Here is a 72,089-nt window from a genome sequence, read left to right as displayed (position 1 = left end):
CCAACTTTACCAGCAAAATGAAGAGTGACTGCAAGATGCATTTTACGAGGGAAAACAAAGTCTCTTTTGGAACAGTTCACTGTCAGCCGTGGAACCAACTCAGCTGTAGTTCAGATGGGAATCCTTATTATAAAATAAAACAGTGTTCTACCGCCCAAACACAGCTGAAAGGAACTGTTATATAGCACATTGCATCATTACCAGACAGCCTGTGTAACCCTGTCTATAGCAACAGCCCTGAATATTGTGGTACAAATTCTCTCATTTGTTACTTGCGTGCAATGATTTTTAAGGCTTTAAGTTGGGGACCTTCGGCCCAAAATTAGATAAAAGTGATGACATGATCATTTTGCCTACTTCTGCACAAAACAAATTTGCTCACTGCAAAGCAGCAGCCTTTCAAATGCCTACACAGCTTAGGAGACCGTACAGTAGTCTAATTCCTCGCCAGTGAAGTCAGGCTGTAACCATGGCAGCTGTGGGTGCAAATCTCTGCTGTATGAAAAGGTCCAGGCTGATAAAGCAGATTGTTGTACAAGTACACATGTGCCTGTGTCTGTGTATACACAAAGTAAGAAAGCCTATGGCTTAGGGTGGGAGCGAGGGAGAGGAGAATAGCCCACCAAAATCTTTACCAGAGCAGCTCTGGGTGAGCTGCCAGCTGGATCCCAGCACTGCAGGCTCCCTGAAGGACACTGCTTGAGGAAAGGCTGGGGCGGGTCACAGGACGAGGAGGCAGACAGGATGGGAAGGGATAATCCGGTAAAGAAACTTCACCCACTGCAGACTGGCTCTGGCATAATACAATGATGTTGTCCCTCAGGGGGAAACCCACTAATTCCAGCCTGACCTCCCTCTGACCATTACATTTGTTGCACAGAGAAGAGCGCAGCAGTTGGCTCATTTGCTCCAGTGGCTGGAGCGACTGGGGCCCAGGAGCTGGCAGTACACACATCTATAGAGATGAGGAAAGGGACAGTCTCTCCTTAATCATTCTAAGTCTGGCATTAGGTCAATATTTTCTTCATCTTTTTCCAGGGAAACTGGAGCTTTCGTTCCTTCCTTTCATGAAAATAAATGAATGTATGATTGATGATCCTGGAGCCTGATATATCCCATGTATTCAAAGATTAGCTATAGCAGTGTTTACTGCCAATACAGCATACGCTGGTGTCTCCGCAACCCTAATCTCTAGGCTCCTTTTTAAAAGGGTGAGAAGCCCATTTCCAAGGCCTAGTCAGACACTGGCCTCTTTACTGCTGCAAAGGCACAAGCACAGTGGTGGTTTTATAAAGAGGGGTCTTTACCTTGGAACTAGATGATCTTTAAGGTCCCTTCCAACCCAAACCATTCTATGATTCTATGATTCTATGATACCTGCTAAGAAGCAAGCTGGGGCCTGCCAGCTCATCCCAGTGCAGTTGCTTGAGTGACTAAGGAGCAGCAACACAGTGATTTACACACTGGCAGGTGCAAACACACCCAGGCAAAATTGAGGTCAAAATCAATGGAGTAATTAAAACCCTTTCTCTTGCCATCCAAGCACACTGGTACGCTTTGAGAACAGGCAGTTACTCCAGAGATTAAGTCCATTTTGGAGAGCGTGCTTTGCTGCATCTGAACAGAAAACCATTTTGAGCTGATATTTTTTCATCTCAGACCACACAGGAACCTTTATTATGATGATTTTACTCAAGCTGAGCCAGGATGATCTAACATCAATTTTTCTGCTTCAGAATAGCAGATCAGGATCTGACATCTTCACCAGGGACCTTCCTGCCATGGGAACAATTTGTTTCTAGCAGTGTCTGAACTTCACAACTTCAGCCATTCATCAGCTTTCCCATCTGTCCCAGGACATACGGTGTGCCCAAATGATGCAGCAGTGATGCTGCTCTGCTCTGCAGACCTTTGCAGTAGGCTGTGCACCACAGCAACTTTTTCACCTGCTTAAATTGATGCTCCTCTCCGAGAAACTTGCTGATTTTTTTATTCCTCTGTGTGAAATGTCCCGTAAGACTGCTGAGACCCCTCTGTGCCTGCTCCTTCCAACCCAAGCGCCTGGATACACCCTGGAGTGCAGCTTAGATCCCGGATGCACATGTGTACGTCATGTACTGTAGAGGCACAGGTTAATCAGGGAAGACAAAGAAGTCTCTTGTCCTTCACCACTGGTGAGCCTGATTTTCCCTTCCCTGCCAAAATACTGTAACTCTCTATCTGCTGTTGTGCTGCAGCTCCACTCCAATTCTTCTGCTCAAGGCAGATTTAGGGAGGTAGAGAGAAACAGTCATTCAGTAGTGCCAGAAATGTAAATAGTACTGCAGCCCTAGCAGACAGGCAGATCAAGAAATTCTTCCCTGTCTTAAGACTCAGCATGTAAAGCCATCCTCAAACTGCCCACTGAAAGCTCCTGATAACATGAGTGCTGGATGACATCTCTGAACATACTGTTTTGCCACAGGTGGCGTCATTCTCATCCTAAGGCTCAGAGCTGCCCCAGGGTGGCCACATACCTTCCTGGGTTTGTGTTTGTTCACCCATATAGACTTCACTTCCAAGAATGAAGAGGAAAGTCTGAAACTTAGAGACCAAAGTAAATGACAGGATCAAATCCATCCAGCTGCCTCAAACTGGAATTACACTCCTTATGAGCTGAGACCTGTGCCTTCTGTTCCACAGAATCCTAGAACAGTTAAGAGTTGGAAGGGACCTCAAAGATCATCTAGTTCCAACCCTGCTGCCATGGGCAGGGACACCTTCCACTAGACCAGGTTGCTCAAAGCCCCATCCAGCCTCGTCTTGAACACTTCAAGGGATGTACGGCACAAGATGCTGCAGCAACCAGTGGGCCACCACTATGAGGTCATCAGAAACCATAGAGTTTTATATTGACATGAACAATAGCTCATAGGAGTTGTAAGAGCTGAAAGTTCTGGAAATGAAGCAACATATTAAACTTGAATAGCTCAGTCCCAGATGTATCTCCCAGTTAACTTCTTCTGAGATATTTCCTTCCAGTTTCCCTACACATACAGGTTTTCTTGTAAGAAAACCCCTCCTCTTTGAGTCAACTTTATTTTACAACGGGATTGAAACAGGAGCATAAAGCTGGAGACTGTGTGTAACTGGAAAGATCAAACTATGAGATTTGTTTTAAAAGTTATTTGATATATAATGAATTGCAAATTCAGTAGTGTACCAGCTGGAAACAGCTAAGCCCTTTACCAGCAAGAGATGGGAAAGAACAATGACGAAATGAGTCAACAACGCAGATCTCCTGGAGAGAAGGCTTCTGGCACAGCAGGGCAACATAAGCAAGCATGCTATATATAGAACTGGTCCTTGGGTGAATACACAGATCTTAAAGATGACCCCAAACAGAACCCCAGTTCAAATAAACAGAGAAATACATAGGGTGGTTGTCTGGTTTGAAGCCTGGGCTGGGAGCCAGGAGTTTCCAGTTTCCCTTTTTCCCAGTTCAGTTTGTCTACTTATACCGACGGCCCCCAGCCTTTGTTGACACACAGGCAATGATACTGAGGAAGTTATGATCCGCAGGCAAATTGTGCACAGTTCTTTTTGTCAGCCAGCCATGCCAGAGGCCCTGGGGATCCTTGTCTCAGACTGCATGCTCTTCACAGCAGGGGCCATGTCCTGCTTTGGGCACATGTGCCCCAGTGCAATTGGCCTTCCAAAGCATGCAGCCATTAAACATTATTACGCTCCCCTGTAGTGTGCTCTTCTGTCCTGTACTAAACAGTAATATACTCCCCAATAAGGATGACTGTCAGAATTCAAAGTAGTAACCATTTAGACTGACAAGCAGAGAAGGGTTTTTTAATACTTCAGCTATAGGCCTTTAGTTACGGAACCTTTTTCTATGTTTATGGCCTAAAATCTCCCACTATATTTTGATATAACATTTTGCTGTAAACATATTGGATGCTTATATCTACACTAGATCATGGAGTATCGAGAGAGAATATGTAGGAGTGATTTAATTATGCAACGTGTGTTCTAACACTGATCCAAAATGCTTGTTTACTTTGTTGGTGGGGAAAAAAGGACTAAGTTCTGTGTTTTAGAAGCAATGAGGTTGCTAACGGAGAGGGATTTAAAATATGCCCCTTGGCAATATCGCTGTTCCATAGAATAGACATGCTTTTGGATTCAGTTCTGCACTTCACAAATTTATGATTCATTCTGGACAACAATCCTTAAAAATTATGATATGGTGAAAAATTATGAGTAGTGGGCCAAATGCTTCATTTCTTAAGCAATTTTTTCCCACAGTCTTCCTCTAGGCCTCATTAAGAAAAAGTTATGATGGCTCTCAGAATCTGTTGTTTTTCAATAAACAATACACAGGAGTAGAAGACTTCAAAAAGACAGAGTTGCTATCATATAATATCCTGCAGCTTTAGGAATAATTGCATTTGAGAGAAGACATGATTGAACTGATTTACATATTTTGTTCTCCAAATCCTGGATGTCAAATTATTTACTATGTGTCCTTGAGAGCTGAAAGAAGTGGGGTCCAATTTACACCTTTAAAGACCCCTTCAGGTGTTTTTCACCTGATTTATTCCTTGTTCTTTCCATAAATCTAGAAAAAAGCTGAGTTTGAACAGAATTTATCCAGTCAGTTCTGAGACAGAAGCCCGTAAGTCTCAAGACAATGACTAAGTAAATGCTATACTCTACCTTTTCCTAGGGGCAGAGGAAGGTGTTAGTATTTTTACAAAATGGTTTGATTCAATTTGCCCAAAACTTGTAATAAAAAAAATTACTTTGTATAATGACATTGTAAGACTCTTTCCCCTGCTTCCCCCCCGCTTCAGTAAAGCTCATTTCCACTCTATGAAAGGTCTTCTGTGCACACCCCTGCATAAGAGATAGAATTGATGATGAAACAAATAGAGACTTGCTTTCTGTCTCTCCTTCAAAAGGCATTGCTTTGGACCTTTTTTCTCTTCTCAGTTGCAAAAAAACCTTAAGGAAAATAATTACCTTTGAGATTTCCATCAGGTTCAAAAGTTTACTTGGTGAAACTGAAAAACAGGGTTAGGAAAGATAGCCTACTAACTCAGCTAAAAAAAACCCAAATAACAAACCCAACCTCCTTTTACCTCATATTATGAAAACAGTGTACCTGAGAGAATTTTTCTGAGGAAATTGAATGACTGAGGGTAAGATAGAAGATTAACCACAGCACACAAGTAACTTAGACATTTTTTAAGCACAGGGAACAAGATGATGAGGGTCTCAAAGTCTACACTCCCTACTGTATTTCTATAATGTCTGACATGGTCAGATGTACTACTGATATTAAACCCAAAATCAGCATTCTCCTTCAAAGATTTGTCTTTGGAGATGTCTTCTTGCATGACTCAAAACTAGCTTCACTTTTTTATTCCAATTGAAATACTTCAAGCCACTGGAATGTATTGTAGTCTGGTTCTTTTGTGCATTTGGGATTAAAAATAGCCAAGATACTTCATTTTTGAAATAGTTCTCTGTATTGTACAGCTAATTTTTTCCTCCTAATAAAAAGTTAATTAAGGTCTGCTGGATACATTTGGATTCATTTCATAATGCAGAACAGCACGTGAAGCACAGCTCTACCACAAAATCTCAGTTCTCTCTGTTCCTTTTTTTGTTTGTTTGTTTTTATTGGGTTTTTTTTTCTTTCTTTCTTTTGGCTTGGTTTGCTTTAGCCAGGGAAATTTCATCATGTGAAATGTGCAATAGGATAAATTCTGCACTCAGTCCTCCCTACTCTTCCCCATCCAACCTTATTCATTTCAGAGAAGTGTCCCCACTCCATAAGGGTGTTCCTTCCAAGCAAGCCAAACCTTCTGCTTTGGCACAATCACACTAGAAAACTGGGTGATGAAGCCTAGAGCTGCACTCCAATGTCATACAATTTGTTGCTTTGAGATATTCAAGACAGCTGTCCTATGCTCCCAAAAAACTGACTTGGCAGAGAAGAAGGAGACATTTCGTACTTCTGCCATCTCCCAGGCTGATTCTGTCCTCTGACCTGACTCACAGAAAGACTCTCCATGTAGGGAGGCGCAGCCCAAAGTCCATACAATCCATGGCTGCTGTCAAAAGATGTCATTAAATATGCTTGGCACCATTTGTGACCTGCATGCTCTACCTAAGTGTAGACAGCAACATAGCAACAAGTTTCACTGAGTGCACCAACCAAACTCTCCAGCAGCACGAGCAAAAGAGCTTTTTTCACTGTCAAATTAACGACCTAACAGAGCAAAAATTGAGGGGCCCCAGTGTCAAACGCAGAGAAATGTGTATGCAAGAGAAAGAAAATATATGCCTTATCTGACACCTACCAGCATTAGTGTTATAACAGCAGCATCACCACAGCCCAGTGACCAGTCTGTTGAGTACTTAGAGTGTGACCTTCATTTTTTCACACTCAGATCTCAAAGCAACTTACAAAAAGAAAGGAAAGTCTTTGTAAGAGACCGATTTATTTTACAAAGGAGGAAACTGATGCATGTTGAGGTAGGGCAAACAAGGTGAAGCAATTTAGGCAGCAATATAGTGGCACAGTTCTGAGCAGCTGGTGAATCTCTGGAAGAGCAGTACTATGTTCTAATCGTTTTGAAACTAGAAGAAGGAAAACAGAAGAAAGTTCCTTTTTTTTCTTTTTCTCAGTAAACCCACAATAGGTCAATCTGTGATGTCAGTAACAAAAAAGAAAAAGAGAAAGATCTTCTGGTTCATCATCAGCTGTGAATACATACTCTACCAGTTACTATCATTTCCTAACTCTTCAAAGGATTTAGTACTCTCCTACTCACCCCATCCAAAACAGAACAATAAGGCCTATAGAGACCAAAATTATTCAACTACATAGTACAGTTTCCTCAATAAAAAACAGCTGGAACTGCACAAAACAACATCATAGCCATGAGCTAGCGTGTTATTTGCAGTCCTGTGCTCTCAGTAGTAAGAATCATATTGCTTTGTTTAAGCAGAATGCAAACCAGCATGAACCATGAGACGAGAAAAATAGATAATTAAGACACAGCCCCCTGCGACCTTCTACATCTCTTGTTGAGTTTTAATTCCAGTGTGAAGAGTTGCACAGATTTAATTAGAAAATGACAGAGCATTACTGTTAGAGAGAGGCAGCTGACATAAAGCATTTCAAGGAGCCTTGGACAAAGGACAGTCAAAAACTCTATCTTGCATAAACACCATAAATGCAAGTTTCATCATTTTTACATATCCTGTGATATAGATACCACGTTGTTTGTCCCAGCCTTAAAAATAACCTACTAACAAGATCTGTTCAGAGTCCATTAATCTTACGAATGTGTACTGTGAAGCTATCTGACCAAATATGAAACTAAGGGTTGTCCTTTCTCACCACTTTTCTCTAAGAATATCTCATGACAGTTTCATTTCTGCAAGAACACATATACTTTTAGTCATCTATTTGTTCTCATCATCCAGTATGATACATCAATGTGGCTAGAAGACCCTAAACTAAATGACGGGTTGAGTGACCCAAGAAACCTTGTTTTTTTTATATAGCTTCTTCACAGAGACATTTTTACATTTCAGCTTTAAAATAACTGTATATTTACTGTGTGGGGGAAAAAAAAATAATTAAAAAAAATGTTCCAGATAGCTGAAGAATTAGCAGAGTGAGTTGAAGCATGGTGGGCTGGGAAAGGTTACCTAAACCCTGAAAAGAAACATAATATTTAATGGAAGATTAATGGAGGACAAGCAAACTCATCTGGAACATGGAGATGAGAAACTTAGGACAACTTGAGTAAACAGTGGTGTCATCAAGTGGCCAGGTGAGATATACCAAACATCATTCTGAGTCCACAGATGGTCATGAGATTAATAAATCCAAATAAAACCTGAAGGTCACTTATCCTTGTGTCTGCAGCAAGAGAATTAATGCAAGGAGAGACTATTACAAGAGCATTTTGTATGTGTAGTCACTCAGCCACTAATTATGGATGAGGCTATTGCTTCCAAAAGCAGCTAGCTACAGTGCCCTGCTGTGACTGGGAAAAGGAGAGAGCTTGTTCTGCAGATGTAATGGTTGCCGCTTGGTATCATGATGTCAACACTTAAGGTTCCTCTGAACAGAAAGCCAGCCTTCTGGTTTTGAGAGATCCTCTAGTTCTCTTTTCAGATATTACAAGAAATTGCCTCTACTGTCAGGACTAGGCTCTGACCTGGATGGCTGCATTCCATCTTCTGTGGGTAGCCTGGCCTCTGGTTCATGGAATCACGGAATTGTTGGAATTAGAAGGGACTTCTAGAGATCATCTAGTCCAACTCCCCTGCTAAAGCAGGATTATCTAGAGCACATTACTCAGGACTGCATCCAGGCAGGTCTTGAAAATCTCCAGAGAAGGGGACTCCACAGCCTCCCTGGGCAGCCTGTTCCAGTGCTCCGTAACCCTCACCGTAAAGAAGTTCTTCCTCATATTTGACCGGAAATTCCTATGTTCCACCTTGTGCCCATTGCCCCTCGTCCTGTCACTGGGAACCACCAAAAAGTGTCTGGCTGCATCCTCCTTCAACCCACCTGTCCTGGGTTGAGAGACACAGGACTAACTTTTCTTCTAATACTTCAGAAAATTGCACTTCTAGAAGTGTCTGAATTTGTGAAAATACTTACTTTATAGCCAGCCAGGCTCTGTGGGATTCAAGTTTTAGCATTTTCGAGCCTTGCCAGGTGCAGGGACAAGGAGGAGCAAGGCCTGGGCATTTGACCCAGGCTGGCCAACAGGATTATTTCATACCATGAACGTCACAGTCTATATAAATTAGGAAAGTTTGCTGCGTAGCTCTCTCTCCCTTGATGGCAGCGGGTCCAGACACTCCTTGCCCCGGTGCCGGACCCCTGAGGCCTTCCCTTCCTCCTGAAGCCATTGCGCTGGCAGTGTCTGACATTTGCTGTCCCTGCTGGGAGTGCACAGCTTCCTGCTGATAGAATGGGCTGAGTAAAATTCTTGTGTATCTTATATCAGTATCGGGATTAGTACTGGTTCTTTAGAATTATTGTTAATTATTCACTCTTAGTCTATTAAATCTATTTATATTTCAACCCTTGTGTTTCTTTGTGTTCCCCAATTCCCCTTTCTGGATGGGGAGGGGTCATTGGGTGATAGAATAACTGTCTAAATGGCAACAGATTGTTATGGGTTTTCTCAAACCGTAACACCAACCTTTAGATACTGATAAGCATTAATAAGGTCACCCCTCAGCCTTCTCTTCCCCAGGCTAAAGAGTCCCAGCTCTCTCAGCCTTTCCTTATGAGGGAGATGCTCCAATCCCTCAGTCATCTTAGTTGCCCTACGCTGGACTCTCTCCAGTAGTTCCCTGTCCCTCTTGAACTGGGGAGCCCAGAACTGGATGCAATATTCCAGTTGTGGCCTCACCAGTGCAGAGTAGAGGGGGAGAATGACCTCCCTTGACCTACTGGCCACACTCTTCCCTATGCAGCCCAGGATTCCATTGGCCCTCTTGGCAAAAAGGGCACATTGCTGGCTCATGGATAATTTACTATCTAGCAGGACTCCCAGATCCTTCTTCTCAGAAGTACTTTCCAGCGGGTCCACCCATAACCTATATTGGTGTCTGGCATTCTTCCTCCCCAGGTGCATGACCCTACACTTGCCCTCACTGAAGCTCATTAGGTTCTTCTCTGCCCAGCTTTCCAGCCTGTCCAGGTCATGCTGGATGGTGGCACAGTCCTCTGGAGTGTCAGCCAGCCCTCCCAGTTTGGTATCATCAGCCAAATTGCTAAGGATACGCTCTGTCCCCTTGTCCAGGTCATTGATGAATATGTTGAACGAGACTGGACCAAGTATGACCCCTGGGGAACACCACCGGTTACAGGCCTCCAACTTGACCCTGCTCCATTAATCACAACCCTCTGAGTTCTGTCACACACCCAGCTCTCAGTATCACTGTCCCTTCATCTGGCCCACACTTCCTTAATTTCCTAATGAGGATGTTATGGGAGACAGTGTCAAAAGCCTTGCTGAAGTCAAGGTAGATGATATCTGCTGCTCTCCCTTCAGCCAGCCAACCAGTTATAACACCACTGAAGGCTATCAGATTGGTCAAGCATGATTTACCCTTGGTAAATCCATGTTGACCACTTCCAATAACTTCCTGTTCTTCAACATGTTTGGAGATGACATCCAGAACAATTCGCTCCATTGCCTTCCCAGGGATGGAGGTGAGGCTGACTGCCTGTAGTTCCCCGGGTCCTCCTTCTTGCCCTTTCTGAAGACTGGAGTGATATTTGTTTTCCTCCAGTCCCCAGGTACCTCTCCTGTTCTCCATGATCTTTTAAAGATGATGGAGAGTGGCCCAGCAATAACATCTGCCAGCTCTCTCAGCACTTGCGGGTGCATCCCATCAGGGCCCATGGACTTATGGATGTCAAATTTGGCCAAGTGGGCTCTAACCCGGTCCTCCTCTACTGAGGGAAAGTCTTCCTTTCTCCAGACCTTCCCCCTTGCCTCCAGGATCTGGGATTCATGAGGGACAGCTTTAGCAGTGAAGACTGAAGCAAAGAAGGCATTCAGTTACTCCACCTTCTCTGTGTCTTCCACCACTAGAGTGCCCACCTCATTCATCAGTGGGCCTCCATTTTCCCTAGTTTTCCTTTTTCTGTTGATATACTGAAAGAACCTCTTCTTGTTATCATTAACAGTAGTGGCCAAGTTGAGTTCTGCAACTCTGCAAGTTCCTATTCATTCAAACCACCACACAGTTTGGGGCTCAGATAAAATGTTTCAGTTTAATCTTATCTCTGCTATGAGAGGTAGGTTTAGTTTGGTGTCACAAAACCTAACCAGTTTTGGGTTTGTTCTGTTAGTTCAGACATGGGATGGCTCATACCAGTGTTCCTTTATAACTAAACTGCAGCGGTTGGATAGGTAAGATGGTAAAATTCCAGTTTTAGATAATTTCCATTTACAAAACACATATGAAACTGGCAATGGTCTTTTACCTTAAATGATGCTAATTTTGGCTACTGAAGTAGTAGAACTTGTCAAAAAGAGATCATATTTCTTATGATCTGAAATGGGAGCTATAGTATCTACTTTTTACATTAACCTTAATAGACTTTTCAAACAGAAGAGAGTACATATCATGATTGGTTTCTCTTCTTTGCTTGTATCAAAAATACGTTTGTGATGTATTCTTTGCAATTTGCTGCCATGTAGAAAATCCTGGTGCAGTCTTATCTCTCAGTAAGATGACTCAGAAGAAACTCATCAAGATTCAATTATCCATTAAAAAGCAAAAGATTTTATAATAGCAAAGGGAAGAGGCAAGGGTCAGAATCCTTCTGAGGCAGAAATTCAGTGTAGTCAGCAGAATTATGCCACAAAGCTGTCCCCACTTTAGAAAAGTTGCTTTATTCCGTAAGATGCCTCACAGCACATCCAGTGGAAAAGTTGTTTTTGATGGCTTTTAACCAGTGAAGAAGGCATCTTTCTTGTGGCAGGCCCTCAAGACTTTGGTCAGCCACAGTTTTGCAACCAAAGCTATCCTATGGTTATATGTATACCAAGTATAAATACCAAGCCTTAAAAAAAGAAAAGCAGAAAAGAGCTCTAGGAGCAGGGCTTGGCTTTTCTATAAATATTCATCTAAGTACAGTGCAGCTATTTCGAAGACACACAAAAGAGATTTCAACAAATGTGTCTAAAAACTAGCAAATCATCAGACCAAATGTCTTTAAAAATTGTTCCCTGGCAAAAATTTGTTTTTGTTGTTCTGTCTGGCTATTAAAAAACATCCCCAGCTTCAGAGAGATAATTTCTCTACCTCCTGACAGGTTCTTTCACAACACTATTGACTCAGGGTACCACAGAAATGCCTATAAATACTCAGATGTGTTTACCATGTATAGACAGGTTTTCATCTGTAGAATCATAGAACCATCTAGGTTGGAAGAGACCTTTAAGATCATTGAGTTCAACCAGCAACCTAACACTGCCAAGTCCACCACTAAACCATGTCTCTCAGCACCACATCTACACGTCTTTTAAATACCTCCAGGGACGGCAACTCAACTACTTCCCTGGGCAGTCTGTTCCAATGTTTGAGAAGCCTTTCAGTGAAGAAATTTTTCCTAATATCCAACCTAAACCTCCCCTGATGCAACTCGAGTCCATTTCCTCTTGTCCTATCACTTGTTACTTGGGAGAAGAGACCTACACCCACCCTGCTATAACCTCCTTTCAGGTAGTTGTAGAGAGTGATAAGGTCTCCTCTTGGCCTCCTTTTCTCCAGGCTAAACAACCCCAGTTCCCTCAGCCAGTCCTCATAAGACTTGTTCTCCACATCCCTTACCAGCCTCATTGCCCTTCTCTGGACACGCTCCAGCACCTCAATGTCCTTCTTGTAGTGAGGGGCCCAAAACTGAAAACAGTATTTGAGGTGGCACTCATCAGTGCCGAGTACAGGGGCACAATCACTTCCCTGGTCCTGCTGGCCACAGTATTCCTGATATCAGTAGGGCTCAACTTGCACAGCAAAGGAAGGAAGGAACAGATTTTCATCACCCAGATGGGAAAGATTCTTACCACACAAAAGATTTTTATATCAAGTCAAGAGCTTTCACTGCAGGCAGCTTGTACCTCCTCCGCTGAGCCGTACCACCTGCAACAGCAGCCCTGTTTGTGTCCCAAGGCACTGGTCACCCCAGGCAAGGGCACAGCACTCAAGCCAAGTGCAACTTCTCCAAACAGACACAAGTCTGTATCAAAGCCATGTGGATGGATTCTTGACACTGGCAGCAAAAACGCCCAGAGTCTAAGAGAGATTTTAAAATGAGAATTTGGTGAATATGCAATTGGCTGTTGAATTCGGAAAGCGGTTAAATAAAAAGAACTGATTAGACTGTGATGTTCAGGGCGGGGAAATGAGATCTCCCTTTCCCACTGTAAAAGAGAAATTGAGTAGACTACAGCGAATATGAAAGGCAACAGCTTATAAGCTACTGAAATGAAATTATTTCCTCCCATCTTTACTCCTTTTGTCTCTATGCAGAGCCAGGTTTGGTGAATCTTTAAGACATACTTAGATTCCTGTTGAAGGAATTAAGAACATAGATAAAGGCATTTTTTAGTACAACTTCTTTATTTACAAAGGCCCTATTTAACTGCAAGAGGAGTAGTGAAAACTACCATTATGTTTCTTCTGATAGAAATATCCTCTTACAGCCTGACTTTTTCAGCACAAGTACATATCTGTCTTTTGGTTTTCATCTCTGTTTAACATATCTGTTTATTATACTGTTTCCTCAGCTGCAGCAGCACCAGGTTTTTCCCAGCACTGGGAAACCGAATAGGATAAATTCCTGTACTGGGTTTGTGTGACAAGGTTTTGGTAACAGTGAGGGCTACACGGGTGGTTTCTGTGAGAAGCTGCTAGAAGCTTACTGTGTCTGATAGAGCCAATGCCAGCTGGCTCCAAGACGGACCCACCGCTGGCCAAGGCCAAGCCCATCAGCAATGGTGGTAGTGCCCCTGGGATAACTTATTTAAGAAAGGGGGAAAAAGTGACTGCATAACAGCAATGGCAGCCAGAGAGAGCAGTGAGAATGTATGAGAGAAACAACTCTGCAGACACCAAGGTCAATGAAGAAGGAGGGGAGGGAGGTGCTCCAGGCGCCGGAGTAGAGATTCCCCTGCATCCCATGGGGAAGACCATGGTGGAGTGGAGCAGGCTGTAACCTCACAGTCTATGGAGGCTAACAATGGAGCAGATATCCACCCGCAGCACATGGAGGATCCCAGGCTGGAGCAGGTGGATGCCTGTGACCATGTGGGAAGGCTGCACTGGAGCAGGGTCCTGGCAGGGCCTGTGGCCTCTTGAGAGAGGAGCCCATGCTGAAGCAGGTTTGCAGGCAGGACTTGTGACCCCACAGGGGACCCATGCTGGAACAGTCTGTTCCTGAAGGATTGCACCCCTTGGAAAAGACCCACGCTGGAGCATTTAATGAAGAACTGCACACTGCAGGAAGGACTCACTCTAGAGAAGTTTGCGGAGGACTGTCTTCTGTGGAAGGGACCCCACGCTGGAGCAGGGAAAGGGTGCAAGAAGTTCTCCCCCTGAGGAGGAAGGAATGGGAGAAAAAATGTGTGATGAAGTGACCACATCCCCCATTCCTTGTCCCCCTGCACCACTGGTGGGGAGGAGGTAGAGAAATCAGGAGTGAAGCTGAGCCCAGGAAGAAGGGAGGGGTGGGAGGAAAGTGTTTTAAGGTTTGTTTTTATTTCTCATTACCCTACTCTGATTTGATTGGTAATAAATTAAACTAATTTTCCTAAGTTGGGTCTATTTTGTTTGTGACATTCATCATTGATGAATGATCTCACCCTGTCCTTATCTTGACCCACAAACCTTTTGTTCTCTCCTCTGTCCAGGTGAAGAAGGGAGTGATAGAAACCTCCCCTGATGCAACTCGAGTCCATTTCCTCTTGTCCTATCACTTGTTACTTGGGAGAAGAGACCTACACCCACCCTGCTATAACCTCCTTTCAGGTAGTTGTAGAGAGTGATAAGGTCTCCTCTTGGCCTCCTTTTCTCCAGGCTAAACAACCCCAGTTCCCTCAGCCAGTCCTCATAAGACTTGTTCTCCACATCCCTTACCAGCCTCATTGCCCTTCTCTGGACACGCTCCAGCACCTCAATGTCCTTCTTGTAGTGAGGGGCCCAAAACTGAAAACAGTATTTGAGGTGGCACTCATCAGTGCCGAGTACAGGGGCACAATCACTTCCCTGGTCCTGCTGGCCACAGTATTCCTGATATCAGTAGGGCTCAACTTGCACAGCAAAGGAAGGAAGGAACAGATTTTCATCACCCAGATGGGAAAGATTCTTACCACACAAAAGATTTTTATATCAAGTCAAGAGCTTTCACTGCAGGCAGCTTGTACCTCCTCCGCTGAGCCGTACCACCTGCAACAGCAGCCCTGTTTGTGTCCCAAGGCACTGGTCACCCCAGGCAAGGGCACAGCACTCAAGCCAAGTGCAACTTCTCCAAACAGACACAAGTCTGTATCAAAGCCATGTGGATGGATTCTTGACACTGGCAGCAAAAACGCCCAGAGTCTAAGAGAGATTTTTAAATGAGAATTTGGTGAATATGCAATTGGCTGTTGAATTCGGAAAGCGGTTAAATAAAAAGAACTGATTAGACTGTGATGTTCAGGGCGGGGAAATGAGATCTCCCTTTCCCACTGTAAAAGAGAAATTGAGTAGACTACAGCGAATATGAAAGGCAACAGCTTATAAGCTACTGAAATGAAATTATTTCCTCCCATCTTTACTCCTTTTGTCTCTATGCAGAGCCAGGTTTGGTGAATCTTTAAGACATACTTAGATTCCTGTTGAAGGAATTAAGAACATAGATAAAGGCATTTTTTAGTACAACTTCTTTATTTACAAAGGCCCTATTTAACTGCAAGAGGAGTAGTGAAAACTACCATTATGTTTCTTCTGATAGAAATATCCTCTTACAGCCTGACTTTTTCAGCACAAGTACATATCTGTCTTTTGGTTTTCATCTCTGTTTAACATATCTGTTTATTATACTGTTTCCTCAGCTGCAGCAGCACCAGGTTTTTCCCAGCACTGGGAAACCGAATAGGATAAATTCCTGTACTGGGTTTGTGTGACAAGGTTTTGGTAACAGTGAGGGCTACACGGGTGGTTTCTGTGAGAAGCTGCTAGAAGCTTACTGTGTCTGATAGAGCCAATGCCAGCTGGCTCCAAGACGGACCCACCGCTGGCCAAGGCCAAGCCCATCAGCAATGGTGGTAGTGCCCCTGGGATAACTTATTTAAGAAAGGGGGAAAAAGTGACTGCATAACAGCAATGGCAGCCAGAGAGAGCAGTGAGAATGTATGAGAGAAACAACTCTGCAGACACCAAGGTCAATGAAGAAGGAGGGGAGGGAGGTGCTCCAGGCGCCGGAGTAGAGATTCCCCTGCATCCCATGGGGAAGACCATGGTGGAGTGGAGCAGGCTGTAACCTCACAGTCTATGGAGGCTAACAATGGAGCAGATATCCACCCGCAGCACATGGAGGATCCCAGGCTGGAGCAGGTGGATGCCTGTGACCATGTGGGAAGGCTGCACTGGAGCAGGGTCCTGGCAGGGCCTGTGGCCTCTTGAGAGAGGAGCCCATGCTGAAGCAGGTTTGCAGGCAGGACTTGTGACCCCACAGGGGACCCATGCTGGAACAGTCTGTTCCTGAAGGATTGCACCCCTTGGAAAAGACCCACACTGGAGCATTTAATGAAGAACTGCACACTGCAGGAAGGACTCACTCTAGAGAAGTTTGCGGAGGACTGTCTTCTGTGGAAGGGACCCCACGCTGGAGCAGGGAAAGGGTGCAAGAAGTTCTCCCCCTGAGGAGGAAGGAATGGGAGAAAAAATGTGTGATGAAGTGACCACATCCCCCATTCCTTGTCCCCCTGCACCACTGGTGGGGAGGAGGTAGAGAAATCAGGAGTGAAGCTGAGCCCAGGAAGAAGGGAGGGGTGGGAGGAAAGTGTTTTAAGGTTTGTTTTTATTTCTCATTACCCTACTCTGATTTGATTGGTAATAAATTAAACTAATTTTCCTAAGTTGGGTCTATTTTGTTTGTGACATTCATCATTGATGAATGATCTCACCCTGTCCTTATCTTGACCCACAAACCTTTTGTTCTCTCCTCTGTCCAGGTGAAGAAGGGAGTGATAGATGGCTTTGGTGGGCACCTGGTGTCCAGCCAGGGTCAACCCACCATAAATCCTTAGCTTTAAGTCCGCCTTGCTTCAGTGACTGACCTGGCTGAATTACAGCTAAACTGGTACCAGGAGCAGGCTGTAACCTCACAGTCTATGGAGGCTAACAATGGAGCAGATATCCACCTGCAGCACATGGAGGATCCCAGGCTGGAGCAGGTGGATGCCTGTGACCATGTGGGAAGGCTGCACTGGAGCAGGGTCCTGGCAGGGCCTGTGGCCTCTTGAGAGAGGAGCCCATGCTGAAGCAGGTTTGCAGGCAGGACTTGTGACCCCACAGGGGACCCATGCTGGAACAGTCTGTTCCTGAAGGATTGCACCCCTTGGAAAAGACCCACGCTGGAGCATTTAATGAAGAACTGCACACTGCAGGAAGGACTCACTCTAGAGAAGTTTGCGGAGGACTGTCTTCTGTGGAAGGGACCCCACGCTGGAGCAGGGAAAGGGTGCAAGAAGTTCTCCCCCTGAGGAGGAAGGAATGGGAGAAAAAATGTGTGATGAAGTGACCACATCCCCCATTCCTTGTCCCCCTGCACCACTGGTGGGGAGGAGGTAGAGAAATCAGGAGTGAAGCTGAGCCCAGGAAGAAGGGAGGGGTGGGAGGAAAGTGTTTTAAGGTTTGTTTTTATTTCTCATTACCCTACTCTGATTTGATTGGTAATAAATTAAACTAATTTTCCTAAGTTGGGTCTATTTTGTTTGTGACATTCATCATTGATGAATGATCTCACCCTGTCCTTATCTTGACCCACAAACCTTTTGTTCTCTCCTCTGTCCAGGTGAAGAAGGGAGTGATAGATGGCTTTGGTGGGCACCTGGTGTCCAGCCAGGGTCAACCCACCATAAATCCTTAGCTTTAAGTCCGCCTTGCTTCAGTGACTGACCTGGCTGAATTACAGCTAAACTGGTACCAGACAAAAACTTGGGTCATGATGCAGAATTGTTCAGCTTGCATACTTTGACAAGAAGTGCACAATTCTATATATCCCATTGATTTTAGTTCACAATCTTTTTCACTCACTTTCTCTCCAACAAGTGACAGCAAGAATTACCACTTTTATCTTCCCAGACTTGATATTCTTATCCACCCTCCAGGAAGATGCTGTCATCCAAAGTCATCCAAAGACTAAAAAGAGAACTGCAAGAAATATTTATTAACTTCTATAGAATTCAAAGCATTTGACTGCCTGACATTTCTTTAGCTTGCTGATGTTATTTATCACCAACTGGGGCCAATATTTTTCTGTGGAGTATTTGTAAAGGAGCTGTCATTCATAATATTAGTCATCATAAGCTACAGAGGCACTCCAGACGATAAGATGTGGTGATGGAATGATACTGGTTTATCCTGTTTTATCCCAACAGGCTGATGAAACAAAGTTCATTGGATAATCTAGTTCTCAGACAATCTGGCGCTTGCTTCCTAGTCAGCAGTTTTCATTTTCAGATTTTCAAAAAAAGAGCCTTCTTCAGAGGAAGTGCAGTGTCCCTAATGTTTGAGAGCCACTGGCTTGCTATTGTTGGAAGTTAGAATAGAGGGTGACCACACTGTGAGCTGCACAGCGTCCTGTTTTAGCAACACCAAATGGAGGTGTTAGATCAGCTCAGGCTACAGAGCAGGCATGTGGCAGATAAGCCTGCTAGAATCAAAATATGTCAGTCTACTGTACAGACATGGTGAGGACTCAAGGCAGACCAAATTAATGCTGAAGTGAAGGTGCCACACTAGCAATTGCCCCTTTTCTTCATCTGTAAAATTTATAGGACTAACACATCAGTGCTTTAACAGTGTTGTTACCAGAATTAATGCATTAATGTTCATAAGTACTCAGCTTCTGCAGAAATTTTGTCTTTTCTGTAGCTAAATAATTGCACACAGTTAAATGCCCTGCAAACTGACTAGCTAGCCAGTGTCAGCTGCTGGAGGGGACAAGAGGTTGGTACTAAACAAGGAGGGTACTTTTTCCTGCATAGTAATTTATTTTGATCAATCATTACCTTAGTCATGTCAGGAGAATTTATCCCAGTGATATATTTGGAGTTAAAAGGCTGTGAATTTGTCTCCATTGTCTCAGTTCTGGCACATAGGGATAATGAATTTCACTAATCGACAGTACAAGTGTTCATTGGCATTGTCTGCTGTTGACAATGGGAGTCAACCTGATTTCTTTATCCTCCTTTTCTGGAAACTTTCAAACAGGGATGAGGAAAGGAAGTTGACTCTCAGCAAGCATTTTAAAAATTATTCCCTCCCCCCCACCCCAAATAAACAGCAGAAAACTTATACTTTGCCTAAGTCCTCAAACAGCTTTCATTTTGCACAGATGTTATGAAGGAACTTCATCATAACAGAAGCAGAATTAGTTTACATTCTTTCCTTCTTTCTAAGGCATTGAAAATATTAACACTGGCTCTGCCTGAGTAGCATTTATGTCAGTATCTCATCATTTCAGCCAAGTGCAACGCTGACTTTAAAAGCAGGCTACAGTCTAAAAAGTGGCTCTATGAAAGTGATATTGGGGTACTTTATGTTCACTCTTGTTTATCCCTCACAGAAAAGATCAGGATAGAGGTAGCTTATTCTTAATTTTTTAGTTCTGGTATTAAAAATATTGGAAATTCTACCAGAAATAAACTAGGAGAGATCAGTTGACAATGTGAGGAAGAAGGCAAACAAGTGCTAACTAATCTTCCTGTAGCAGGAGTGGGTGGATGTCAGTAAAAGAAAAACTTTTCAGTAACTCAGTTTTCTCCTCATCATACCAAAATCTGCCAACACACAGAACAAAACCTCAAAATTCTGTCAGTGACACCTTCCCCAGGTAACTGGTGTTCAGAAAGATACCTTTTAATCAGCTTTAGAAGCGGTGCCTTTCACTTTTACTCTACATCCTTTTCTTTTTGACAGATGAAGTCAGGACAAGCAGCCTTCATTCTGTGTGCTGTTTGTTACTGTATGTAAAGTATCTTCATACCCATGTTAGGCTTTTATTTGACTCCACAGTTTTGGGGAGAAAAAGAGGACACACAAGGCTTCAGATTAAAGGATTGCCTACTCACCACTAAACAAACTAAGAAGCAATGAAAAGATACAAGACTTTTTTCTCTTTACCAACTCCATGCACACCTCTACCCAGCAAAAGGCATACCGGGCACTAAGAGTCTCAGTGTAAGAGGGTTCAGGTAGAGGTTTTTATGTCATCAGTTGTGGAGAGGAGGGCTACTTGCAAGTATTTGAAGGTGGGCTGATCACCCTCAAAGATCATGGCCATTGCATCCTTCTGCTGTGTAAAATAGCAAAAAAAAAGGAAGGTAATCTGGAGTTAAAATATTTGGTGGGGATGCTTCCTGAAATAACCTATTTACCTAAGGGACCACTGTTAAATATTTTTAAGCTAGCACCAGCTAATTAAACAATTAAAGGTTGCAGAACTTGCCCTGAATATAGGGGTCAGGTGCTGAAAGACTCTTTTGTAAATGAGGTAAACTGCTGTGGCTAGACAGAAAGCAAACTACACGCATGATCACAAGCCCTCAAAAACCAGTCCCACGTAAAAGACTTTTAGAAAATCAAAAAAACACCAAACAGAGAGTCATTCAGTTTTCAAATCAGTTGGGAACAAATTCTCTATCCTTTGAACATTTTTTTTCCTGCCAATAGCAACAAGATGAAAACGAAAGGGCTCTTTAAAAGTGTTATTTCAGATTTGCATAGTACAGACAGACCTACCATCCTAGGTGAGATCAAAAGCACAACTCTACATGAGACTTCCTCCTCAAGGTGGCTGGAGAACAGAATTAGAAAACCCAAGACCGAGTTACACAACTTGACAAAAGACAACTGCAAACTTTAAAAATGACAGTCAGAAAGAGCCCATTTTATCACTCGGTTTAGATGCAAGAGAGAAGAGAAAGAGAAGTCAACATCAACAACCTGAACTCCTAAATGAGTGAATCCAATCATCCGTGCCTTAGTGTTCTGCTTGAACTGAGGACCTTGGAGGCAGCTGACAGGAAATGTTCAACAAATACAAGTGCTGCATTAGCCACTCTGCTGGAAAGAATGGAAAGGCAAAACAAAGCATCTGTATTGAAAGGACTCACCTATACATGTGGGTGACAAGTACAGATGCCTTAGCACCCCATGGCAGTAGGAATGAAGACTGTATAAGAAGTGGATTTCTTGTCCCATGAACAACTTCAAAGTATTTCCAATATGAACAGTCAAAGGACCAAACGCTATTCATGTACCATAATTGTTATTAAAACATTTTCTATCTGAATCACCAAAACATTTCAATTTGATACCTTTTAAATACTTTAATGAGATCTTGAGAGCGCGGTTTTAAAAAAATGGTATCTTGTTTACCTTTTCAAAGACAACTCATTTTGCATTTGAAACTCATATATTTTTTTTAGCTTCGAAAATTGCATTTTGATGAATTTTTTCCTGTAATCTGAGTCAAGAACACTTGAAAGTGACTCTTTCCAAGTTCTTATAAGAATTTAGGTGTTTTTCAGCAAACCAAAACATTTAAATCCAACCTGCTCTGGAGAGGATGCAGTTCCCTCCTATCAACATCATCCATACCACCCCTTTTAACAAGACCACCCTCAGAGAACAGGATATTCTCCTTTCTATTTATGCAGGGAAATAAAGGGTTCTAGTACCAGCTGTTTCTAAAGCAGTATAGCCCTACCTACCTCTGATTTGGTTATCTAAGCATGTCCTATGCTTTCTAGGACCATAACTAAGGTCCAGTAGGGTAGGCACAGGCCTTCCTTCTGTGCAGCTCGCTGAACAGAGTTCTTTCTGCAGGGTCTTTTGTGCTGGACCCTGAAATCCTGTCCACTCTGCTCAAATGCTAATAATTCTATGGTGTTTTTCAGAGTTATCGGGGTTGTCCTTAAACAAAATCTCACTTCATTTTCCCTTTTTAGGCAGAAAGCCCAGAACTAATTGGATGCATTCTCTCTCTTCTTCAGTGACTAAATGTAATGCTGATGTGTGCATATAATGTGGGAATCACGTTAATCATAGGCACACAGATTTCAAAGCCAATAGTGCTGCTTGTGATGACCTAGTCTGATCCGCGGTGTAACACAAGGCATAGAATTTCTGCCAGTGATTCCTGCCTCAAGCCTGTGATTTTGCACCTCAGTACCCATCTGTATAAACCAAGCTGCAGCTTCCAGACACAGGGTTTGTTATGCCTCTCTCTGCTGCATAAAAGATTTCTTTGTGCCCAGAAACCTTCTACCACACTGAAGTCTTGTGGGCTCTGACCAAGCCACCTCTGCACCTTCTCTTTGCTGAAATGAATAGATCAAGCCTCTCATATCTCTGCCCCCAAGGTAAGGTTTCCAGGCTTTGAATTATTCTATAAAAAGACCACATAGACCTACACACTTGGTATCTTACAAAAATCTTGAAGATATGAGGCTCCTGCAGTACGGGCTCTTCAAAGGCCACACAGTTAATCATTCAGAAGTTAGTCATTTCAGCCCTCCACTTGGACCCACAGCCTTTGCTTTGTCCCTGACCATGTGTGTTATGTTTTTAGTTTTGTCATCACCTGATATTTCTCAGTTTATTCAGTAGAATATCTCTGTGCACAAAGTTTTAAATGCATCTTAGCAGCTGCAATAAAGTGGGGCTGTGGGTCCATAGAGCAAGGGCTCAGAAACTTCATACACGCTCATAACAAACACAGGGCTTAAACCAAAAGCAGTAATCAGTAAGAAAGATTTTAGCAATTAGATAGAGTATCTCATGTAGTTTTGGCTGTTCTGGTTTAGACTTAGACTTTGGTCTGTTATTGCTGACTTGGTCCTTTTATAAAAGCAAACTTCACTGAAAGAGCCGCTCCCAGTACTTCCCGTTACCCTGCTTGACCTGCCATACTTGTATGCATGTCAAATGCCAGCTCACCAAATGTGCTGTAATTACTAGCAAAAACACATGTAATCCATGTCAAACTAACCCTAATTTTCATGGCAAGATTCCCAGGTTTTGCAACAATCTGATGCGACAGAGAGATCTCAAGTAGTTCACAAAAATCAAAAAGTACTAATGTTGTCGATGGATTAATCAAGAAATTAATAAATAATGCAGAATCTCCTTTGCTCTAGAATCTTAGTATCATCTTGGATAGATATATATACAAATATATGCACACACAATTGCATTTTCCAAAATCCTTCCACATAATTGCATTGTGAAAGTTCCTGAGAGAGAGGAAGTAAGATTTGGAGAGTTGAACAGAGATGCTTAAGTGCCATGTAAGTCCTTTAATATGAACTAACTTATGGATAAAGCAATCCATAAGAGGTGCATGATATCCCAGGGAAACTGTCAACAAAACTGTTATCTAAATTGCTCCAATCAAGCTAATGAGAATTGAAAGCTCACTTTAGAGAATAAATTTCAAGTGTTTGCTTTACAATGTTTTTTCAGTTTTTTTTTCATTTGCCAATTTCAATCATGGTTTCCATATTTTTTTTAATAAATGAAAAGGTTATTAATCAAAAAACCCTTTGCAAAATAAAGCTGTTTTTACCTCTTTATATTTACCACTTTTGTATTTTTCAAAACTGGGAGCAGGAGAAGGAGGGAGGATCTTGGCAAATAGAGACAAGCAAAACTGTATCAAAATGTCACTACAATTTTTTCAACAAAATGTTTTTGTAAAAATACTGCTCCTTTTTCATTTTACCATTGAAAATTCATCAAGTATAAACATAGCAAGTCATACATTTTTAAGCTGTTATTTTGGGCTACCTGTAGACTCTGAAAATGCTTTAGGGTTATTTTCACAGACAGTAAGACTAGACACTTCTCTTTTTCTTTTCTGTAAATGCTGAGTCTCAAGCCCCATTCAGCTGTAATAGATGGTCTAAATTTTTGACATACATTTGGCACTATTAATATTTACTCTAAGTGTAACATTACTTTTGTCTTGCAAAAGTCCGAGACACACAATCCATCGCCCAACTCCATACTGAGTGTGAGGTAATGCCTCTGTCCACTGGTCAAGAAGAAACCTAAGAACCAGAGAGCTGCTTTTTCAGCAGAGTTGAGTCGATGTTTTCATTTTCAACATGCTTTGTATTAAACATCACTAAAGCCCTTTCACTAGTTCTGATCTTGTGATTTCTGCCATTGACAAGCAGAAGCAGAACCCAGCAGAGCAAAGTGATGTAGTATTAGGGTATTGTTTTAAAAGCAACATCTAAATGTGACGGCTGCTCCATTGTCTGGCTCTATAAACCCAGCCTAGTATTTTTCCTTATGGGACAGTGCTCCAGTAAAATAAATAAAAGGGCTGTAGTCTAAACTCCAAAGGCTTCTATAAGATGTTATTGTGTTCCAGGCTCAGCAATAATAGGAGAGACACCACATTACGGCAGACATAGACTTCTGCACTTTTGGAAAGATCAAAGCCTGCCTTGTCTGCAATAACTTTGGATAGATGCAAGATGGCTTGAGCCAGCATGGTCCAAAACACAGTAGGGGAAAATGTCATCAACATCCTACGGGCTAATTTAAATCCCAGTTTCTTCTCACTGCTGAGTGAAAAGTCTGAAAAAACACGTACTTGCATGGCAGCTGGTAAGTGCCTCCCTGGCGGGGGGAAACTGCAGGTGGAGGACGAAGAACCATAGAAGGGCTTATACCTCTAGGAGACTCTGGAAAACAGAGAGAATAAAGAGGCCAGACATTCTGGTTTGAATGCTTTAAAAAGGGCTTAATTACCAGAAGGCACATTCCCCACATTTTCTATACATCAACCTCAAAACCAAACACTCCACCAAATATTGACCATTATTCTTACGAAATGGCACAACTCGGGCAGAGGCAGTTGAAACCAAGTGGAGCAGCCATCACCAGGTGCCAGATACTCCCCCATGGAAACCTCTGTGTAGGTGTCCTGGGTTGAGAGACACAGGACTAACTTTTCTTCTAACGCTGGGGAAAATTGCACTTTTAGAAGACTCTAGTGTCTGAATTTGTGAAAATATTTACTTTATAGCCAGCAGGTTCTGTGGGATTCAAGGTTTTAGCATTTTCGAGCCTTGCTAGGCGCAGGGACAAGGAGGAGCGAGGCCTGGGCATTTGACCCAGGCTGGCCAACAGGATTATTTCATACCATGAACGTCACAGTCTACATAAATTAGAAAAGTTTGCTGCGTAGCTCTCTCTCCCTTGATGGTGGCAGGTCCAGACACTCCTTGCCCCGGTGCCGGACCCCTGAGGCCTTCCCTTCCTCCTGAAGCCATTGCGCTGGCAGTGTCCGCCATTTGCTGTCCCTGCTGGGAGTGCACAGCTTCCTGCTGATAGAATGGGCTGAGTATAATTCTTGTGTATCTTATATCAGTATCGGGATTAGTACTGGTTCTTTAGTATTATTGTTAATTATTTACTCTTAGTCTATTAAATCTATTTATATTTCAGCCCTTGCGTTTTTTTGTCTTCCCCAATTCCCTTTCCGGGTGGGGAGGGGTCATCGGGTGATAGAATAGTTGTCTAAATGACAATAGATTGTTATGGGTTTTCTCAAACCATAAAAGTAGGTCACTCCATTACCTCCAAACAATGTCTAAGTACATTGAGATCGGGGGCCTGACGTTTCCCTCATCTTCTTTGCATCTTCTGCCACTAGCTCTGACAGAGGTTAAGTGAGATGAAGGCTTATACTTACTTTATCCTATCCTGGGGATGAAGTCCAGGTTGTGCCTGGAGGTCCTTTCCCCCTGCCCCTTACAGCAGGGAGGGCTGTGTGGTGGCTGACAGAGCCAGGAGCAGAGCTGAGCTGCTGGGCTTGCCCACAGCCTCCCAGCGATGGCACAACATGGTTGTAACAGGCTGGACACACCACCGGAGCATGCACTGGCTGAGTCTCGGTGCCCTTTAAACTGTCATAATTCAACCTTCAGAAACAACCTTTAACGTCTGAATTGCCTCAGCCTGAGGACACTGGCTTCTAGACATGGAGGTGTTTCAAGGGCTCAGTACACACACCGTCCAGCTGGATGTCGCTCCCCTGGAGGGAAAGTCGCAGTGCCCGACAGGCTACAGCGCTCCCACAAGAGCTGCAGCCCCAGGACAGTCAGTGTTTGGGACACTGGGAGGGTCACAGCCCCAGCTAGGGGGTAGGGGGGCTGCCAGGGAGGCTGTGGGCTGGCTGCCTGGCTGCCGGCAGGGAGCGAGGGGGTGCTGGAAGGGGTTCCCGAGTGCTGTCAGCTTCCCCACAGGAAACCTTGGCTGCATTTTCTGCTGTGCTACATAATGATGTGTGGGCTGTAAATCTGGATGTTGATGCAGGAGCAGCGTGTGCTCCTATACAGACAAAGGAGGGACTCCACCTTTTCTTCCTCATTAGGGACAGTAATGCCTCTGGAAATTCATGCACAGAATGATTGTGGCTTGCTCAAAGACACTGCATAGTTAAGCAGGACACACAATATAACCCTCACTTCTGCTCCTTTTGCCTCCAATCTGTTTCATTCAGGGTCAGGCACTGATCTCACACAGTCTCACAGTGTGCTGATCCTGCCTCACTGGGCAGCTAACGTAGGTTAGCTGACACAAGGTCTGGTTGCCTCACATGTCTTCAGCAGATTCTGTTCAAAACAGACTAGTTACAGCAGTTCAAAGATGCAAAAATTAGTATAGAGCACAGTGTATTCTTCCAAAATGTTAGATCCTGCTGCTCTCTGGTGAATAATTACACAACATCAAATGTGTTCCTTGTGCAGCATTGGATAATCAGCTATGGCCCCTTCAACTGAAACACAGTGTACCTTCCATATTGCAGTCATCCTATTGTAGATTATATATAGGTAGTAATTCATCCAGCTCAACACACCAAACATTCCAGTCTTGCTTTAATGCTTCATTGCAGCCACAGGTAGAACCGAGTTATTAATGGAAAAGTAACTATTACTACTATTATTGTATGCACTATTTCTCCTGTAGCATCCTTTGGGGTTCCAGTGACAGAAAAGAACCTTACTATGCTAGATGACATACAAAACCAGAGCTAAATGCTGAGTTTTGCTCCTCTACAAAAAAAAAGATATGTTCAAATTTGATGTAGTACAGTTATAGAAACAGAAACATTTGGGTCTATAACCACCTAGTGTTTTGGTCTGACAATATGAAATCCCTCAAGAGGATGACACAGGAAAACATCTAAATGCAGTGAGGGGCAGGGGGGAAACAGGAGAAGACGAAAAGCCAGCTGATTGCAAGCAGCTGAAACTAGTCAAGACTAAACACAGAGTTTCTATTGGTGGTGATACATATAAGTGACTGCAGAAATGCAGTGAAATTTTGGGATCCCGTTTCTTCAGTTCTCACTTACACAGCCTTCTCCTGAACCTCCTAAGAGCGATAATTCTATAAGTCCCTAGACAGCCATTGCTCAACTACCCTTGCTGCTAGAAAGAGTTTTTGGGTTCTTTTTCTTCCTTTATTAAAGATCAAACACAAATCTTCTTTGCTGAACTTAGGCGAATTTCTTCTTGCCTTACCCTGTCTTGACCTGTAGAATTAGTCATTGGTCTATCCATAACACCCTTAGAAATGTCTGACAAATATAGTATTTCCCACCTCTGCTCTTGCCATGTTCTCTTTTCTAGACTAAACAAAACTGATTCTCGCAGCCTTTACTCACAGTTCATGTTTTCTAACCCTCTTATCACTCTTCTTGCTCCAATAGTGACTCTTTCATGTTCATCCACATCTTACTGGCAGTACAGTTCATCCAATAGAGAGGTCTGTTAGAGTGTGGAATAGGCTTACAAAGAAGGGAGAATACTTGAACTGTAAGAAATACAAATTAAGTATCAGCAGCAGAGAGTAGGAGTTATTCCATACTGCCAGAGATTGATTAGGTGAGACCAAATATATTGTTTCTACCTTTGGTTTCTTCTGGAGTGGAAGTAGATGGAAGAGGCTGCAGCATTGACTGTTCCATTGACTCATGCTTTCACAAAGAAGTCAGTAAAAAGACAGCTCTTCCCCTGTCTCTGCAAAGCAATCAGTGCCCTGTCAGTGGCAAAGCTGGAGTGAAGGAGCCTGTAGCTCATAAGCTTTAGTGGCACTAAAATGCTTTTGTCTGATGCTGACGAAGCAGCAGCATGATGATGTCAGATGACAGTCACACCCACACACCCTGTGAAGCAAGGCTATAGCAAAAAAGCATGCCCTGTGTGCAAAGGAGCATCTTCGTTGAAAAGCCCTTCAAACTGGTTTCTGCCATACTGGCTCTGGTACAGGAGGCTGTATTGTTCTATCACACAACTTTGTATCAAAAACAAACAAAAACCAAAAAACTTTCCCTCTGTCACATCGTCTTTTGGTTCCACGGAGGCAGCTCCTTGTGCAGCTTTTCAGTCTCATGTAGTGTAAGACTGGTTTGGTTTATGTTTATTTGCAGGTGATGGGTTTGGAGGGTAGCATGAATCAGAAAGGCTTCCTGCAGAATGGAGCCCTTTTGGCATGTTGTTCAGCCAGCCCAAAGCCATCAAAATCCCTTATATTTTTTCTAAGCTGATTCTTTTGTTTGGCATTGTCTCCCACAGCGGTGGACCCCAGGTGCAGAAGTAGCTACTCCCCTCCCTCATTTTCCCCTTCCAGAAAACAAAACAGAAGGATGTGCCCAGCTCTGCCCCATTCTGCTGTGTGCGCTCACTGAGTCCCTTGATGGGGCCAACTATTAGCATCAGCTTTCAGGAGCAAAGCTTGAGAATATTTCACAGAACAAGCTGGAAAAGTAGGAGTGGGGGGCAGGACAGGGGGGAAGGAGAGAATGTTTTTCCTCTAAGTCCTAAAGGAAAGTTTGAGCCCACAGTTTGTTTATCATTTGATTTTATTCAACCTTTGCTATGGGAAATTAGGAAGGGGAATGCTAGAAGTGTCTGGAATAGGCTTAGATCCAAGCTATGCTGCTGCAAAAAGGAAAAATAGCCAGAATAGCCACATGCACAAACAGGCAGCTAATTCCGCCATTCTTTACTTGACCACATCACTCCCCACCCTGTACACCTCAATTACTGACTCACCCATTTCAAACTAGGGATTACACTGTGCTGCTTCTCCAATACTCCATGGGCTCACAGCCTGATTCTCTGCTCCCCTGTTCCTTTAATCATTTGCACAAATGCCGAGAGGGAGTAGAAAACTATCAGGCCAAGAGCCAGAGCTTCAGCTAATGGAAATCAGATAACAGCCATCCATACTAGCAAGGGGCTCTCCCCTACTGCACACCACTTCATGAGATGGATGCAGTGAAGAGATACAAGTGGGCATCTCAAAACCCACCTCAGTTTGTGTAGACATGCACCAGTACTCCTAAATGTCCCTTCACCTTAGCTCTGTAGCTTCTGCCATCTCCAGCAGCCATTTGGAAGTGGCCTTCTGCCTCCTCAGATTTTCACCCCACAGAAGTCTCATTCTTAATGTTTCCTCTTCTGTGCGTGTGGCAAGGGGAAGAGGTTGTTCTTCAGGTTCTATACCTGTTTTAATATCACTCTGTGGGAAACTTTCAGACCTATCATTTGCAGGGGGAAAAAATAAAAATCTGTGCAGCAGAAAACTGAATTGTAAACATCCTGTTGTGGCCCGGCCTCCATTGCTAACCTAGATCCCTTGTAAGATATTTAAAAAAAAAATACAGGGGAGGAGGGTAGGGGGAATTTAAATTAGAACTTAACCAATAATACTATCACAAAACAGATAAGTCTATTCTTCTGGAATCTTTTGTCTTAAGCATTTACAGATGGAAAATATGGTCATCCTTCTGCATATTATTTTTCCCAGTGCATTTTACTTGGTAGCTCAAAACCTTCCCTAGCAGGAAGATGGTTGCAGAATTTCAGGGATCAGTTCAAAGCCTTGTGCTGTAGCACAAATCTGGTGTTTGACATACACACAAACTAAAAGCCTTGGGAATAACACCACCCTGGGATTTTAAGACCCTTTAAAATCACAGTCTGTGTGAGCACTGTGCACATACACCTTACATCTAAAGTGCACACAGGGGCTCATGTCCTCACAGGAATTAGGATCCCAGTTGATACAATCCACATTGAACAGCAGCAACAAGCTGAAGTGCCTGTGTGCACCCTGCTCACTGACCACATACAAGTCTAAGTTACAGCTTGGATTAATGACTTAACATATGTCAGGCCTTTCGCTGAGGCTGGAGCTACAATACAGTAACGAACAGGTTAGGCAGTCTGAAGCATACACAGTTCTGGCAGCTCAGATGGCCTGAGATAATGAGGTAAATGGTGATATCCTCACCACCTGTCTGAGCCAGAAGGTGCCTCAGTCTCACTCCATAGGCATGGACTGTAAGACTATGAATTGAATTTGGTGTCCCTATTCCACCTAGTCCCCACACTCGTTGCTTAGCTGGCGAACAAGCCTTTCCAAGGGCTTTGTTTATGATGTGCATGTCAAAAGCATCCACATCTGTGCTCGTAACCTCCGAGTTGGCTTTGGGCACACACAGCCATGCACACACAACCCGCCCCGCTCTCCAGGGGCCGGGGATCACACATGCGATTCAGTCAGCCAAAACACGTTGTGTTTATCTGCCTACATGAGCCAGTGCTCTGCTCCTGCCAACATCCATTCTTGTTTATTCTATATCTGTCTGCCTTTCCTGGCACCCCGTGTTGTAGCGTCTAGGAGCCAGCAAGGCGCAAGCAGTTGGATGGATCAACTCATTTCGTTCAGGTGCCCAAATAGCCAGTGGGTGGCTAATGGCTTTTGGTCAAAAGCCATTCTAAGGCAGTGTTGAAAAGGAGGGTTTGATGACAAATTACAGAACTTAAAGTACCCAATCTCTAATTACTGTGAATTTAGAAAACCTAAAAATCTTAAAAAGTAATTTCCTTGGGCACTGGAGAAGTTCAGATCACACTGGGAGTTCAGGATTCACATTGTGACTCACCCTAGGTGACATGCTATGCTTTTATTCACTGACTTTCCTCAGAAACAATCACTTGATGTTTTAGGATAAACATCTGTCAGGAAACAGATCATATCCTATAGGAACAGAAGGAGGAAACTAAGCTTTGTTTGTGAAATGCTAAGAATGTATTTTTAATGACAGAGGCCTGGGGCAGTTTCCCATAATTAGTTTACAGGAGTCTGTCAGAAAGGCACACTGGCAGGCTGCACAGTGCTCATAAATCTGCATGATTGTAAAGTGTTCCTGAGTGCCTTCAAAGGGACTGGACCAGAGGCAAAAATAGCAGGATGCCCTTCATGTTGTAATCCCAGCCTCTGCATACCGGGAGGTATCAGGAATCTTAATGAGGAATCCACTCTCTGGAGACTTTTACCTCTAATCTACACCAAAGACAAGGGAGGAGAGAATAAATAAATAGAAGAAGTGCTCACATTCTTTGACAGATCCAAAACGGGCTTCCAGAGTCTTTAATATTCCCTCATTGCTGACCAGCCATGACCCTGCAGAGAAAAATCAATATATTCTTCATTAGAAATAAGGCCAAGTTCCCAGGCAAATTTAAATGCATCGCCTCTGGTGTCACCTGCACTTACTCCAAGTGAATCCTTCCAGGTAACATGGAAGGCAACATATATTTTCTGCCAGGGTATAGGAGACAATCAGAGCTGGTATTTTCAAGACTTAGACAGAGAGACCTGCTTCAGTGAGGTAGAGTCACCCTCAATCAGGCTGACAGCACTGGGAAGCTGTTTGAGTAGGCGAGCAGCTGCCTGTACGCCCAGGAGGGAGAGGTGGGATTCACCTCCAGTGAGATACCTCTAGGAAGGACTACAGTTGTCCACTGGTTTTGGTTTGTGGAAATGGTCTCTTCCCCTGAAAATGCAAACACCCACATAGCAAATTCAAAACAAGTTTCCATTAATTTCTCTTAATTTTTTTATTTTCAAATCCTGGATGTGCCCTACAGATGTGCCCCGATGAATATCACTGCTCCACTGGTAGGTACCACAGCAGTAATGGAGAAAATGTTTTTTGTTTGTTTTTCTTTTTTTTTGCCCCTAGGGAAGAAGGCAGTGCCAGCCATTGTCATTGCTGACAATCCTTACAGCCTCCCAGCACACCTCTTTTGCTTGCCTCCCACAAAGCCATGAAAACATTTCCTTATTCTCTTCTTGTGCATTCCACAGACTGAAAATAAAATCAGAGCAAAACAAGAATGAGGAAAGAATAAAACTGAAACAATCCTAAGAGAGATAGCAGTACTTATAACCTCCTTCAAACCTTGTATCCAAGCATCTTAAGGCACTTCACACAGCCATGACGCCCTGCTGTGGTGTAGTAAGTGCTACTGCCCTTTTCCAAGCTAGGGCCACTAAGCCAGGAAGTGAAATGCGGTGTCCTGGCACCCAGATCTGTGTTTAAACCCAGAAATTGACTGTTGTGGGAAAAATTTTGCCATACCCCAGTCTGCATGTTAACACTGAGACAATTAAGTTCTCCAAAACAGGGACACTTCTATGAGAAATCTCATTGCCAAACTATTTAAAAATTATTCTCCTTAAATTATCTCTTGCATATTTGTTAGTGTTAAAAACATAAAGAGGTTGTTTGTTTGTTTTTAACTTCCAGATATGGTAATGGACTTTACTCTTAAATGAGTTAAAACACACATTGTATTTGTCAGCTGTTATCATTCATACATTTTTGGTCATAAGACCAATGGTTTTAATTTCTGGTTCTTGTGAGCAAGCAAAGTGCCTGTGCCTTTTGGGAATATGGCATGACACAGGGAAGTAACAGTAATTTAAACGAATTCAGTGAAATTCAAGAATGAAAAATCCTTATTCAAGCTTACTCTTGAAATAAACAAAGTTTGCCCTTCAGCAAGCCCTTATAGAACACGTAGAAGAACATATGACTTTGACTTCATTCTAAAGTGTTTTTTCAGAAGTAATACAGTCTGAGCACCAGAGCACAATGAGGAGAGTCAAACCTCCTTTGTCTTTTATTCCTATAAAAGTTGTCATAGTTCTGTCAGTGAGAGACCTTGGGACCATCCCACTGATTCAGCGGACTAGAGAAGATTCACAGGAGGATCTACATCACGTTAGACAATACAATCTGCCTTTTTCCCCTTCATTTCTGCCTTCCATAAAATGCAAATACCTCCAATTTGTAAAACGCTTTGAAAGTTATAGAATAAAAAGCAGAGGGAAATGCAATAAACCATCACCCAGATCACTTACTAGTATATAGACTCAAGGATGCCAAGATCTGAGGCCCGAGGCAATGCCTACTTGAATGCATTTCTCTTTCAATCTTAGTTGAAGAAATTAATTGTTCAATGTTTTGCATTTATACCAGCTGCAGACAACTAAAACCAACATTGAAACCTGAACAGCCCCAGTGAATCAGGGGCTTTAATTCTCGTTATGTTCAGAATGGTGGGGCCCAGCTGGGAAAGGCAATCAGCTAACTTCTCACCAGCTGGCAACAATCAGGAATTAAGTGTATGGAGCGAGCGAGTGCTTCACTTCAGACACTTGAATGAAGTAATGTTTTACAGTGCTAATGTAAACACAGTTCAATGGAGAGGATGCTGGCAGGAAGCCACTGTAAGGACATAAATTCATGATGCTGGAAGACCAGTTTGGCTTGGCCTGCTGAAGTAGTTCACAAAGCAATCCAGCATCTCATATAAATAAACCTTTTACCCAGGTAGTAAACCAAGAGAAAGGCTGGATTTTCTATCAGATGTCATGATTTAACAGATGGTTCAATTTCCTCCACAACATACCCTTGTCCTGAAAAAGAGTAAGTGAAATGAAAGAGGTTCTCAGATCTGTCTGAGTTATTTCAGCTAGCCAGTTCAATTAAATGGTGCACAAGGCAAATAAGAAGCCACTCCCTTCTTGCTTATTCTCACTTGCAACCTGCAAGATATTAATTGATACTGACACAAACTAGGAGATTTGAGCTGTCAATATGTATCTTCAGTGGCTCCTTCATAGAGGAGGCCACAGAATCTTCTGGGATTATTACTTACTGTAATAAGTAATTACTGTAATAAGTCTGTAGCCTTCCCATTTGCCTCGTGCAAGCTCTTTGTAAACGCCAAGTCTTATGAATGCTTGGGAATCCCTCTAGCAGCCGGTTTGACTGACACAGGAAGAGCACTGGAGATGTATGATGTTTGTTGGCGTGTGTTCTCACTGGCAGCTGCAAAAGCTCTGATGAAGGTAGTCTAAACCCAGTGAAAACACCACACAGGCGTTTCACTTTTTAGCTTCTGGTAAATCAAGTAGCTTTATCTTCCATCATCAGTAATGTATTATGCCACCAATTCGGTGTTGACTCAACGAAGGTCCTCAGTTTACCTCACTGCTTGCAGGCTGCTGTTGAACCCTGCCAGTTTCAAGAGCTGCAGGGCTATCCCTTGCAGGTTTTCCATTTCCTTCTTCAATACCTGCTTCCTTCAGCTTGAACCTGTGCAGTGGCTACTCACAAGTAGCTACTATGCTTTTGCTCCCTTCCTTGAACAGTTCTGCTTATGTTGATATTTTAGGGTATTATTTTTTATGGTTAGCCTTGTTCTCTCATAGTCTTTCAAATAAGCTGGAATCACATGTTCCTCAAGCCACCCTGCCTTTAATTACAGAATCACTATGTCTGAAGAGCTATCTGTGGCCACAAAGGCTGCACATGGTAACATAATGGACCTAAAAATTCCAAACCATTCTGGTTTTGGGGACAAAACAAAATTCTCTCTTCTCTCAAATTATCTGAGATCACAAAGTTCCATAGACACTACCAGCACCAATCCCTGTATCTTACATATGTCACAGCATTCCTTGGGCAAAAGTTCACACAGCTCACACAGCAGTCTGCGCAATGTTCAGAAAACAAGGAAAACATAACACACGGTTGCTGTAGAGAAGATACCAGCAATGCAGCACTCCATGCCTGCTCTGTAGGACGCCACCTCAGATGTCTGAGCTCCAGAGGAAGGCTGTGGGCAGAGGGTCTCTGCTTACAACAGGACTTCACGTAGTGCAGTACACAGCCCTTGTGTACAATCTCCATAAGCATCAATGCAGACTCCAAGGTGTGATTCAGTATGAGCGCTTTCACCCCTAGTATGATCCCATGTCCCCAGTATGACTTTTGAGAGCCTGCATTTGACTGAAAAAGCAGGACCAACTTTTACATAAGGAAGAATATCTACCATGAATTGCTAGCAATTTTGGATACCTGATTAGAGATGCCACCACAAGGGGCTTGGCTTTCCAAAAACTATTAGAGTCCCAATTTTACCTGTCAAACATCTTTGATAATACGTTTCCTGTACAGTAAATGAATGAGGCCAACATACCCAAGGCATTTCTGCAGTTTGCAGACCTGGTCTGAAGAAATGTGAGCTCTTTATGAAGTCAGTTGCTCAAGCCAGCTGTCCAACATGCTCCTTCTCCTCTTCCTCATCAGAACTTCTGATTTCATAACAGCTAGGCCTCAAACTCTGGGCTTGGAGGGTAAGGCTTCTCACATCTGGGACTATCCTTGCCATCTCAGGCATGTCATGCTGACAGTGGGTGCTGCAGGTTGGGATTTAAGGTGTGGCCATTGCAGAAGTGGAACTGAAGTGGGCAAGAAAAGTAATTTACTGACTCGATATGTACAAACACACCCAAAGAAGGCTGTTTACATCCACATCTTCTCCAATTAAAAAAATACTTACTTTTCTGATGTAAAATCAGGACAGTTGAGCTTTTATTTTTAAATATCACAAAGGTAGAAGCAGCATGAAAGGAAGGGAGAGCTGCCAACACAATCAGAAACAGTGGCACGTGTGGAGGGTTAGAGCAGTAATGCGCATAGAGCTACTTCTAAAACAAGAGGAAGAGCAAAACCTTCCCAGCCACAGCCAAGGTAGAAAGGAAGGTGATGAGAAGGGAAGGTTTAGTAGTGAATGGCAATTTGTATCCTCCATCCCAACATCGACTGGGATGATTGGCATGATGCTGGTCCATCAGCCAATGTGTTTATGCTGTGGTAGGCAAGGCCATGCTCTCTCAGCCCACTTTGCCTGGGTGAGGCTAGAAGTCACTGCCCAGCTTTGAAGCCTGCCCTCTGCTATCCCCGCTGCTTTCCTACTTTGAGCTTGGATCTTCATTCTTTTTTGTTTTCCTTTTCTATGTGCAGCTGCCTTGCTGAACTCTAAAAACCTTCTCTGGCATCAGGGCCACAGAGTCATTGCTGTCCGTGCAACATGGTTAGTAAATGGGAGCAGGACACTTTTGGGTTTTTCAACAGACAAGCCCGCAGCTAATTCCATAGCATTCGATGGGATGGAAAAACTGCAGGAATGGGAATCCTGTCTTTTGTGGCTAAGGACAGGAAAGGCAGAAATACACAGATGAGGTGATGAGAGGCCCACTAGTAGCAGCAACAGAAAAAATACGTTTTTAAAAATGAATCATACATTCCAGGGTTCAAAATATGCAGTGTCCTAAGACAGGCTTCTTTTAACAGGACATTATGGGCATTTATAGGGCATTCATTTCAGAATTAAAATGATAGAACTTGTGTCATGTCCTTAGGAAGCTTTTCGAGGTAATACACAAGAATGCAGATTCATTCAAATGTTTGGTCATGTACTTTCCCCCACCCCCTACTTCTGCATAGTCCATTGTTTTGTTGAATAGAAGAGCTCATAAGAGAAAACCCACTTTCAAGAACAGCAAGTCTGAGTCAATATCCTGTGCAGATAGAAAAGGAAGGGGAGCTGACATGGTTGACGTCTGTTCCCGACAGAAGGAGTGACAGATCCAGGCACTGAAATTTCCTACACCTTTGTTTCCTCATTTGCAAACTGTGGCTAACGGAAAGGCTGTCATGAGGCACAGGCTGTATTTCAAAAGTGCCTTGCAGAGCCTTGGATATTGCTAAATGTCAGCCTTCAGCACTAGGATCTCAAATAGGAAATAATAGACAGAGACAACATTATCCTCTAAGACAGGCCACAATGTGTGAAACAGGAGAAAAAATAGCATTGCCCTAACAGCTCCTTTGTGAATGGCGCGACAGGGACTGAGGCTTGTATTTATATGAGTCTGTACAGATCCACATATAAACACTGGCTTGAGATGGGTCACTGAATGTACTAAATGAAGGCACCGTGGCATTGTTCTGCATTGTCCCACTTGATTCCAACAAAAACACTTAGCAATGCGTAACCACATGTATTTCTGACCTGCTAGATAGTGTGTTATTACACTTGCTTCCTGGTATAACAGAAAAGGAATTTACCTTCTACAGAAATGGATCTGTGGTCAGAGATTTTACGACTAAAATAGGCTTATCACACAAACAGGGCTTCTAGTTACTGCCGCATTTCACCCTCATAGCTTCTGTTCAGACTACAGGCTGCCTTCTAGAGGGCACCAAGTATTCAGCACGGGTGATGGAGAATTACCCTGGTCTGAATGGGTTCATTTCTTCCCCACATACACATTCCCCACATGAAGTGGCAAGTTTTTAAGTACCATTTTTCCCATTACAAGTGAGTTTGGCCTGTGCCTGGTGCTGCTCAGAGAAGAGCTGCCTTAATCACACAGTCCTCTGGCTGTAGAGCAAGCTAGAGAGGAGGATGAGGGAAGAGACGCCTGTTTCAGATTAAGGGATTGTTCCAAAACTTTCTGTTCGATGCAAAAACCACAACAGCAAATGTTTGCGCTGTGAAATGGCCAGAACCCTTCAAAAGGGATGGGATGGGAAGAATACAGTAGAAGCAAGGGGCTTCTTGGTATGACCTGTCCAAGGATGGCAAATGGAGAACCAGAGTAAGAACAGTCATTAGAAAGGGTGGGAATTAAGTTACAAGCCACAGGATAACAAGGGCTCCACCATTCCTCAGAATTATTACATTTTTCAAACATAAGGTTTTCATCAATCTTTTTTTTTTTAAAGTAGAGAAAAAAGTATCAGTTCCAAAGTAAAAAAATCCAGCAATAATTCAACACTTTCCAAAATATTAAAGTTTGAAAAAGTATGGGGGAAAAAAAAAGAATTGTGGCTTTCTAGACAGCTAAAGATTATAGAATAAGGTTATTGGATTTTCTGTGACTCTGTATCACTCTTTTTCCCTCTTATTCCTCACAGATTTATAAATCTTGGAAGCTCACTATGTAGCAGGCTTGCCAAATAGGGAACTCATCAGTAACTTTGCAGCGAGTCTTCCATTTTAATAGGCTTCTGATTAAGGGAAGGATATTTTAATTCACTCTAAAAGAAGAACACCAGTATGATTTATATACCAAGTTTATTTGGGGGTTAATTGATTTTAAAAGCAAAGAGAAATTTTGATACCATAAGGCCTGACACTGAGACCTGATGCTGGGGTAGGACTGTGAATGGCAACCCAACTTCAATACTGCCTGGTAACAGGTTATTGCTTCAGTGGGCAATTTTATTTTTCATTTAGAATAAACTAACAGCTCAGGTCCTATGGATCAAAGGCTCCTCTCATATCTGTTGGCCTAATTGTCACTGTTGTTATGTGACATTTATTTTCCTTGCAAAACCATTGGCTGTTGAACTCAGTGCAATAAAATCAGACAAAAGTAAGTTTGTATGGGTTTGAGGCATCTATATATGTCACTAGATGGCGTTGCAAAACAGTTATGGTATAGTTTAGTGGAAAATCATTAAAGGTGGAAAAGGTTGTGTAACAGGCTGCTGTGTTACCATGCAATGTCCCAGACAATCTGTTTATGTATATGTGGTCACTAAAACATGCTCGGGTACCAGTTCCATCACTTTTAAGCTTGTTTAACTCACACGTGAATAGACTGAAAGAATCAACACATAGAAATGATAATTTTTCTTTACAACAGCCCTTACACGTTGTTCCTGCGAGTGTAACAACATACTCATTCATACCAAGGTAATCCACAAAAACAGGGACAGTGACAAATTTAGGGCTGTTTCCATACTGAATACGGCCCTGCCTTGGAAAAAATCTGTAAAGCACATTTTGAACATCAAGAAGATGACTTTGTCACTGTCTTCCTTAAAGCCTGTGGTATAGCTGATTGTCTAAAAATTATATGGGGAGGTGCTATGTCTAATATTATTTAAGATCAGCTCATTGGACCTTAACAGTCTAAAAAGTAAAAGCTAGAAGTTAGCTTGCCACACTGCTGGGAGCTCTGGGAATCATGCTGGTATCCTGTGTCCCACTTTACCTGGACTAGGGCTGTCAGCTGTGTTTAGCTCCAAATTACAACTGCACTGCCACTTGCCACCTTCCAGCAACTGGCAGATATGAGAGAGGAGGACAATTCAGCCGTGCCTTCACAGTTTAGCTAATGAGTTTGCTGATGATGTGTGAGCCTAGCAGAGCCCAGCTCCCTCGCCAAGAGCTGCGCCTGTTCTGCAGGGCCAGCAGCCTCGTGTTTACATAGGGTCAAGTCACATCTGAATCTTGGGTGAGCACTTCCTATTTTCCTTCTTTTTGCATGGGATGCATGTGTGTATTCAATATGCTCCAGAACTGGAATGCCGGAATGAGATGGAGCAGATGCAAAAGGCCAATACAGTCATCTAGGACTTATTCCCTAGCCAAGAAGATATCCTCTAGTGCTCTGCCCAGTCCAGATTTAATTGACTCAGGCACCACAAGCTCTTGCCATCTCTCTGGGGCAGTTACTTGAAAAGTTTTAATACATCTTCTCCTTATCCTCAATAGCCTCACCCTAGACTTGCCTTTGTCCGGCCATCCCATTGCACCAACCTTCCCAGTAAAAAATTTCCTGCTCTTTGATTCTTCATATCACGGCCTGGTGGCCTGTCATTTGCCCAAGCTTAACGTATCTGCTACTTTCACTATCTCCTCATAAGTCAGCCTCTCAGTCTCTCAATAACTTGTGTTGTTCTTCTCAAAGAGAATTAAATCTCTCCCTCTATAAATAGTCCTGGTTGGTGTTCCAGTCTGTTGCTGATCTTTCCATTACCAAAACTTCTTGACATTTTATAGCCCACCGTCTGCTGTGCATGATGGCATGCAGATGTTAGTCACACAGATGTCAGACATTTTTGGCTACCAGTATAGCAATAAAGAAATATTTCTCTAACTCAAAAACTTGAGAACTTGCCTTAAGTGAACTAAGTAATGAAAGGTAGTTCTGTATTGAGTTCCCTTTGCTTCTGGCTCTTGATGAATAAAATCTCATTTTGCCACTCATATTTGGGAAAAAAAAGTGCTCCTTCATATTGTTCCTTAGAAATCCCTAAGACCTCCCCACGCTGTGGCCAATGAATTAATTGTCATAAATTTGGCCACTGGTGGGCTACCGCAATGGCCTGGCACTCCTGCCTCCATTCTCTCCTTGTCCCTTGATTTCTCACATCCATCTACCCACCTCTTGTCTTCAATAGAGATTATCATCGCCCTGAAGAAAAGATTTTCTTGCTGTTCCAGATTTTTGATTGCAGGTACAATAGCATCCTGGACAGAGCTGGCTACTAATAGCCACCATGGATGAAATAATAAAAGGATTCATCATAATGAATTCTTAGCAGGTAAGAAGAATAAGGCAATATCAGATATAATGGTGTATTTCCAAGGGTGAGATTAGGGCCAAATAATCTCAGAGCGTTGGTCACAGTTTTAGCATCAGACAACTATTAGCAATAGATATTTGCAGACGGTTTTCAAGAGGGGGGTGTTAGTGGAGGTGTGACACCAGTACATTTCAGTAGGCAGTTTTTGATAAATTGCAATGTTGTTAGTCCGTAATAGGATTGGGTTGCTTTTGCTGTCGGCCTTTTTTTTTTTTTTTAATCTCTGTGAGTGCAACAACTATAATACTAGTAACACAAATGCAAATCAGAGTGTGTGGAAAAGGAACAAAACAGATTTGGTATCTGGTGATCTGCTTTGTATCCTGCAGAGATGTGACAGATCCCAAATGGTTTTGGAGAGTGCGGATATGTGGCCTCATGCTTCTGAAGATAAGAAAATCTCCAGATTTTCACTATGGAAGGTGAAACAATTTGGCTACTTCATAAGCATCTGCATCATGTGACAATTTAATATTAGCCATCTCTGTAAAACAGACACTGAAGAGAACTAGAGATCCAAATACAAGTGGCATTTCCAACAGCAGTAGATATGTATCAGTGTAAATTAGACTTCCTTACTTCAACAATGTGACTCTAAGATATCTTCAAGAAGATATCTAAATCTCCTTGGCTTTTTTTTTTTTTTTAATCTCTGTGAGTGCAACAACTATAATACTAGTAACACAAATGCAAATCAGAGTGTGTGGAAAAGGAACAAAACAGATTTGGTATCTGGTGATCTGCTTTGTATCCTGCAGAGATGTGACAGATCCCAAATGGTTTTGGAGAGTGCGGATATGTGGCCTCATGCTTCTGAAGATAAGAAAATCTCCAGATTTTCACTATGGAAGGTGAAACAATTTGGCTACTTCATAAGCATCTGCATCATGTGACAATTTAATATTAGCCATCTCTGTAAAACAGACACTGAAGAGAACTAGAGATCCAAATACAAGTGGCATTTCCAACAGCAGTAGATATGTATCAGTGTAAATTAGACTTCCTTACTTCAACAATGTGACTCTAAGATATCTTCAAGAAGATATCTAAATCTCCTTTTACCCATGCCTACATCACTGTACATTACTTGGACGTGAACACATACACTCAGAAAATTTTGTATTTGACTGAACAATGTCTGCTATATCTTGATTCTTCCAGTGCTGACACACATGTGTAAAGCAGCTTTAACAGTTCTGGTCATTTGTGTGTTAAATTTCCATCGCTACTGGAACAGTCCCAGGTCACCTCCCCTCAGTGGAAGCAGGACCTTGCTATAGTAATTATGGAAAAAATAACAACATCCAGACATGAAAAATTGGACCAATTATTTCACCTGGGATCTCTTTCACAACACACTTGCTTTCTCATTTCTTCTCTCTCCTCTTTAATTTTTGGAAGGCTGTGATCTCCCTTAAGTTTTCAGCTTAATTGTATCCTATAAGTATGAGCAAAATCCAGGACTCCTCACTGAAGAGAGGAACTTTGCCATTGATTTCAAGGCAGCTGGTTTCACATATCAAGAACACATGTGGGTTTATGTACAAGGTTGCCTTTAACATGAAGATAAGAAATCAAAACCAGCAATGGAAATATCAGTCCTTGCTGTGTATTTCTCTGAATAAATCTGTTATACAGATTTCCCTCTGTTTTGTTTTGTTCTTTTTGGAGATCAGTAATTGTCAGGCAGGTTTTATCATTAATATAACTCTCTAAGGTGAGGTGACAGGGAAATAAATGCACTTCTGGTCTTCCAGATCTGCACAGCACAGGCCTCCTACTATTGTTTCTACCGTGACTCAGACCATTCATTGGAAATAAATGTTGATGACATTGGACTGCTTTATCCCATGTATTTAGATAGAAGCTGCCTGGACTGGGAAGTCATTCGCTAGTCATACAGTATGTACAGAAGGACTAAACTCAATGGCAAGAAATTACTGCACTATAGTAATACTAGTTCTTCTAGTACACAGGCACTAAATTGCAGTGTTGTTAGTCCATAATAGGATTGGCTCCATAAACGGACCACAACAACAACCTGCCAGAGAAGGGCAGTGACAGTTTGTCTCTGAATGCTTAAAAATAGGAATATACATGGTCTCCGTATATTGTAAGGGAATCAGATCCAAAAAACAAATCTTGAAATGCTATCTAAAGTATAGCCTATCAGATGTGTCATTTCAGATGTGAGTCTCTACAGGGGTATAATCCAAGAACAGCAGCAATATATTAATAAAACATGCTTCGACCACATTTTTTTCTGGCAGATAGTACTCTTGCACTGGAGCCCAAAATATATAATGAAATCCAGATCTCACTAGTTGCTGGAATGTCCTTTGTGAAAAATGCCTCTCGCCCTGCAGTTGAAAATTTAGCTGTGGAATTTATGTGCCTAAGTTCTTCCACCTTTAAAAAGTAATTTTTATCCTGCATGAAAATATAGACACTGATTATGCGTGGCAGAGACCACTCCCTACCTCTGCTGTATATCCTAATCCCTTCTGCACCAATTTTGTTTATGTGAATTTATTGCCTGTGAAGTAGACTACCTTAGCAACCTCGAAACCCCAGATTTTCTATTATTGTTTGATTAAAAATTAATAGCAGTATTGCTGAACAGAAAAGAGATGCATATGTATGTCTCCTCAGTGTGAGACATTGTATCATGGACCAGGATCCTTTTTTATCCTTTGCTTTTTCTGCTAGGGAAACTGTTAGGATCCAAATGCATTGTTAGCTTTTGGCCTGGTGGAAACATATCACATGGCCAAATTGGGTTTGGTTCCAACCTGATCTCAGATTGGGTCACAGACCTTAAGAAAACAAACAACAAACCCCCTAGTTCCTAAACCCTTTGGACCACTATCATACCTCAAGACTTCTCACACCATTTTGCACCCTCTTCATATGTTTTCAGTTGAAATCACCAGAGTAGTCAGCCGTGTTCTGTTGCCAGCTGCTGACCACTCACCATCATCTCATGAATTATGGGTTGAGAATTAGCTGTCTACATCTACAGCTGTCTTCTGTGCCTATTTCTGCTTCCAGAAGTAGCACAGAGCGGTCACTGGATTCATATTCCTGTAGCCTGGTGGAACAATGAGACTAACCAAATTAGCCATTTTCCCCCCTCTCCCAGATGAGTAGGTTCTGCCCCTACACAGCCACTGAAGGGAAACAAAATTCTGCAAGGAAACAGGAAGAATTGTATTCACCAGCATATTCAGGAGGCTGGCATGGGCCTTCCCAAAGTAAAGAGAATCCCTAACAGAAGGCTGTGATACCTTCATCCCACTCTAAATGATTCTACTGCTTTTGATTCAGTTTTCTAAATACTCCAGTTTAAGCAGATACTCACCCATTTCTTCTCTGTCTCCCAGTGTGTTTCTCCAAGGTCTGGGGGTAGTGGACACTGGTGCTGAAAATTAATTCAAGGAAAGAACTTAAGAGCCTGGGCTTCCAACTACTCGTATTCCTTTTGCTCATTTTTTTGACCCCCCCTACAGACCCTTGGCCTGTGGAGCACTTGACAGTCAGAGCCTCACCACAATGGGTCCCTCCCTCCTCTGCCACCCACCAAGGAAAGATGCCAAAAGTGTCTGGCAGAGATCTACTTCGGCCCAAAGGAGATGAGGGAGAGCCACAGGCTGCCACTGAGACATAGGAGAGTCTATTCACACAAAGAAAAGAGAGTGAGTCAGCTGAAGATTAAATACTGTAACGTGCCTGATAGCGTATAAATAAAGGGGCATGAATGCCTGCAAGTGAGCATACACAGCCTGACAAGAAGCGTGGTACATTATCTGCACATGATAACATTTCCAGCTGCCACTTTCAGGCTTCAACTCTCTTCAGTCTGACCTGAACCAAAGGGACATAAACATTAAATTCTCATTCTACTTCAGTCTTTTGCCTTGCCTTGCCTTGTCTTCCTTCCATAGAGCCACGCGAGCACCAAACTGAGGTGAAACTTCAGCATACGATTAAGTGCTTCTCTGACTTAAAACCATCCAAGGATTTGAATCTTCTCCATCGCCTAGTGATGAATGTTAGGACAAGAATGTGTGCAGCCATGTAACTAGTAACTTTTTATATTCATCCCTAAAGCATTCTGACACGTAATCACTGAGAGTAATCATTGAGCACAGCCGTGTTTTGGAAGGCTCTTTTATTGCTGAACCATAGCACGGTCTGGTTTTTAAACATGATCCTCCTCCACTCCTACCCTTTCAATTTTATAATCAAAACAAGTCTTCAAAAAAAAAAAACCCAAACAATTTTTTTTAATTTAAATTACAGTGTGCATGAAAAAGATTTGTAAGCCAGAAAATTTTAGGATAGATAATGAGACCCACAAATATGTAAGGAACAAGCCCCTCTGAATCAGTGGGCTGTTTTCTGGCAGAATCTCGTTGAAGTTCCTCTAGCAGTGCAGAGGAGAGCTGAGTCTTCCCTGGTAAGTGAATGAGCTGATTGTATTGCAGGACAATTTCTACTTGATCTTCTTCCAAATGTGCAAAGCCATAAGTGGTTGCATTTGTATAAAACAGTTGTCAAAGAGATCAAAACTGGGAGCTCTGCATTAAGCATCTGAGTCCTAGTATTTGTGCAAAGCCAGAAGTTGCATAAGCACCAGCTTCCATCCTGCTTAAATCTGCTTTGTGCCACAAAATGGGGCCACGAGAGCCAGGAGAAAATTTAACCTCTGTTCAGAAGGGCTCAACATCGGCTGGCAGTTCCCCAGACAAAGGAAGGGAGGACAAAGAAAGCACACCAAATAAAGGAGGTGGCACAGGTCAGTGTTCAGACCTACGTTAGCATCCAGCCCTCTTGTGCAGAGGTGCAAAAGTGAGATGAGAATCCAGGCCCTTGCAGGTGGTGAGTTCATTGCCGACGCCAAATTCATTTAGTTGTGGAGGCATGTGACGGGGAGAGGTAACCAATAGCACTTCATGGGACAATCTTGAACCTCAGCACCATGAAATGCCCGTAGTACAGCTTCCCTGCGGAGTTATACTGCCATAAGAGAGGAACGTTGGCCTCACTCGTTGATGATTGGAGCTAATGAAGTCTCCTTTTCCTAATCGACTCAAGGACTATTTCTGTGACTGACTGACTGTAACTATCCCAAGACTGTTCCTGTGGTTTTCCGAAGGCTACACCTCGCAGCTGTATCATTGAGAGACCATCTACAGCACTCTGGGATGGCTTTATCACTTCCACCAGCTTGTGACTAGGTAACACTGTTTGCAAGGCCGGCAGATGGCAATCTCTGTATTCATTTGCTCTTATGTATAACTCTTCTATCGCAGTATATATAACACTAGTTGCATCAGTCAGTTTGGGGTAGAACTTGTGTCAGTCCTGGCCAGAAGATGTTTTGTTCTCCCTGGCTGACGTTTCCATTCCAGATGTCAACCAGATGTAGAACAAGAGATGGGTCTATGTGAGAGCCTTCCTCGCTCCAGGAAGCTCTGTAAACTGGACAAGGAGAGGTGCTAAACTCAAGGCAAGCTCGAGCACAGGCCAATAATAACACCCAGACATCGGAATTTCACTGCGTCTCAAACATAGCCTGAACCTTTTGAGCCGGAACCCTGTCAGTACTCAGGAGGCTCAACCTCGGTTTAAAACATTTAATTTTAAAGTTTGAAATATTTATTTTTAAGGGCCGAAGTATCACATTGCATCACCAGTTTCTAAGCAACATTCCTGGGGACTCCACAGAAAAATGGATATTTAAAAAGTGAAGACTCAAACGAAGCCACCCTATTTATCAAAAGCGCCTTTCTATTTCAGGAGCTTGATCTGACTAACCAGGCACTGCTCTTTTTATTATGGGTCACCGCTTTTGCAAGCCTCCCTGTACTGACTCCTTTTTCTGCTTACATACAGGGGGCTGCAGCTCAGTTCCCCTGTTTACACTATTAGCTGTTATTTCTCCAGCTGCTGGCTGGGTTACGACCCGAGTCAGATCACTAATAATAGCCTCCTCCCCTCTCAGGAAAGCGAGGAGACAGACGGGTTCAAGAAACCTGTCCCTTCTAAGAGCATCAACAATGTCTGGCTTCACAAGATTCAGGCTCTGGTGCTCTCTACTCTAATAACCCCCCACTGGCAGCAGCAGGGGAACCTACACCTGCTTCGCTGGCTCTCAGCTCCCCAAGCACTATACAAAGCAGCTGATGCCAGTTTTCCCAAGCCCCTTGTCTCCTTTCACCTTCCATGTAATCAGTTTGTCTGCCGTTCTCTGGAGGATTGCCTGGGAGCCTACTGAAAAAGAAAGTTCTTCCCGCTCACGCGTCTGGTTGTCTCCTTCCTTCTGCTGCCTTATTTCTCTAGGTTATGTAGGACTGAGAAAGAATCCTAGTTCAGGAGGCAGCTCACTTTCCATTTCATTCCTTAGCAGCTGAAATAATGTAGCTGTGCACACAACCCTTGACACATTTGATGTATATATATTTTTAATTCTGATACCTAAAGCAGAGCGTAGAAAGACTCACAGTACCGTCAACATTAAACAGATAAATATTTTCCCTTTGTGGACGTAGCATTAACTTTCAGTTCCTTATTGAAACCACTCTGAGGGCTACAGCATCTGTACATTGCATTTCAGCTTTCTCAAATTGCTCATGTCAGCCCGGTGGGCTAGAGAACTCATTTCCATAAGCCCACAGAGAGCTGCACTCTTCAGGAGTGGATGCCTTTTTGATCTCAAATTTCCTACATAGATGTATCCATAGGGATCTCATTCCGTCCTTTTGCCATGACTTCCAGTTCAGCCAAGAATGTCTCTTAGAGGCTTGATTTGAAGGCAGTAGAAAAGGCAGCAGAAAACCACCACATTCTTGGGGAAATTATCCCGGAGGTTAACGGAGATCATTATTTAAAAATTGTAAGTAATTGCAATTACTTCAAGTGTGCATTTGTCAGGATTTAATTCCTAATCGTTGGATATCCTTCTGCCTTCCTCTGCTGGATTAAAAAATGATTTACTTTCAGAAGTTTCTTTCCTGTGTATGCATGAGAAGATCATGACCAAGGCGTGGCTGTGCTTTCCACATAGTTATTTTCCCAGCCCCATTTCAATGGGATAATATCCAAATTATCAGCTCACTTCTTGAACCCTTTGCGATCCTTTTGAAAAGCTTGATGTGCGTGGCAGAAACCTCCTCATTGCTACCAGGTATGACTTCCTAACTTTTCATTGACATGCTGGCAGACTTTCTCCTTGACGCAATATACCACTAAAAGCTTATTTCCAGTGGCTTCTACGCTGTGATGTTTAAGTCCCCTTACAGAATAGCTGAGTTCTAGGATATTGTTTTTTATCTTATGCATGTTTTGTGCATTTTTTTTTGTTTTGTGCTGTATGACCTTGCATTGGCACTTTAAAATATATGTCTCTTTACCGGAAGTCCCATGTTGTTCTGTATAAATTACTTTCTGAAAAATTCTGATGCTGAGCATTTCCAGCAGTCATTTCAAGTTTATTCCTCACCTCAGATAAAGATACTAAGAAGCATCAACCTTGGAAATAATCCCTGTGGCTCCCTGTCATGTCATGGGCTAGTCTCTCTCTACAGCTGCCTTACAATCCATCATCTTCACTGATCTGCCACCCTTCAATACATTTTAAGACAGATTCATGCTACTTTTTTTTTAATCAGGTTGGCAGAGCAAAGCAAATTCTCACAGAAAGTCTTTAGTGTATCTATAATTGGACAGAATAGACAGTAGAGATAATAAGGAAATCTGTTTCTTTCCTTTGTTGTCATGTATTGAGTGTGTTTTTCTTGGCTTCATTACACTTATGCAGACAAACGATGTTTTGCTTCTGTGTGGTTTCAAACTATCACCAACAAGAAAAATGAGGTAATTTAGTTTAAAAAAGAAAAAAAACAAAACCCACATTAAATACCTGCCTTCAGCTTTGCAGGGTCACTTTTTTCAATGTTTGTAATAAAACTGGAGGAACCATTTAAATAAAAACATCATTTTGAATTTTATTTTCTTTAAAATGCCACATTGAAAAGTGTAATGTTTAGAGACTTTTTTTTTTTTCTTGTCAAGATTAATAAACCAGCAGACCTGCCACTAATTCAAGTGGAAAATGTTACCTACCCTTGCTCCACAGAGCTCCAGTTTTGTGGTCCTCGTGAGAGGTACGATCCCCTCACTTCCCTGCTGATGCAGGATATGATATTCTGGGAGGGCCTGTGCAGTTTTGCACTCATGTTAATGCAAGCACAGGCCTTCAGCATCCTCCCCTACCTCCAGGGCAAACCACTGGCCACAGAATGCAAACTGTGGACACATTATTAGCCAAAACCACTACTAATGTTTATCAGTGCACTGGACAACTTTTAAAGTAAAACTGAAGCACGTTAGCAAAGAGAGAAAGAAAAGAAAGTTTTTTATCCTTGAACTACTAATTTCAAGAGAAGTAGAAGGTGTGCCTTCCCCACCTCCTCTACTCCCAAGATCACTGAGGTCAAATCCAGTATGTTATCACGGAAATGTAACAGCATATCTGTAAACAAGCGAAATCTTGGAAAACAGTAAAAGCAGTATTAAGGTCTTGGATGTTTTTAGGTGTTACCCATCAACTACAATTAAGCGGTGTTTCACACTGAAGGTGCATGACATACTGAAGCTGGTGTGAAACAGCTACAGGCCAGGTGCTGGCAGCATAGCTGTGCCCGTTTACGTCAGCTTAATAGAGTGGTGTCATTGACACCATGAAGGGAGAGCAAAGGACATTACCCTGTCTTTACCCATGTCTCTTTAGGTATTTTTGCACCTTTTCTGTTTGTTTTTTTCACTGCTAGTGGACATTCATGGGAAATACATGTAGCTCTAATTTTAATACAATAACAAAGTAAACATTCTGATATCCTTAAAACCTACAAATTAACAACCATCCATGCGCATATGATGCTTGCAGAAAAGACTACACCAACCTACGTGAGGACCTGAAAGAGAAATTGGTTGGAGAGTATGGAGAAATTGGATTTCACTGGAGTACTCCCAGAAACAAACAAACAAACAAACAAGGAAAGGGGGAACAGGAGGCAGAAATAATGGGGTTAAAAAACAATAATGCTTAAACACCAAAGCTATTGTTGACTCCGAAGGGGAAATGCACTTCTCACAGGACTAATTTTTATGCAGACTGTGTCAGTTTAATGGGAGGAAAGAGAAGCCGAGGTTGTGGAATGCCAGGAAGCTGGGACGCGTGGAGGAAAGAGTTAAAGCTGGAGGCACCCTCTCTGAAGTGCTCTGTGATGCTGTGCAGTGTTTCAGCCCCCAGAGCCTTCCTCCTCCTCCCTCCCTGTGTCGGAGTGGGGAGGAGGCGGGTTCTGCTGAGCTGTTAAATCCTGAGTGAAGTTTCCCCCATTTCCAGTGGCCACCGTTGTCTGAGGCTGGTTGGGAGCGGGGCTGGGGTTACCCTGACATTTCTGGGACGGCGGCCAGCCAAGAAGGGAAAGAGAAGAAAAGACGAGCCTTTTACAATTTGCTTTTGTCGAAGTGCGGAGAAAGGGGAAAGGGAAGCGTCCTTTCTTTTTTCTTTTTTTTTTTTTCAGCATCACATTCCTGTGTTTTTCCTCAGCCTGGAAAATATATTAATGCTGGTGCTTTACTCTCTGGAAACAAAGGAGCTAAACGGGACCGAGGAAGCAAGAAGTGGGAAGGAGGCTTGGGAGGTTTAAAGGAGAGAGACTCGGAGCAGCTGGGATCTCCCTTTTCTTAAATGAAATCCCTGTCTGTGCGGGTAACTGGTAGAGCAAAAAGCCAGACCTGCAGGTAAATGGAGAAGCAGAGATCCCAAAGGAAATTTCCGCTAACCTCATCCCGCTTGTCAAGAAGGTGAAGAAGAAAGAAAGCTGAAAGAGACACGGGGAGACAGACAGGCTCTGGGACCTGTTGGGCTGCGTAAGGATAAACCACAGGGCAGCAGCAAAGCTGTATGGCATTGATCTCCTTTTAAAGGAAAAAGACGCGAAACCTTGTCGCTGGAAGGGGAATTTCCCTGAGAGTGTAAGTCTCAAGTCAAGTTCTTGGCTTTCTGCTCTATGTACCAAACCCTCTCTCTGTGTGTGTTTGCATGTGTGTAAGTGAAAGTGTGAGAGAGAGAGAGAGAAGGATGCAGATCAGTGTCCTTTTGGACAGAGTCATGTTACAGACAGATGATCTCATTTTTGCATAAAATGATCCGGTTTGTGCTTTTCCAAAAATAACTGTAAACTGTACAAAGCCACCAGGGCAGGACTGAGGTGCAGTCAGTGCTTTTAAATCACAAAAACCAGTCAGCCTGTGCTTTGCTTTTTTTAATCACTTGCGCAAGATATCATCATACTATTAACATCTAACTTTATTCTCTTTCTCCTCCTCCCTTCCAGCAGATTGCACAATGAACTGGAGGCCAGCTCTCAGCTTAGCCCTGCTATGGGCAGCGTGGCTAGTGTGTGGCTCTGAGAAGACGGGGAAGCTAGCAGAGAGAGGGAGCCATGGTGTCAGGAAAGTGCCCCTGGCTTACAGGGCTCCAAGCAGCCTCCTCAGAAGGTCTGGAGCATCCCTGAGGAATTCGAATCCCCAACACCCCGTCACCAAGAGGGATTCTTCAGCACCTCCAAAGGCACCTGCCAATCTCCTGCACGGGGAAGCACGTTCCCAGGCCAGGGGCGTGGGGACCAGAATGAGACGGGTACAGAGACTCACAGCTGCAGCCAAATACTCCAAGTCTGAGATGATTAAGGACGAAGGGATATCCCCTGCCTCCCAGTCACGACTGGGACGTTTCTCTTCAGGGCCAAGCTCTCCCAATGTCCTGGCCAGCTTTGCTGGGAAAAATCGTGTGTGGGTCATTTCTGCCCCCCACGCCTCTGAGGGCTATTACCGGCTCATGATGAGCCTGCTGAAAAACGACGTTTACTGCGAACTGGCTGAGAGGCACATCCAGCAGATTGTGTTGTTCCATGAAGAAGGGGAAGAAGGGGGAAAAGTCAGAAGGATAACCAATGAAGGAAAAATCCTGGAGCAGCCGCTAGATCCTGCCCTCATACCTAAGCTCATGAGCTTTCTGAAACTAGAGAAGGGGAAATTTGGCATGGTGCTGTTGAAGAAAACTCTGCAGGTGGAGGAAAGGTATCCTTATCCAGTCAGGCTAGAGGCCATGTATGAAGTTATTGATCAAAGCCCGATCAGAAAAATTGAGAAAATGAGGCAGAAGGGCTTCATCCAGACTTGCAAAGCAGCTGGGGTGGAGGGACAAGTGGTTGAGGAAGGCAATAACGGGGGCAGCACCCAGCCTACCCCTAGTGGTGGACATGTCCAGGTGTCAACAAGAAAGGAGGAGCCAAGGAGGAGCAATAACCAGCCAACAAGGACCAAAACAGTGAGGAAACCAATGACAACCACCGTGGCTACTCCTCTGCCTACAGTAAGGACCACGACCCTCCCTCCCACCACCACAACTACCCGTGCCACCACCCGCGCAGTGACAACAGCAAGCCGGTCTACGACAACAACTACACCCCTCCCCACCACGCAGAGGACTTGGACCACAAAGTCGCATTCTACCACAGAGTACCACAGGCTGCCAGTAGCCCCCGATGTCACCACGCCACGAGTCACAGCCTCTGAGGATTTCTACTCTCCTGTGTGGAAGGGAAACCGCAGGGACCGGCAGCGCGGCCACTCAGAGAAACACCCAGTGGCCACACGGAAACCAAGCAAAGCTGCCCGCTATGACAGTTTCACAGAAGTCCCAACAGCTCCCTCAGTGCACTACACGAAGGCAAATGTGGGTAGATTTAAAGATAACAGAACAGATAGAAAGGAGTATAACCACAGGGACCTGAATGTCACACCAGGGCAACACAAACCAACTAAGACTAAACCACCAAAAAAGAAGGCCCAAGAAAAGATACTGAGCAATGAATATGAAGATAAATATGACCCGAGCAAGCCTGCTAGTTCTCATTTAGAGGAAGAGATTGCAGCAGGAAATATTCCCCCCAAAAAAGGAAAAGAATCAAAGAAGCATGAGCGAATGGATAAACCCGAGAAGAAGAAGAAGAAGGACAGACCTGACAAGCTTCAGAAGAGTGAGAAGCAGTCCAAGAAGGACAAAGCTGACAAAAAGAGCAAGCAGGACAAAGATCGTAGCAAGAAGAACAAGAAGGGGAGCAGGACTGAGAATGAGGATTTCCCCAAGCCCAACAAGAAGCCTTTCCCACAGCCTCCCAGGAAGTCAGTGACCGATCTCCTGGAATATTTTGAAGGCAAAAGGCGGCTCATTGTAAGTAACTCATTCATCTGAATCTTATTTAATATATTAAGTCCAATCTCCCTCTTAGTAAGAACATGTAGAACAAAAAGTTTATAGTTGTTTTGCGTTATTCTTTGTTGGTGCTTTTTTTTTAAGAGGTAAAATTTCTAGACCCAAACAATCACTTCCAACAGGGAAGGATTCACAGCCTCATGTTGGAAATCTTACATGTAGTATGAACATCAGTCAGCCAGGAATCAGGTTTAAACCTCTTCCCAACCCCTTCCATGCACCACCATACAGCCATCAGATTATTTTGTTTCCAGTGGATAGGTAAGTGCCATGATCTGTATAGATATGATCAATAAAATGAAGTTCCAGTGTGGATTACACCTCTTCATCACTTTAGGGTACTTGCCAATGTTACCACATTTCGATGCTCAGCGTGTCCTGCCAGCTGGCACACCTGTTTTATATTGCTGCTGGTGTCCTAAAACTGGAAGCAAGCCAGGTGGCTTGGCAGCACTGCTGCATGTCTGACTGAGGATATGCACAAAGGCGTATGATCAGATGCCCTGAGGTGGGATTGTTACATTTGCTATTCTTTCTGATGGGAATTTGGCATTCAAATCTCCGAGACATCTTCTGAGATCCCGTGCAAACTTTATTTTGTTTTGGGTTTTTCCCCTGCTGTTTTTATTAAACTATAACACTATGGGAAGTTTTCAAGTCTGAGAAACTCAGCATGGTCTGGAGTTACTTGTCCCAGGGTTTAATAGTGTTGTATGTTTTTCCAACTACTTATCTGAAAAAACACTTCACCTGGGACAGGAAACAGTTTTAGCTGTAGTACAAATGTTTTTTCTGGCAGATGGCACATACTCTGCAAGGTACACTTTGAAAAACAGTTCTTTAAAAATATTATTGTGGGAGCTGGTTTCTTCCAATTATTCCACCGCAAGCTGGCCTGTTTCACAGTTATTGTCCAATAGTCAGTGTCACAAACATAGCTTTGACTTTCCAATAGCAATAGCTAAGATGCCAAACTAAGTTTTCAACCATTGGAATTTAATAATCAACCACTGGAATTTAATAATCATTCTGCTAGCGATTCACAGACCTGAGCAGAAGCTGGCTTTCTTCTCCCCCTGCCTGTTCTTCCAGCTCTAGGGGCTGTGCAGAGCTAGCAGACTTGCATTCCACAACATGATGGAAATGGAGAAGAGACATATAGTTGAAAATTTTGAACTTGATTGAATTTTGCAAAAAAATGCCCATCACTTACTTGTTAACTAACAGTTAACTAAATCAAAAGTTCAGAGAGAGAAAATGCACACAAGTTTGGGATCTTTGAAACTCGGTCGTGTATCTCAATGTTGAGGGTTTCTAAGTATGTGCAGTATCAGGACAAATAAAAACAAATTTGAAAAAAGAGCCAAAAGCAGAGCTCACAGATGTCAGACTGCGAATTCATGACACCAACACAGTCCCAGCAACTTAAAGGCTCGTCTGAAATTCGAACCTTCTGATAGTAGGCCACCTATCAGCTGCACCTCCAAGAGGAAGAGTTGAACAATCTCAGGCTGTCAGGCCAAAACTCACTGAAGACAAATGATTATGCCATGCTGCAATTCACTTTTCCAGTATCTAATGCCATCCTCAGCCTGCTTGTTCTGAGGTTTGTTGGAGAATAGGTTTGATTTGGTCATCAGTAGAAGCAGTGGCTGAACTCTGTCTCTTTGCTACGCAGGGCACGTGTGGAAAACAAACTTCTCAAGCTGCTTTGAATCCACACACATGCCTATTTGCATCCCTTCCTATCAAACTCTTCAGCTCCCTTAGGGTCAGTCTTTCCAGCTAGATGAGCTCAGCCGTTCAAGTCAACCGTTCAAGTCTTCAAACTCCCTCTCTGGAGAATTTGCCCACACTGCTGCAGAAGTGGCCCTACCTGAGTTATTCCCCATTGCTTTGCTATACTTTTGTCTTTCAGCAGCTTTAATAGACTGCCTCCCAGGGACGTTGTTTCAGTCCTCTCATAGAATCATAGGAAGGTTAGAGTTGGAAGGGACCTTAAAGATCATCGAGTTCCAACCCCCCTGCCATGGGCAGGGACACCTCCCACTAGAGCAGGTTGCTCAAAGCCCCATCCAGCCTGGCCTTAAACACTTCCAGGGATGAGGCATCCACAATTTCCCTGGGCAACCTGTTCTAGTGCTTCACCACCCTCACAGTAAATAATTTCTTTCCGGTATCTAATCTAAATCTCCCCTCTTCCAATTTAAAACCATTACCCCTTGTCCTGTCACTACACTTCCTGACAAAGAGTCCCTCTCCGGCTCTCCTGTAGGCTCCCTTCAAATATTGGAAGGCTGCTATAAAGGCTGCTACACTCTCCCAAAAGTCTTTTGAGGGAGATATGGGTTTTTAAGTCCTGTACATCATTAAATATTTCAGAACGCAGACTTCAGTGTGAATTTCAAACATCCAGGATTCTGAAGGCCATTCTGGGTTAAGTTCAATTAATGACAACTCCAGGACCCAGCTGCAGAAACTGAAAAAATGTGCGGATTTTGAGTTCTGCAGCCCCACCTCTCTATAGTTGGGCTTTTATTCCAGTCTTACTAATGTTGAAAAGTCTTGGCTCAGCGAGTTTAGGTTTTTGTTTATTTCTCTGTGGTGATGAAATGCAGACTGACAGTTTATATATAACACTCCATTTATACCCACACACACGTATATGCACATGCACATACACACATGTGTATGCAAAATACATACAAGTGTACTGCCTGGGTCAAACCAGTCCTAGCACAAAGCTTTGATTTGAAGTTTGCTTTGCCTCTGAAATGTTCCCTGCTTTGTTCTACAAGGTTTAATCAAGTAGATGAAATTCAGACTTAACTGTGCATTCCTGTTTACAGCCTCTGAAGCTAGGAGGACACTACAAACCAATGATCTGGTTTTGATCTGAGTCTTCAAATCCTTTTTGTGATCCTTTTTTTCATTTGGAGCATTTCTATGCAATTTAAAAGCATGTTACATGTTGTGGCCCAGAAATCAAATCCTCTTTGTGTCTGATTCTCATCCACCTTCATGTCCCAGTGCTGTAGTCATGCCAGGGGGCCTTTGCAGAAATGAGAGTCAGATCTTATAAGCCCAGAAATGCCTCTTACATTTCAGTACATTGATGAACTGGATTTATAAGGAGTATATCATAAAAATTAGCCTCCAGGCCCTACAAAGTTAAGAAGGCAGCTAGAAGATGATTGCACCTGTTGCTGACTAAAGCGTAAGTTTGCAATTGAAGGATTCTGGTGATTATTTATGACTTTAAACCATAAAATTTGGATCCAGATTCCAACTCCTTTTGTTTTTTGGGGATCAGTGGCAGGTGCTTGCTTACATTGCTGGAGCTGCAGTGGTCCTCTCCACCTTCTGCTGGAAACGGTTGCACGGGACCACTGCAGGTTGTTACACACATACCTTCCCTGGGACATTTGCATCTCAGTCATTGATGAAGGATCTGAGTTGTGTGCTTTAAACTTTTTAAAAGTTGAATCTTTGCAATTTTTAGGAGGCCTTGAAGTAAGTACTATAAGCTATAGAGATTTTTATGCTTTTGTTGCTGCAACTGTTGTTCCTCCTCCTCCTCTAGCCATGCCCTCTCAGCGAATAGAAGTCCCGAAAGACATCAGAATGGCTTAGAACAAACAAAAGCTAAATCAGCAGTTTTCAGATGAGGTTACTGTCTCCTTAGCAAGTCTTCAAGGTCTTCTTATATGGCCATCATTTACATAAGTATTCATGTAGCCCTAGTTGTACTCAGTCCTTAACAGTCAGACACCGGGGGTCCTACCTAGACCACGGGATGAGGCCAGAGTGGCTGCCATGTTCCTGGTGCTCCCACTGTGAGTGATTAGGGGGAATCCTAGATTCATGACACCACTGAAGCTGTGAGGGAGACCTGGCAGGACTGTCAGGGCAAGAGATAATAGGAGGGTACATGGTTTTCTGTAAAATCCAGTGCCATTTCTTCAGTCAGCACTGTGGAGGGGTGGTGGAGGAGCTGGTGCCACCAGCTGGCCATGTTTCCTAAGGTTTTCCTGTGGCTGGCTCAACACCTCTGGGCCAGGCCTGGGCCTAAATATACAGTCCAAAACAAATAAGATGATGCTACAGAGCTGTCAACAGGTTTACGGAAAATTAGTCCCAGTTTTGCAGAGAGTGACTAATTCTCCTTCAGTAAAATACTTATCTGCTTCCTTCCTTATACTAAACAAGCTCTTTTGTCTTTGCCACCAACCAGCTGATCACGACACCCAAGGCAGACAACACCATGTATGTACAGCAGCGAGACGAATATCTGGAAAGCTTCTGCAAGATGGCAACGAGGAAGATCTCAGTCATTACAATTTTTGGCACCATGAACAACAGCAGCATGAAAATTGACCACTTCCAGCTAGGTTCTTTTTTTTAAATCATTTTTTTTCAGTCTCGTGGGCACAATACAGACAGCAAAGGGAGAAATCTCCCCAGCTTGGGTCAAAATCTAAGCAAGATCATTTGTTGTGGTCCAGTTGCACTTTCGAACCCATTCCCCCTCCTTCCATGCCAGCTGCACCCCTTTTGTATTTACAGAAGTGTCTCTGGTATTTTCCACATTTAGGCTTCCAGAGCTGTAACTTGAGCACCTTCAGCTTTCTTTGTGGGAATTCTTAAAGCCAGTAAAACAATGAAACAGTGAAAAGGCAGAAAAATGTGATGAGGGCATGGAACAGAAAGAGAAAATTAGGCTCAGCTCTACCAATATCTTGAATACCAACCTCACTGTCTAACTAAATGGCTGCCCTAATATAATGTCCTCCCCGCCTTGGTTTCTGCAGGACATCAGCCATAGATGGCTAGATATTGGCTAGCACAATTTAAACACTGCTTAAAGAAACTGAGGGGGCAGAAATGCTGAAGAGAACTGTTTGAGATTATAGTCAAAACTTGGCCCAAGTTAATCCTATTTTGAAGTTCAGTATCATTATCTCCCCACTCTGCCACATAAGATTTTCTCATGCCTTTGCACTCCTCGTGAGGTCATGGAAAAAGCTTCATTTTTCAGAGGCATGCACTGGCAAAACCCAGGACAGAGAGAACCGTGCTAGTTAGACCCCTTGCTGCAAGTTCGTTTCCTTCCCAGGATCAGCTTTCCCAGGGCTAAGAGCTGATTTCACTATATTCACGGAGTATTCTCCTCCATGGTAAGGGGAGATCCAGGTGCATTTTCCTCTCTGTACTTACGAAGAGATATTAATTTAGAGTATTTCAACCATAGCATCTAGGTATGGCCAACCTTACAAATTTGCACCAGCCTACCTTATATTTAAAGGTTTACCATTTGAAGTCCTGTCATCTCTCTTTACCCATAGAGAAAGATACCCACCAGTGTGAGTGCTTATTGCTGGCTATTATAAAGAGGTTCATCTCACTGAAGCCAGAGATTTTAGAGGCACTATAAATCAGACTATGAAGGACTTGAAAAGTAGCTCATTAAGCCATAATTAGTACCACCTTCTTCACATACAGATTTCCTATATAGATGGGTGACACTGGGCATCCATCTCTCTTAGGCAGCTTTGAAACAACTGGTGTCAGTGTTCAGGTCCTGGGGAAGCACCCACCAAAGCCAGTGAGAATCTTTCCTTTCATAACAGCAGGGTTTGGACAAAGACTTCAGGTCCCAGTCCAGCAAAGCACTTAAGTTTAGTGTCTCTTGAATTGTATAAATAATCTCATTGCTGTCTGCGGCTAAAGGCTAATGCCACTGTGAATGCTTTGCTGGACAAAGGCAAAGAAATAGTATAAAAAGCTGTTAGTTTTGCTTATAAGTCCACCACATCTTTCCTCTGGAAGTTCATCTGGTTCTACCAGACCTTGGGAAGAGATGTGTGATGGAACAGAAAATTCAGGACCACACCAGGGTATTTCAGGTCTGGCATACAACAGGCCAGAAGATCACAGATTTATGTCTGGCTTCTAGCCATGCCTCTACTACACTCAGAGGGAGAGGACCCAGTGGGGAACCAGGAGCTTTGTGTCCCTGAATGACAGTGAGTCACAGATCCCACCAGACTGTCCATTTGTTCATTTCCTTGACAAATCTGGAGTGGTACAGGATTTTCCACATCAGGCCAAGGTTACTCAAGGTCACTTTTTGTGTACCTAGACCCATCTGCCTGTCAGTGGACTGTTTAGGATTATATTTAGCTCCAGTCTGGCTAATAAACAGACATTCATTCTGACATAGACCATACTCTTTCAGCCTGTTCCAAACTTAACCTACACCCAAACTTTCCCCAAACCACACAAGCGTATATAATAGCTGAATTCTCACAGGAGGAATTAATTTGTTGAAGAAAAACATGAGACTTAGAAGGGTGTAAGTTAAACCTGACAAAATGTTCACCTTAGATTTTTGCCCAAAACACCAAAGCCTGAGCTTTTCAAAAAGCTTAAATAATGCAAATATCTTTCTGTGTCTTTCTCCTGTACCTTTCCTGTTTGCATGGCCTCTGCATGTCTCACTCTCTGTCAGCACTAGAGGCAGCAAAAATTTGTGCTGTAGTGAGAAGCCCAGCATGATGAGGTCTACTTGTAGTGCTGCATCTTGGGACTGAGATGCAAATGACACCAACAGAAAAGTCCACAGAAAAGACTTCTCACTTGAAATTTCAAACACATTTAGAAGTAGTGAATGCAAGAGAGCTCATTAACACTGTTTGGCCAAGATCAGCTCACACTGAAACCAAAGAGCGTTTCCCCGTTTCCCACTGGAATGATACTCTGAGTCATCCATGTGGTCTCTTTTCCCCACCTCATGGGAACAGGGCTTTAGTCAGCTAAACACCAGCCCCAGGCTACCTACCTGACAATCAAAGCCAATACCTAATCTATTAGGCCACTGTAGTGCTACAACAAACTGCTGAACTTTGCAACCTCAATTGAATTATTTTTAATAACTCGTCTTCCCAGACTGTCTAGCTGCTAAAGATGCATGGAGAAAGGTTTCCGTACTCTTTCAGTGACCTTTCTGCAAAAAGCAAAGAGAGTGAGTCTGGGACTTCCCCGTGCCTGCTGGTGACGTGACCGTCATCCTGGGAGCTTGATATGTTTTTTTATATATTGTATCTATTTCATTGTTTTCTTCTTTTTGATTTTAATATTAATTCTTCATTGAAGTAGTTTAGTTCATTCTAAACTTCTAAATCTCCTTATCTCTTCCTCTCCTCTCTTTTTTTGAAGGGGCAAGGGCCATCTGTCAGTCTGGTCTTGGTAAATTCGGCCAAAACCATGATAAAATCACTTCCAAGTTTGAAAGGCAGCCCAGTCTTTGTGGCATTAATTTTTTTTCTCCCTGAAACATTTTTCTGTATCACTCTTGTCATCTAATTTTCTTCTTTAAGTTGCGAGTTTTGAAAGAAAATCTCTTAACAATGAAACTGTAAAATGCTATCTTAATGTTAATATCTACAGTCTTTAAAGCAGAAGAATGCCATGGGTCAGTTGGTCTAAGGTACTACGCCATACAGCTGTTTTCCATCACATGTCACACTAACACCTTTTGCATTATTCTACCTCCATATAGGCCAATGAGGTCTATGCTTTTGTAGGGAATTGTTTGCAGACGTTACTTAATAATTTTTTGGTCTATGTTTAAATGCTCATGTTTGCCATTAGTAACATTAAATCAAGCATTGATGCATGATTTACAGACGTTTTACAAAGTGAATAACCAATTAGCCCATCCAGGAACCCATCCAATAGAGAATTCATAACATTGACTATAATTCTTTGCAAAGCTTTCAACTGAGGTCCATATAACCATGCAAAACCATACATATTATGTCTATAGCTTGATTACTAGAACTAAATTTTAACATTTGCTGGTTTGGTTATTTTTCTGTAAGAAGAGGGTCCAAGATGTGAAACCTGAGGATCAGGTTCTGATTCAGACATTTTCCCAAAGTTTTAATTCAGAAGTTTTATTCAGTCTATTACACAGATTGGACCTACTGCAAAATTTGAATCAGATCAGTATGTTCCTTAAAACCTATGGATATTGAGAAAATTATTTAAAAAGCCTTATTGTATAATGACTCAAATCTTTTCTGTTGCTGTGTGCTCAACTTGGATCAATTAATCTCATCTTTATTTGCTGGTGAATAACAGTGGAGCAGGGGACAGGGAAGTTGTAACTCTGGATTCTAGCTCTTGATTGGCTATTTCAACTCTGACTTAAGCTGTCACTTAAGCTGTGGCTGGGATTTCTAAGCGAGGGTATGAATATTTATATTCATAGTGGTGTCATAGGATATAAGCTGGTAACATTTGCAGAGAACGCTCTGGGGTCCAGGTAACATTTTACTTTGTGTGTGAAGCCTGTCTTTAGCTTTCCAGGCCCACAGTTGCACAGAGAGGGCTGTTCCAGCATTGTCGCAGTTGTACAGGGCTGTGCTGGATGCTACAGCTGAGGCTGAGCTGATGACAAGGAGGCTTTCTGGACCTGGTCCTAATACACCCTGGTTCCAGGGGAAGTAAGGAACCCCAGTACCTCCACAGGCTGTCTTGGACATGCTTCAAATCTCTGTCTTCAGAGGTTTTTTCCTCCTCAAGCACATCTGAATATTTTCTTAGGGTAGAGCAGAGAGTAGGTACAAATCATTCTCAAAATTAAGGTTTTTCCTGGCATGGTACTAGAATGGGAAATGAACACCAGCAAGCAGATGGAGAAAGAGTGCCACAGCAGGGTATTAGAGAGACCTGAAGAGCTAGGACTGAAGTATTCAAGCCACATTAAACAGTTTCTGGTTTCTTGTAGTCACTAAACCTGCCATATAACTTTCTAAGACTGGAAAGGTTAACTCTAGTGTCATGGTCAACCTTAAGCTGTTCTAGCTATACTTCACTGACTCAAATTCTCTGTTTCATTTGGATATAGTGTTTTTCAGCTCCTGTTGAACAGTTTCTATTTTCTATTCCAGAAGTGGCTGCATTTCAGCTGGTGAAATTCTTAGTACAGGCATATACATGTATAAGCATATTGAAAAAATCCAAAAGATCTTTCCAAGAAAAAGCAGGCAACCAAGATTTTTCAAAAGTAGAAATGTTGACTACTGAAGTGCATGTGCCCTATGACAGACTGATTTTCAAAAAATACTGGGACTGAAAACTGGACAACTAAAAGTCATAGTGCCATCCTGATGCTTTTTAATATCTTGCCTATGCAGCAGATAAAGGGCTTCTGGGAAATGAATTTCCCCTTTCTTTCAAGGTGAAATTAAAGGCAGAGTGTTGTGAGATTCCATGACTATTTTTATTTCTCCTTTGTCTCACATTAAGATAATGAAAAACCCATGAAAGTGATAGAGGATGAAGATCTTGTGGACCAGCAGCTCATCAGTGAGTTGAGGAAAGAGTATGGGATGACTTACAATGACTTCTTCATGGTGCTGACGGACACTGACATGAAGGTCAAGGTGAGGGCTTTAAATCTTTGAAATACAAGGCATTGGAAAAATCTTAGGGCACGCGAGGCATGTAAGAGACTGATGCAGAACTTGGTCATAGCTGGAGGACAGATAAAAGGGACAGTAAGATAAATTTCCAGGAATTAGGTAGCTATCTTCATTTTCTGCAGTTAGGGGATTTTGGGAATTGTGGGTTTCTGATGGGATGGAGAGCTGACACCACAGCAACAGAACACCCCCAGCAGCAGGGGTTTTAATGTAGTATCTGGCATTCTGAAACACAGAGTTTGGCCACTCAATGGGATGACAACACATTGCATATGGACAATGCTCTAGTTGAATGGCCTTACAAAAGAATATAATAACAATTTGTTGCCTGCAATGGCGTGGCCTTGTCACATTGAGAAAATACTGAAAATATGCCAGTTCCAAAGAGCAGTCTGACTGCAAAACCTATAATATTTTCCATGGTTTCTAATCTGTTTCAGGCCTTGTTATCCATGTGTAAACAGGAATACTTGAATCTCTATATATCCTACCTGCAGAAAGATTGCTAATACATGCATACTTTTATCCATCTGTTCTTTTTTGTAAACAGCAATACTATGAAGTACCCATAGCAATGAAGTCTGTGTTCGATTTGATTGACACCTTCCAATCACGAATTAAAGACATGGAAAGACAGAAAAAAGAGGGCATTGTCTGCAAAGAAGATAAGAAGCAATCCCTTGAGAGCTTCTTATCCAGGTAATACCTTCTGCTCTTATCTCCTGCTTGTTATTATAATTAACTCTCTTATTGGAAAAAATACCCATCCAACTATTTCTGTAATTATTTAATATAGATTTCTCAGTATTTACAGTCTTAAGCAAATAGAGAGATGTAGCCATAACTGCGTCCTATACAGAGCACTGGAAGTCAGGATGTGTGTTGTGTTTCCTGACTGACTGCACATTCTTTAGACGCCAACTTTCTGTACCTCAGTACCCCGATCACAACATGGAGATAATAACACAGATTTGCACTAGAAGAGCAAATAAGGCTTAATTCACAGATGCTAGCTCAGTGTTTTGAATGTATGATGCACAGTGTTTATGTGTTTCAATCATCAACCATCACAATCTCATTAATCCCATTCTAATCCCTTCCATGTAGTTCAAAACAGTAATTAATTCTCTCTAACTTCTTTATCCTGCTAGAGATAACAATTGGTCTTTGCCAGTATTAGTCATGCATATTATTAAAGGTCCTGCAGATGTCTCTTGCAAAATGCTTGAGAGACCTTCTGCAGAAAGACAGTTTTGTTTATGCAGTTTCTATATGCTGTATTACTGCTCTACCTGCAAGACCTAAATTCCAGGGAATAAACATGTCTGGACTGTGGGAACTCGGTTCCACAGAGGAGCTGTACTGCTATAGCCCTCTCTGTTATAGGATAATTAATATGAAATTAGGTTCACTCTAGGCTTTACCTGTTACTACTGTGTCCTCCTCACCTACTATCAGAATCCATGGGAATAAAGTTAATGCCAGATGGCTATAAAAATAACCAAGGCAGCATGATGGATTATGACTTGAGGGGGAAAGGAGCAACAACAGGTAATGAGTAGGCTGTTGGTTCATAAACATTTTAAAATTCGATGGCCACTTCAACAGAAAGAAAACCTTTAACAAGATCCACTCCACCCACCTCACCACCTCCTGTTTAGGTCTCAGTGATTCATCCTCAAGACCACCAAGAAGAACCTCAGTTTGGAAACAGCTGACCAACACAAGAAAGAGCTTGTATGCTGGAAAGTGACATGCCCCAAATCCTTCTTTGCTTGCAAACAGCCCTAGTAATAAACACACATTAGAAAAACAGGCAGGAAAAATGTCTAGTGGTGCATCTATAAACAGAACTGCCACTGCACAGAATGCATTTGTTATTTGTGAAACAAGCATCAGGCTTTAAATATTGGGTGGACTTCAATAGTCACATGAACTGGTCAGATTCCCAGCAAGATTCATTCCAGCTTTGTCCAAGATTATCTTCCCAGCTGAACAAGAGTCCTGGCATCATCTCCCTGGTGTTGCTCATTGGGGAGGTCAGTTAAAATAATGCAAATATTGTTCTTAGCAAGCCTGCCTGGCGTGCAAGGAGACCATGGGAACCAGAGTCAGCTTGAGTGAAGCTTAAAAGCCACATGTATCAGAAGATCCTTGAGTTTGGTGAGGGGAGTCCCCCTGCAAAGACTCTGGCTGTGCTGCACTCTGGGCTCGCAAACAAGAATGTGAAGTAGGTAGAAGAGGAAGAAAGGATGCACCTAGGGAAGAGTCTGGTACATTTGTCAGGACAGGAGCACTGGCCTGTGGCTTCTGATGTCAGAAATAAGGTATAAATCTGTACATTAGTGACAGTGAACTAACAGCTGTAAAGGACAAACTGAATTAATTTCTCAGTAAGATGTAGCCCCAGAGAAGCACACTAGGTATAGGGATTGCCTGGGGCAGGGGTATAAACAGCTTGAGTGGCTTTCAACCCTTTTCAGCTCTGTGCATCTCCAAAGGAGACACTCAAAACAACAGTAAGGAATTAGAGTATCTTGAAGCTGCTCACAGATAAGATACCATCCTGATTTATGCCCTAGATAAAATATGATCCAATGTTTACATTGTCAGTCACTGTTTATATGTAGCCAGGTGCTTTTGCAATACAAAATATCAGAACAGAATTGACCCATTACATTAGCCTTTATTTTGAGACCTTCACATGGTGCTGCAGAAAGGCAGGCTATTATAACAGAGTAACATCTGCATCCATTTAAAAGATCATTTCCTGCTATAAAAATATCCCTGCAGCTTTGCAAATTCTTTTAAATCTGATTTATTTAGGTTTAATGGAGAAGTACCTTTATTCAAAAAAGGGGTTGTTTGGGAGAGTATCAAAACCCCCCATAGTTAGAGTATTTAAAGGTTTCAAGTGTCCTTATAGCATTGCCTTTTTTTGAGAGGACAACAGAAGGTGCTCCTTGTGCAAAAGTTTGATTAGATGGGGTATCCTATATTACAGAAAAAATATCAAAGATTTATCTTATTGCCCCATGCATGCCTTAGATAGCCACAGGCTCACACAGCCACACACATACAAACAAACTCAGCTTTAGAGCCACGTTAAAGGTATTTTGAGCAAGTGTGGTAGAGAAGAAAAAGAGGTCAGTGAGTATTTACACAGAAGTATGAGTTATGTCTGAAATGAAGATACACCCTAATTCTCAGACAGCCGTTAGACTGCAAAATAACTGTGCAGTTCCAGCAGTGGTGAATGACGTAAGAGCTGAATGTCTAGTGAGGAATCCTACAGGAATCTTTCTTTCCCTTGAATATACACTTCTCAGCATTGTTGTAACTACTGAAGGGGCCTTTGAGCAAAGATCATAAGCTTTGCAGTGTTTGTTTGGTGAAGCAGCGAAACTGCAGATGTTTCTTTGAGAGTTCTCAAGTTGTAAAATTCAAAACAAGCTTTATCCTCTCCCAGTGATGGATAGAACTGGGAAGATCTCCCATCCAGCTGTTGCTTAGGTTATATCTCTCACAACTTCTATCTCAGCCTACACAGAACAAAAATGCTGAGATGACTTGAGCCATATGTCATGAACGTGCCCTGCTGCACTCTCTTCTCTTTCCAGGTTCCGATGGAGAAGGCGGCTGGTGGTGATCTCTGCTCCCAGCGATGAGGACTGGGCTTATTCCCAGCAGCTTGCTGCTCTCAGTGGACAAGCCTGCAATTTTGGTGAGTCAAAAGAAATTACACTCTTGCTCCCCAAAACCACATCCTTCCTGGTGATGTGATGGATTCCTTTGCTCAAGCCTGAACCTAGACAGTCTGAGGAGTCCAACAACTGAAAAGTTTGCCGTAGCTACTCCAAATACAAATGGAAAATACCGTGCTAAGCAGGTAGCACAGCACACCCTGACAGCTAAAAAAATTGTTCCCTGGAATCATTTCTGTGAGGCAGAAAAGCACTCCAAAGCTTCTCTTTGGGCTTGTACTTCAGGTGATCAATAGTATTTTCTTTTTCTTACTGCACAAATTAACAACATAAATAAAATCAAATTTTTAAAAAAATAACAACACAAAAAAATTCTTTGGAAAGGGCAGATCCTCTTACACCCAGCTCAGAACTGGGCCAGGTACCAGGGAGATGCATGGACATCAGGTTTGTTTTTTTCTTTATCTTCTTGCTTCATTGCCAAAAGCTGTAAAAATATTAATGGAAGCAGCTTTAACCCAATATGGACCCTCCCAGCCACTAACTAGATACTTAAGATCCAACTATATAGTCAGCAGAGAGAGACGGGCCCCTCTGGGAGGCAATTAAGAGCAAGACCCAGAAACACTCCTCTGTCTTGGGACTCTCTAACCTGGGTTCCTAAGCAATGCAAGTACTATACAGGGACTAGACCTGACTCCTACAACAGAATGAAATGGGTCCCATTCACTCAGTACATTTCAGTTATGCCTAAACTGTCTGTTTATTCATAATCACCTGGCTTTCATTCGGCATCATCTCATCTGGTAACTACCAAAGTCAGCTGTGACATGGACCACTGTAAAATGCTTTCTGAAGAATGGAATGTAAGCAAAACAGTTAATCCTCCCCACCCTTTGTTAGGGACAGCTTGAAGGAGATCCAGAGAGTTCTTAAAGCATTTGTCCTCCATGATTTCTTTTAACTAAGTGATGTGTTTCCAAGTATCTTACTTCCAAGTTGTAAAAACAGTTAGATCAAAGATTTTGTAGATCATACAGACTCATGTTACACAGTTTCTACAGCCCCTAAGGTCTTTCTTCAAAGCAGAGGCAACAGTTCAAACCTCTGCCCAGCACAAATGAGAGGAGTGAATGCCTGTCCTAAGCCATTCTCTGCAATCATTTGGAGTCTGTGCTAGGTTATATTACCCCAAAATAATTTTGTTGCTGTGTATGACACTAGCTTTACTAGTGAACAAAACAGTGCAGAGGCATTCTGAATTTGGGGAATGGCCTCTGGAATTCACTGGTGTGCTTGATGCTTGTATCCTTATGCCACGGAACCACACCAAATGCTGTTGTCTGTAGGACACTAACAAGAGCTTTTATGCAACTGATACCACATTTATTTGACACACTAGTTTATCCCCATGTTTGGGACAGGTGTGACTGTCACAGACTCCAGAGAAATTAGTAACTCTTCTTCCCAGAAGGTTGCTGAGACTGGCCCCTAATTTAACATGCACGGACCTGTACATCAAAAAAACCTGAAATCTGCCTGAGAATGAACAGAAAGAACTCCTCTGATTAAAAAAATGGCTTCATTTCCTCCACAGGTCTGCGCCATATAACTATCCTAAAATTGTTAGGACTTGGAGAAGATATTGGTGGCGTCTTAGAGTTGTATCCAATTAATGGTAAGTGACTTTTTCCAGTTTCTTCAGTACTACGCATGAAGGGCACTACCTACTGCTGAGTGTTTCTTTGCTGCAATTTCTTTAGAGAGATGGGTATGACTGTTTTTCTCTTTTGCTTTGTCTAAGAAATAAGACACCAAAGCAAACCACAAGTTTTCTTGGTGTTCCTGTGGTAAACATTCCATTGCTTCTTCAGGACAGAAAAGCCTGAATATCATCTGGAATTCATCTCACAACTTTATCTCCCACCTAAATATACAGTCCCAAGTACACTCCTCTGCCTGCCTTGCTGTCAAAGACAAAGGGATGTTGGTGTCTTTTACATGCTCAAGAGTTTGAAGAGAACATAATGCAGCAGCTACTCTTATACGGGTCCCTCATTCATCTTCATATAATAGTTTGGGTTGGAAAGGACCTTTTAATGCCACATGCAGGGACATTTTTCATTGGATCAGGGTGCTCAAAGCCCCATCCAATCTGCCCTTGAACACTTCCAGTGATGGGGCATCCACAACTTCCCTGGGCAACCTGTTCCAGTGCCTCATCCTAAAAACCCTCTTTCTTATATCCAGTATAAATCTACCCTGTGTCCTGTCTCTGTGAGCCCTGGTAAAAAGTCTTTCTCTGTCTTTCTTATAAGCAAGCCTTCTTTAAGTATTCCACTTGCTCCCAGCAGGATACTTCAAGTAAATCTTTGGAGATCTCGCTGTTAGGGTACATTTCAAATGCTACAGGTTCCTCCACTACCTAATCCCAATGACTGCCTCCACCAGCAGACAAAGACAGGAAGGAGCTTATTTATGCCATTGCCATTCCTACAGCTCTGTACATGAAAGCATCTTAGTCCTTCTACCACATATTGATGTCAGTCCATGCTGAAGAATGAATATGAGCAGAGGAAGCAGGTATCATACATCAACACTTTTGCAGCCTCTGCTTTTTATTGAAGGACCTCCTGACCTTGGTTATAACTATTATTTGTCAAGATCAACAGATCTCTTCAATTTACTTGTCCAATTTCCCTTTGAATTCACATTAACTTCTAGCATGTGTCCTCCTGTGAGAACTTCTCCAGATCTGCAAGGTACCTTTTCTTTTGTCCCAAGCATGGCCCTTATAGATTCAAAAACCCTTAACTCTTGGTGTGGGGGGAAAAAAAAGGTAAACACTTAATCCCTATCCATCCCTGCATCACAATCCTCTTGACCTCCTCCAAGCCATTTATTATACAGACTGCAGTCTTTACTTACTTGGTCATTTCTTAAACAGAGTTTATTCCAAACCTATGATGAACCTTGTTTCCTTTCTGACTTTTTTTCCCAGTTCTACCATTATATTATTTTTGAGGTGAGAGAACCAGAATTGCATGCAGTTTTCAAGAGGCACTCAAACAATAGGTTTCCATAGTGGCATAATTATACTTTGGTTTGGTTTTTATTATTTTCCTCATGGTTTATAACATCTGTTTTAGCTTTTGACCATTATTGAGCAGTGAACTAGCCTTTCATGAAACTCTCTTTCATAGCCCTAGGACCTCAATGCCAAGTGGTAATGATCAGACTCCACCATTTCTTATGTGGAGTTAGCAAAATTTTCACCATGTGCATCATTTTACTCCAATTTGAATAGAACTTCTTCCATCATTTTATTAACCAGTCACACATCCTTACAATGGTATTCTGCAATGCTTCACAATCATCCACTGCCCTTACTGCTCTTATCTCCATACTTCCAGTACAGTTCCCCACCTTTGTTCTCATACCTTACGTGTGTCAATTACAAAGATGTTGAACAGCACCAGTCCCAGCAGAGAAAACTGCTGAAATTCACTGGTGATCTCCCCCCAAGTCTAGGAACTAATCATTCCCTCCCACCTTGTTTCTGCCTTCCAATCAAGCTATCAAAGTTCCTTTTTGAGCATTCCAGAAATCCACATAGCTTGTATTGGCCAGATCACCCATAGCCACCTGCTTGCTGACCTCCTTTGGAGAACCTCAACAAGTCTGTAAAGACAGGATGCCACTTTGTAAGTGTCCTGTTGCCAAGTCAACTATGTGTATGTGTGCATATACATAAATATATATGTAGGGGTCCACTGATCTTATTTGTGTTATACTTTCTACTCATTTATCCAGCACAGAGTTCACACTTACAAGCATGAAGTTTGCCAGATTTGTGCCAGAATATACATTTTAAAGTGGACATGACATCTACCACACCCTGTATCTTGCATATCATGACAGTTCAATAGAGAGGCTCTATACCACCACTAGTGACCCAGCAAATTCATCCTGCAATTCTTCACATTATCACACTTCAATTCTAGTGATTTTTTCCATTATGACTTCTTTTCACATATGCTTTCTGCATTATGTGAGCCAGAAACCCAAACTGCACAGAAGCCAAAGAAGTGCATGTTTGTTGGGTGAAAAAAAAGTGTGCCACACTCTTAGTAGCTTCAGCCTATAGAATAAAGACAAGTTTTCTAAACCTAACAAAACCATTAAAAACATATCTTAAGTTTACAGTGGAGCAGTTTCATTTTGGAATCAAGAAATCCTGAATTTGTAGATGACAAGAATCTTACGTTGCCAACTATTAGGCTCTATCCTATCTCATGTTGCTAACTTGCTTACCTACCATCATCATTGCCTAAGCAAAATACCAATGCTGTTTTATGTGATCACTTTCTAGGAAGCGCTACTGTAGACCGAGAAGATATCCCAGCTAATTTGGTGAAGGACATTCGAAATTATTTCCAGATTAGCCCAGAATATTTCTCCATGCTTCTAGTTGGAAAAGACGGGAATGTCAAATCTTGGTATCCTTCTCCAATGTGGTCTATGGCGATTGTGTATGATCTGATTGATTCCATGCAGCTTCGGCGACAGGAAATGACAATTCAGCAATCACTCGGCATGCAGTGCCCAGATGATGAGTATGGTGGGTATGGTTACCATAGCTATCACCAGGGATACCAGGAAGGTTACCAAGATGACTATCGTCACCACGGAAGCTACCACCATGGATATCCATACTGAAAAGAGCAACTTAGCCTCCAACTGCCCTGTGTCTATCTTCTAATAGCTATCCAAGCAATAGGTGGTTAGTTGTGGAAAGTCTTCCCAGGCCACCTAGGTATCCATGCCTTGTTCTTCCACAGTTCAATCAAAGGACTTTGGTCATTTGCCTTCTCAAAAATGCAGAAGCCTTTACAGTGAAGCAGTTCAAACCAGTAGTACTGAAGCTTTAAACAATAAAGACTCCTTTATATTTTTAAACCTTTATAAACAAAGGGCATCAGGAGGTGCTGTTTGTACTAAAACCAAACAAAAAAAACCCCACAGTCCCAGTCCATGGACACTACCACAGGGCAGGACACAAACTGTCCAACAAATATTGCAATGCTCTTTTGAGTATTTTTTTCTAAGGAGAAAAAAATAAGTATATTTATTGGAAAGTGAGATTGCATTATGCTTATGAAAAGAAGTAAAGAATCACACTTCAGAACTTTCCCAGAAAAGAAAAATTAAGAAAGAAGCATGGGGCAGCCTCTTTGATAACAACAACAATAACAACAAAATCCTTTTGAAGTACTTTGTCTAAAAAGACACCATCCCTTCTACAGCGCGTTAACATTGTAATTAGCTGACTTTATCAATGAAAATATGAATTTATGGCCATAGCAGGATTTGTTCGAATACAACGCAATGTAAAGTTCTGAACTACAAAGCTTCCTGCATGGCCTTTTATGGTCCCTGATCTCTTAGGTCCTGCCCACCTGACAGTTAAATCCAAGTTAATGAGAGCTAAGTGGAAACAGCAACCATGGTTAGCATTGTCTGAAATACAGAAAACTGAAAAGCATTATTTTCATCAGAACAAAAGGAAAAAATTCTCATTCGCGTATATTTTAAATATGTTGTAACTAGCTCTCTATAATAATGTTTTTAATTAAACTATTGCTCTAAATTTCAAATTTCCTTCTCCCTCTTCTTCTCATACCCTCTCCCCCCTCAATGAAAAAAAAAAAATCTAGACTACATGTTTATAAAACTATAGGAGAATAATTTGCTCTGCTACTAAACCAGCTCTATTTCTGCCCCGCTTCCGGAAATGGTTTTCTTCTCCCTTCTCACTGGGTGTCTTTGAGCATTGGATCTGTTCCACCATCCTACTCCTACTGAAATCAGTGACAGGAAATGCATTCATAGCCATGCTTTCAACACCATTTGGGTGAGATTTCTATACAATTAAGACACAGCAGAAAGATTAAGGAATAAGCTGAAGTGAAGGTATTACGTAAGCCTTCACAGAGGCAGAGTTGTCCTTTCCAATGCTGAAGGCATGCTTGACCAGTCACATCTCTTATTATAATCCATGACATGGGTGTACATGCCATGTATAGGTACATGCAACAGGGCACTCG

At 42.5% G+C, this 72,089-nt stretch overlaps 1 protein-coding gene across 2 annotated transcripts; it reads left to right on the top strand.

The window, feature by feature from the left end:
- The first annotated feature begins 49,838 nt into the window (after window positions 1-49,838).
- On the top strand, window positions 49,839-70,951 carry CCDC80 (coiled-coil domain containing 80). 2 transcript variants are annotated; one of them, XM_014947367.1, is made up of 8 exons: window positions 49,839-50,482; window positions 50,848-52,745; window positions 57,022-57,178; window positions 62,103-62,239; window positions 62,829-62,977; window positions 65,899-66,002; window positions 67,580-67,660; window positions 70,355-70,951. In XM_014947367.1, the coding sequence occupies exons 2-8, from the start codon at window positions 50,856-50,858 to the stop codon at window positions 70,699-70,701; spliced, it is 2,865 nt and encodes a 954-aa protein (XP_014802853.1). In that variant the 5' UTR covers window positions 49,839-50,482; window positions 50,848-50,855; the 3' UTR covers window positions 70,702-70,951. The 2 variants fall into 2 exon arrangements, with proteins under 2 accessions (XP_014802853.1, XP_014802851.1); XM_014947365.1 differs by having other exon boundaries at window positions 50,845-52,745.
- The last annotated feature ends 1,138 nt before the right edge of the window (window positions 70,952-72,089 follow it).

Source organism: Calidris pugnax, unplaced genomic scaffold (assembly GCF_001431845.1).
Source record: "Calidris pugnax isolate Ruff unplaced genomic scaffold, ASM143184v1 scaffold95, whole genome shotgun sequence".
NCBI classification, from domain to species: Eukaryota; Metazoa; Chordata; class Aves; order Charadriiformes; family Scolopacidae; genus Calidris; species Calidris pugnax.
The sequence above is the reverse complement of the archived record's forward strand: the minus strand, read 5'-3'. Positions and strand labels throughout refer to the sequence as shown.

Excerpts from the sequence above, each read along its gene's own strand:
- CCDC80 (XM_014947367.1), top strand. The coding sequence starts at position 50,856 with ATGAACTGGAGGCCAGCTCTCAGCTTAGCCCTGCTATGGGCAGCGTGG. Across the intron at positions 52,746-57,021 it reads AAGGCAAAAGGCGGCTCATT|CTGATCACGACACCCAAGGC; the intron begins GTAAGTAACTCA and ends GCCACCAACCAG. Across the intron at positions 67,661-70,354 it reads AGAGTTGTATCCAATTAATG|GAAGCGCTACTGTAGACCGA; the intron begins GTAAGTGACTTT and ends ATCACTTTCTAG.